The following is a 57347-nucleotide window of genomic DNA, read 5'->3' on the forward strand; positions in this document are numbered from 1 at the left end:
AAGATGAGGTGTCAGATGGATTCCTTCTCATTAGGAGGAATGGCTGAGGGGAAGGAAGTTTCCTCAGTCTGAACACTATAAAATCACTTAAAATAACCCTTGCTTTTAGGTGTTGAACAGCACCATCATCTGTGGACAGTAGCAAACGGTTCATTTTCAGGATCTGAAAAAATGTCACACACTGATTTTTGCGGCTCATGTTTCTGTTCAAGGCACAACATGAAGGGGAGTGATGTTTTCTAGCCACTAAGCAATCATTGGAGAGAAAATATATAGAAAATTATTCTCAGTTATTCCCCCGCCCCCCGCTTCTGTTCTTAAATATCCTTCCTTCAGAGGCCCGCCAAAGGGAAAAGAAAAACTATGCTGGACTCAGGGAAATTTGTGATGGGATCCTCCAGTGTGTGTTTATCTACAAGTGGGGCAGAGATTCTTTTTATAACTTCCCACCTGGATGCCATTTCTGTGATCTAAAATGGCCCCTCCTCATGGCTTGTTTGGAGCTCTAGCAATAACTTGTTTTTTTTCCCCTCATGAGGTAAACACAGCTTAAAGAGACCTTTTTTGACTGGGGAAGGACATGCCGCAGAGGGGGAATTAACCCACCAAACACAGCTTTCCTAGAGGAGACCTGATCCACATTTTCAAAAATACATTTTATACTGCCTTTCCACACAAATTAGGGTTCCCAAAGCTGTGAATAATCAAAACCAATAAAAGTTTTTAAGTATGCAGGATAAAACTAATTGAAAACAACATTTAAATAAAACATATGAACAATTAAGACACACATATACATTAAAAAGCATTACCAGGAAGGAAGGTTAGTGCGGGAATATCAGACAAACCAGAAGACAATGATCGAGGGAGACAAACAGATCTCCCTGGGGAGGGAGTTCCATAATTTTGGTGCCACGACTAAGAAAGCACTTCCTCAGCTTACCACCAATCACGTCAAGTCTCAGTTGGGCATCCAAACAAGGGTTGTCAAAGGGTTGTCAGGTTCTCTCTGGCCCCCAGCAGGAGATGTAGGGAGGGTTGCCAGATCAAGGTTGGGAAACTCTTGGAGATTTGGGGTGCAACCTGGGAAGAACCGGTAGCTAACTTTTTGTCTAGTTCAGAGAACTGGTTGTAATCCCACCACTGAGTCCCTTTGGAACTGGTTGTTAAATTATTTGAATCCCACCACTGGGTACAATGCCATAGCATCTATTTTCTCCCAGGGAACTGATCTCTGTAGTCTGAAGATCACCTGTAATTCCAGGGGATCCCCAGGTTCTTCCTGGAGGCTGACATCCCTACCCCCTGAAGGTGAACACAGTGTTCAGGTAGTCTCATATGGGAGTAGGCAGTCCTACAGGTAAACTGACTCTAAGCCGAATAGGCCTTTAGAAGTCAATACTGGTATCTTGAATTGGGCCTGGAAGCAAAATGGGATCTATTGTCAGTGGATCAAGGTTGGAATGACCCAGTCCCTATCACCCACTCCACTCAACATTCTGACTGTAGCATTGTACACCAATTCTAGCTGTTGTTTACTCTTCAGGGGTGTGAGTACACCACAGCTACTTCTCAAAGCTGTCATACATGGAGGTAAATTACACTATGGTAGCTATGCAAAAAAGAGTGTGGTGAGGTACAGAGCTGCTGAGGGAAAGGGAAAAGCAACCAGTCCAGTGGGAAGGGAAGGAAATTGGATTATTAGGTATGACAAGAAGAAGTGGCAAGTGGAAGAACAAGAAGAAGAGGATAAGGATGAATTTGGATTTATACCTTACCTTTCTCTCCTGTAAGGAGACTCAAGGTGGCTTACAAACTCCTTTCCCTTCCTCTTCCCACAAAAGACACCTTGCGAGGTATGTGGGGCTGAGAGAGTTCTTAGAGAACTGACTAGCCCAAGATCACCCATCAGATTTCATGTGGAGGAATGGGGAAACAAACCCAGTCCACTGCTGACTTTCACCAAAAGGGCTATCTCCTTTCCCACCATCTTCATGCATCTTTCTCTTGTTCTATTAAGTATACTTTTTGGGAAATATCTGCTTCGCTGCTTTGCAGTGCTTCTGGCTATATTTAAAGATTATAGAAGCAAAACCATTTCAGTCTTCCAGTGTTCGCCGAGGAACGATGGGGACCGTTTCATGAGGATTCTCAGAATTCTTCAATAGAGATCTCCCGCCGACTGCATAGAATTCTCAAATCCTTGGCATAAATCCCTTGCGTGCACTGTGAACACACGCATGGAATTATACACAAATTCAATGTTTGTTAAAGGGATGGGGGGAAGCATTTAGTCCTGGCAGGAAAAGCACAATAGTGTCAAAGGGACACTGACAGTACTACTGGAACACCAAAGGGGATGATACTGAAATAACATGCTTGTGGATGAAGTTGATAGCTTGTTTGTATCCATCAGCTTTCCCCCTTCCCCTCTTCTCATGGGGGGGGGGGGTTTAGAAAGTTTGGACACATAACTTCTCTCAGCAGAGGTGTAGCTAGGCCAGAGTGCGCCCGGTGCAAACTCTGGCTTTTTCGGGGCTCCCCCCCACGGCCCCCAGCAGCCCCCCACCTGACACCACCTCACTTAACTTACTTTTAGGGAAAGGGAGCAGGCCGAGAAGAAGCCTCGCCACCTGCCTCGTGATGCAATTGGGAACATGGCTTCTTCTCTGGGATGTTCCATTCCTAAAAGTAAGTGGGGGGGTGCCGTGGGGAGCGGGGGCGCAGTGGAAGGGGGGCAGGGGCGCCGCGGGGGCGGGGGGATTGTTCTGCCCCCCATGTGACCAGAATTGGTGCACCCGGTGCATTGTGCACCCCCCGTCCCCTGGTGGCTTCGCCGCTGTATCTCAGTTTTTAAGAGAAAATCACTTAAATTGTCTATGTCCTGGATGGCTTAGGCTAGCCTGATCTTGTTAGATCTCAGAAGCTAAGCTGGGTCAGCCCTGGTTAAAACTTGGATAGGAGACCACCAAGAAAGTCCAGGGTTGCTAGGCAGAGGCAGGCAATGGCAACCCATCTCTGTTCATCTCTTGCCCTGAAAACCATATGGGGTTCCCACAACTTAGCAGTAACTTGATGGCATTCTCCACCACCATTCTAAAAATAACAATTTTTAGACAGCAATCCTGCACAAGTCCACTCATAATCATACCCAGGTTTGTTCAGCAGGGCTTGCTCCCAGGAAAAATGTTCTTGCACAATTGTATAACCTTTCCCCTCTGGCTCTCCCGGGGCAGTAACCCAACCAGCTGGAATTCACCTAGTATTTGTGACCAATCAATGTTTTACCAAAACAGAGCCTTCTATTTTGAATTATTTCTCAAAGCAAAATCCATTTCTAGATTTAGCATTTGGAGACTGAGAGGAACTGAATTGCGCTCTCTCTCTCTCTCTCTCTCTCTCTCTCAACCATACTTACAGAACTACCGGTACCCTTCTCAATATACTCCACTGAGATAGCTTCACTAATCTGAGCAAAGCCTTCGGAAGGTTCTCCCCTGCTGCCTGTAGCCCACTGTTCTCTGTTGCAGCTCCCAGCAAGAAAAATTAGCTTGCCTAGCAGGTTCAGGAAAGCTACAACACCTCCATCATTTTACCCCATGTATAAAACAGAATTGTGCAGGAGAGTGCTTTTTAAAATTGGGAATTAGGTTGCAGCTCTTAAATTTTTGTTTTAATGAGTTCTGTTTATTGATGGTTTCACTGTGTGTGTTTATAGCTTGTGTTTATTCATGATTTTGTTGTGTTTTTTTAATGTATTGTGTTTTACACTGTGTTTTTTAATTGTAAGCCTTCTCAGATATGACTCTGAAGAGGCAGCATAAACATATTCTAAATAAAACATTCTCTGAAAATTTACAGCACATGTCTTTTCTTGCTACTAAATTGCTTGTTGGATGCATTATATTTTTATTTTATTGTTCCTGAATGATACAATACAGTTTTATGGCATCATTGATTTTGTGTATTCTAACTAGCCTTTGTGCATTATTTTTATAACTCTACACACTGCCTTGAGTCCCAACAGGATCGTTGAACAGTAAAAGGAACAAATTAATAAATCTCTGGCTTCCCATGAGATGTTTTCCTTGTAGGAAATGCAAAGGAAACTACCGAGCCTATTCTTTGAATGAATCTGTAGAAGACAACTACTGGTAGCATTTTGCAGGTTTTTGGTCCTCTTCTATGGCTCCTATTTTTGTGTGGTACTGAAGAAGAAAACCACAAATGGCTCCATACTCCCCAGGCAAAATATACCAGTATATCAAAATAGCTGATTGTTCGCTGTTCTTCACTAATTTATTTGTTTGTTTGTTTGTTTGTTTGTTTCCCCCTGATCTTAGACCAAGGCCAAACAATAAAATCATAAAACTTAAATAAGACCCATATCCAGAGGTGGGATCCAACCAGTTCTCACCACTTCTCTAGAAGTGGTTACTAATTTTTTCTGAGTGGCGAGAAGGGGTTACTAAAGCAACCTCCCTGCCCAATAGGGACTGGAGGTGCGTTTGTGCGGCGGCACCACTGTTTGAATCCCACCACCATCGGAACCTGTTATTAAAATTTTTGGATCCCATCACTGCCCATATCTAAAAAGACCTCCCGTTGATTCTTCTCTCCAGCCTCTGAAAAAATGAGCAACAAGCAAAGGTAACATTGAGGGTCACAGTTCTCTAAGAGGAATTGAACTTTTTGCTCTAAAGTTGCTTGAGAAAATGTGGACCATCTTTTAAAACATGGCATAATCCATTTTAGCCAAAGTTGGAAGACAAAAGGGCATTGCAAAAGGACCCCAAGAAGTCCACTGACTGAAGAGGGCAGGAACATAACTGGTCTAAAAAAAGGGATCCTTAGCAAGTGACCCAACAAAACCATTGAAAAAGTACAATTAAATCTTGAATGCATAAATACATAACTTTAAATTAACCAGAAAATCCAAATAGGAAGGAAGATTATCCTTAGATAGAAGACCTAGACAAACGGTGTAATATTGAGGATTGTTTATTGTCTGGGGATGGGGTTATTTTCTATTGTCTGAGGGTGGGATTAGACAGGGGTGCCTTTTAGTGGCACCTCTATTTAATGTATACTTGTCTAATTTTCCAGCCTTTTTTTTTACTAGTCCTTTCCATTTACCTAAATTACTTGATATTCAAGTTCCTTTTTTATTTTACACAAATGACTCAGTTTTACTTTCTCAAACCCAAGGTGGTCATCTTTGGGCTCTGAAAAGGTTCCACACTTATTATTTGACAGTGGAATGATCTATAAATGTTACTAAAACTAAAAAGACTAGGTTTGCTCCTTGCTCTTCACTAGTGCTCAGATTCAACCACCAGGTGTTGCCTGTCCAGCAAAACACATCTGCCAAATATCAATTTTCTGCAAAATGGTTCAATGTCCTGGATTCTTCTCCTCTGTCATCCTATCTTTTTTTTCCTGTTGCCTTCTTCTGCTGTATTAAAGGCACAATTTCACCACTAGAAAAGAGGAGTGGACCAGAGCAGAGGAGAGCAGATAAGCTATGCAAAACAGAGGTGCTAACCAGCACAGGTGTTCCTAGACTCACTAGTTTTGCCAGCCCCTGAAAGCCATCTGGACTAGCAGAGATTGATGAGGACACCCCAGGTACCTTGCAAGGCCCAGGCCAGCTGAATCTGCATGCTTATGATCTGAAAATCCCTCCATTCAGAAACACCCATAGGGTTGCACTGTCTATTACAGTATAGTCACATGAACACACAAAGCTGCCTTACATGGAATCAGACACTTGGTCTTCCAAGGTCAGCACTATCTAGAAGAAGAAGAAAAGCTTGGATTTATACCACACTTTTCTCAAATGTAAGGAGTCTCAAAGTGGCTTACAAACTCTTTCTCTTCCCCTTCCCACAATGGACACTTTTGAGGTAGGTGGGACTGAGAGAATTCTGAGAGAACTGTGACTAGCCCAAGATCATCCAGCAGGTTTCATGTGGAGGAGCAAGTAAACAAAGCCAGTTCACCAGATTACAATCCGCAGCTCGTGGGGACAAGTAGGGAATCAAACCCAGTCCTCCAGATTAGACCCTACTGCTCTTAACCACTGCACCACACTAGCTCTATTTAGATTGGCAGTGGCTTTCTAGGAGTCTTTCATCTCAGGCAAAGATAAATCCCTCAGGTTTTTCTAAGAGCTTAAGCACATAAACCCCATGGAAGGGTTTGCTATGAGAGGTGGAAAGCGCTGCCAAGTCACAGCCGTCTTATGATAGCTCAGTAGGAATGTCAAGACAAGAGATGGTCAGAGGTGGTTTGCCATTGCCTGCCTCTGTATCATGACCCTAGCTTTCCTTGGCTGTCTTCCATCCTAATACTAACCAGGACTGACCATGCTTACCTTTCGAGGTTGGGCTAGAAGCCTGAGCCATCATGACACGTTCTTCTTCTGAAAGTACTTACCTTTAGCTGGATTGTAACCTATGATTTGCATATGTAATTGCATCTGATTCGCTAAAAAAAATTAGAGTAGTAAAGCTACAGGACTTTACTGATTGGGCAAATCTCCTATACTATTTGGGGAGGAAATGCGTATTTTTCCTACTGCAAAAACATCATTAACTGGAGGAGCATCAGTGCTCTGCCAAAACAGTGTTATGCTTTTCAGATAGTGATGCCTGCTCTCTTCTGGCAGGTGCAGCATTTTCCATCTTCAAGCCAGGGTAGAGAGACAGAATGACTTTTTAGAAAGTTTAAAAAAATGTGTCGCTGGCTACCAACATCAAGTTAATTCATGCTACAGTATTTCCCATTACTGTGTATGGGTGTGAAAGTTGGACAGTGAAGAAAGCTGACAGGAACAAAGTAGTTTCCTTTGAAATGTGATACTGGAGGAGAGTTTTACAGATCCTGTGGACCGCCAAAAGACAAAAAAGTTCTAAATTAAATCAAGTCTGAATTTTCCCTAGAAACTCAAATGCTAAACTGAGGCTTTCATACTTCAGTCTCACTATGACAAGGCAGGAGTTACTGGAAAAGACAATAATGCTAGGAAAACTTGAAGGCACCAGGAAAAGTTAAAGGCCCAACATGGAATAGATTGATCCAGCAGGCTAGTTCTTACGTTCTTATGTTCTTATTGACTCAATCAAGGAAGCCATGGCCCTCAGTTTGCAAGACCTGAGCAAGGCCATTTTTGAGGACATAGATTCATAGGGTCACCATAAATTGGAAGGGACTTGATGACACAATACATGAAGAAAGGGTGGTGACAGTTGAATTCTATCCATGTACTGGGACATGTTTCTGACTGTCCTATTTGCTTCATTGTGTGAACCCTCTTCCCTACACATCCACTCTTAAACTAGGCTGCCAGACGTCCCGCTTTTTGCGGGACAGTCCCGCCTTAAAACAATTTGTCAGTTGTCAGCCACTCCCAAGCAGCTGCCATGCTGCTTCACCCGGGCCATCCCGTTTCACAAAGGTGGTCATTTGGTCACCTTATCTTAGACACTGCAGAAGGTTCTATTTTCGCTGCACTATCTTGTAGCCATTCACTCTCCAAAATTCTTCACTGATGAACATGAAAAACCTTTTGTTCTACAAGGTTCTTTAAAAGTATCCTTCAACAGTAACTTTGTGATAAAACACAAAGCTTGTGTATTAAAGGCCATCACTCTACCTTTCTCAGAGATTTTTTCTAGAGATCGTAAACAATGATAATCCTCACAATGCACGCTGTTTTTACCCACTTCCATGGACATAGGTAAGGGGGGGGGGTTTCTCGGGTTTGAAAAAAAAACCCCATTCATGTCTGAAGCTCCGCCCCTCCGTTTGTGGGTTTTTAAAACATTTTAGTGCCTTTTTGGTTTTTGGCCTGCAGGGGGCGCATTGTTTTGGCTACCAGCACCAAACTTTCAGGGATTGTTTGGGGAACTCTCCTGATGATACTACCCGGGTTTGGTGAGGTTTGATTCAGGGGGCCCAAAGTTATGGACTCCCAAAGGGGGTGCCCCATCCTCCATTGTTTTCTAGGGGAGCTAATAGAAGATGAAGGCTACATTTTTGAGGGTCCATAACTTTGGACCCCCTGAACCAAACTTCACCAAACCTGGGATTTACTATCAGAGGAGTCTCTTATTGATACCACCCAGGTTTTATGAAGTTTGGTCCAGGGAGTCCAAAGCTATGGACTCACAAAGGGGGTGCCCCATCCCCCATTGTTTCCAATGGGAGCTAGTAGGAGATGGGGGCTACACCTTTGAGGGCCCATAACTTTGGCCCCCATGAACCAAACTTCACCAAACCCGGGTGGTATCATTAGGAGAGGCTCCTAAAGATACCCTGAAAGTTTGGTGCTTCTAGCTTAACAATTGCACCCCTGACAGCAGGCACCCCCCAAATTTCCCCAGATTCTCCTTTTAAATCCACCCCATTTTGCATGGATTTAAAGGGAGAATCTGAGGTCCTCAGTTTAGAAGAAGAAGAAGAGTTTGGATTTATATCCCCCCTTTCTCTCCTGCAGGAGACTCAAAGGGGCTTACAATCTCCTTGCTCTTCCCCCCTCACAACAAACACCCTGTGAGGTGGGTGGGGCAGAGAGAGCTCCGAAAAGCTGTGGCTTGTGTGGGAGTGCACAGGCTATTCTGAATTCCCCAGATAAGCCTCCATAGCTGAAGTGGCAGAGCAGGGAATCAAACCTGGTTCCTCCAGATTAGAATGCACCTGCTCTTAACCACTATGCCACATTGAAAGTGATGCTGTTTCAGGGTGGGGGATAATCTGTGGGTGTGGATTCAAACTTGGATATCCAAGTTCAGCCCCTGCACCTGTTAGATCTTGAACCTTGAAGCAATAAACTGTATTATTGATCAGTAGCGTTTATTGATAGGCATCGAAGCACCCAGCTTGACACAGCCAGTTCTGGCGAACCCCTTTATTCCCTTTATTCTGATGTTAGTCCCCTCTCCCATTTTCCCAAGAAATGTGAGAAAGAGTTCATTTGGAGCTGAGGCATCCCAAGGTCGGCGATAGATATAGAGAGCCACCAGGCATCCTGCCCCTACGAGATAACAGAAACAATCCCAGTTCTCATGAGACCAAAGTGTCAAGGGAAAGCCTAGTTATCTACTCAGCATGTGAAGCCATAAAGATCAAGGAAAGAATGTCTCAGGATGGCAGTGGTAAGTTAACATATAGCAGACTGGTTACGTATATCTTGTAGCAAATACACTGTTAGAAATGCATCTCAATCACCTAGATACAATCCCTCACACTGGCTGCAGACTCATGCAAATCCTTGTGTTTCCCCTTCTTATCTTACAGTCACACCTTTATTAGCATTGCAAATACATAATTGGCCAGCAGATAAACACAGGCCATTGTGATGAATAACCCTTATTGGCCAGCATCATATGCCAGTGTGAAGTAGAATGAAGGTGTAAATACCATCAGAGTTTTCAGATTCAGATATTACTGTGCTGGCAAACAGTTGGCTCATAATGGTTGGGGTATGGTTCTTCAATGGGTTGCCAACCTCAGGTGAAGCCTGGAGATCTCCCACAAATACAGCTGATCTCCAGACAACAAAAATCAGTTCTCCTGGAGCAGAGGTTCTCAACCTGTGTGTCGCGACCCCTTTGGGGGTCGAATGACCCTTTCACCTAAGACCATCAGAAAACACATATTTCCGATGGTCTTAGGAACCGAGACACAAATAATTTTATGGTTGGGGGTCACCACAACATGAGGAACTGTATTAAAGGGTCACAGCCTGAGGAAGGTTGAGAACCACTAGAGAAAATGCTTTATACCATAATGTATGGCATTATACCCTGATGAGGTCCCTGTATTCCCTAGGCTCCACCCCCAAATCTCCAGGAATTTCCCAACCCGGAATTGGCAGCCCCAGTGGGTGATAATTGTGAGACGTTAGTCCCCTAATGTCTGTGTTAAATGTCCATGAGACCTAGGAAGAAGTTGTTTGCAGCCTCATCCATCTGTAGAAGATTACAGATTCTAAAAACAAGAACACCATTCACAAACTATTATTAATAATATATTACTATGAACTTATTATTAGTAGTGGCAGTACAATAATAAATTTAATAGGTAAAAGTAGTCCCCCTGTGCAAGCACCAGGACTTTACTGATCCAAGGGGGTGATGTCAAATCATGACATTTAGTTCGCAGACTATGTTTACGGGATGGTTTGCCATTGCATTCCCCAGTCATCTACACTTTACCCCCAAGCAAGATGGGTACTCATTTTACTGATCTCAGAAAGATGAAAGGCTCAGTCAACCTTGAGCCAACCACCTGAAACTGATCCACGAAGTGACGTCACATCACAATGTTTACTAGGCAGACTATATTTATAGGGTAGTTTGCTAGTGCATTCCCCAGTTGCCTACATTTTAACCCCAAGTGAGATGGGTACTCATTCTACCAACCTTGAAAGGATGGAGGGTTGAGTCAACCTTGAGCTGGTTACCTGAAACTAAGGCCCTTTCCACACAGCAAATGTAAAGTGGGTTGCAGCCGGGATAAATGAACCCGGTGTGGCCCCGGGTCATTCACATGGCTGTCTGTTTCATGGTCAGCAAGCAAATTGGCCTGGGCGCATACCTTCGCACGGAGGCACATAGTATTATTATTTATTTACCTCCCACTGATGTGTAGCTACACAGTCATGAATGAATGAACCCCCACAGCCATGCTGTTTGATATTCTGACCCTTTGCGCCTGCATGGCTACGCAGATGGGCACTGGGAAATAAAAAACAAAAAGGAATGTGCGGCCAAAAAAAGCATCTCCCTACCCGGCTAGTCACTCGAAAACGGCTGCAACCCAGGATTTTTTTAAAAGAATCACAAATAGTGCAATTCTTAAATAACCCATTTTGGGGAAAGTAGCATGGGGATGACTCACTTTACGGGCGGGATCCATGCAAAATCCCCCCCACAAAAAACAGGGTTTTTCCGTTGTTACCCCATGCAGAAAGGGGCTAACTTCCATCATGATCGAACTCAGGCCGTGAGCAGAGCTCTTGCCTGCAGTACTGTGGCTTACCGCTATGCACTATAGGACTCCTAAAAACTTTAGTAATGCCAATCAAAACTACACGAAACAGCCTGTGAGCTTTTGCATTCACCCCAACTTGTAACCAGGGTGGATGGAACAAACTTTTAAAAACTCTTGCAACTGGTTTGTGGCATTTTGGTTGGTCCTAAAGTGAAAAAATTATGTGGACAATGTTCTTGTTTTCAGAGGGGAGGAAGGGGCAGATATGTATGTGCAACTTCAAGGTTTTAGTTTGCTGAGCAGTTTTTAAACGAGGGAGATTGAGAAGCCAGCAAAGATTGGCTGGAGCACCTTGAAGTGGTGGAGCTGTCTGTTTTGTTTGGCTTTTTCATCTGGGGATCTGACACGGAAGAACAAAACTATTGCCAAAGGAGTGCCTGTTTTTCTTCACCTGTGCTCTTCTTGTAAACAAAGGAAATGTTACACAAATACCCCAAGACTTATCTAACCCACAAGCGACATCACTTTCTCCCAAAACTCCACCCACCCCAGATAGTACTCTCAAAAATCTCCTAGCATTTGTTGAGGCAGTAGTAGCAACCCCAACTCAAACTTACCTGTATCATCAGGAAACCTGCAAGCAAGTTCACAGCGATTTGCTGTGCTGGAATCAGGTGGTGAAAATTTTGCACCAGAGAGTGAGAACATCTTATGTAGTTCATGTCTATACAACAAGTCTTTGTTAAAAGCAAATCTACAGGGACCGATTGAAACACTGGCCCTTTCCGTACAAATCCCCAAAAACGTTTGTAAAATGTTTTCACCCCCACCCCTACCCCTTACCACAATGCATGCCTGCACTCAGCCCTTAAACGATTCCTGGCTGCCATTTTAAGTGTTTTCTCCTTTCCCCCCCCCCTCCCTTTTTGTTTGAGAACGTCACTTCTGTGCTTCACAGAATCGTTGTAAAAAGGGCATTCATTTAAAATGTTTTGAGGCTGCAAATAAAACATTTTTTGGGTAAAAACAATGCAGAACTCCAGGGAAGAAACAATTTCCTGCCTCAAAATGTTTTAAAATGTCTGTGCGGAAAGGGCCATTGTCACAACAACCCAGGTTCAATTTACCAAGTCTCATTATATGTTACACACCCATTGTGCCTGCCTTGTCCATTGTCATTGTTTGATTGCTCATAGACCAACATCTGGCTTTCTGTTTCCAAGAACAGAATAAGTACTGGATGTTACTTGCAACAGTGTAGCCACATCAGTCTGCTATTAGTGAAATAAAAGTCCAGTGACACTTTAAAGACCAATATTTGTGTTTGAAAAAAATATTAATTTTACACATGTAGACAACACAGACAAAAAGGGGAAAAAACAAATCTAATGTCCCCTTCCCCACTATAATAATAATAATTAAAAATGCTGTTATATTGTTATATTTAAGTGATTGTTAAACAGTTGTTGATGCTGTTATTTCAACCACCATCTACTTACCAGTGGTTTATATGGCAATTAAAGCTATGGAGGGAACGTTGCAATGTGGTTTAATCAGTCTGGTCCCATTTACCTATTGGTGGCCTTACTTTTGGGATTCAAACAACATCTTTTACAAAGGAATGGCATTTTTGAAAGTCTGTATGTGATCTCTGTATACCTCTACATTTGATGCTAAACATGTAAAATGAAAACATTACTTTTTTGACGCAAAACTCGTTTGGCTCCGGTTTGTCATGCAATTTTGTTTTCAGACAGAGAAAACCACACGGAGAATATAAGCCCGCTCTTGTCAACCTCATTATGCAAGGAGAGTGTAACTCGACTGTTCTCTTCATGTATCTTACAGAGCCCCTAATGTGGAATGAAGGCCTAATACACCTTGTCTGGAAAGCAACTGCAGGACACATCAGAGGAAATAAATACAACAATTATTCCCAATTTTGTGGATCAGGTGGACATCTTTGGAATTTTTAACAAGGAGACTGGGCACCAAATGTCGGCCATGGAGAAACCAGTTACCAAATATTGGGAGGTTTCAAGCCCGGCATCCTCCATCCGGCCTTGCCCACTTTCCAAAACACTTGGTGGGCACCACAAAAAGTATTGGTGGGCGTCATGGCAGCCGTGGGCATCACGTTTAGGACCCCACCTTAGGGTCTTTCTGAAGGTTCTTGCTAACTTCATTGAAGGGTAAGCAATCTTTTCTCTCAGAGATGACACAGATGTTCACTGAGGGGTTCAGCCGAGCTGTTTCAAACTCCCTGCAGGCATAATTGGCTCCAGACTCCAGCTGGCTGCTGCAGAATCCCAGAACCGGGCTGTTCGACCACAGGGTTACAGAGCCTTGGCACGAATCCTCCTCCAGGAACTCCATCAAAGCTAAAAGGCCATCCCAGCCCTTTGGCTCCCAAATGCATCCCAAATGTTCCAATTATTGAGGCCTCCCACCAGCATCTCGGCTTCTTGGCTCAACGACAAAAATCCACAGATGAGGAGAAACAAACATCCACGCCTCACCCTGTCAATGTGCCAACACAGGGGCTGAGGCCTTGGAAGCCTGAGTGGAAACAGATCCTGGCGGCTTCTTCCCAAACACCCCAACCCAAATTTGGCAGTGGTCAGATCTGAGGTTCCCAGGACAGATTCTTTGGACAAGAGCCTGCAGGGACTCTGCCAGTGTTGGTTCTTCAAGACTGTCGCTGCAGAGATCCTTGCTCCCCAGGGGCTATACCAGACCTTTGCCCTAAATGTTCAGTTTTCCTTAAAAAATTATCCAGCACATTTACTTATGGAAACATAAGGGATGCTCTGCAGGCAGCATCACTACGGCTAATTAGGGTTGCCATGTGTCCCATTAGGGAAATTTCTAGAGATTTGAGGTGTATCCTTGAGTGAGTGAGGTTTGGAGAGAAGAAGAAGAATTGGATTTATATCCCCCCTTTCCCTCCTGTAAGGAGACTCAAAGGGGCTGACAATCTCCTTTCCCTTCCCCCCTCACAACAAACACCCTGTCAGGTAGGTGAAGCTGAGAGAGCTCAGAAGAACTGTGACTAGCCCAAGGTCACCCAACTGGTGTGTGTGGGAGTGCACAGGCTAATCTGAATTCCCCAGATAAGCCTCCACAGCTCAAGCAGCAGAGCGGGGAATCAAACCCGGTTCCTCCAGATTAGAGTGCACCTGCTCTTAACCACTATGCCACTGCTGGGGTGGGGGGGCTCAGTGGGGTATAATGACACTGAGATGGTTGCCAGCCTCCAGGTGTTGGCTGGAGATCTCTCACTACTATAACTGATCACCAGGCAACAGAGATCAGTCCACCTGGAGAAAATGGCCACTTGGGAAGGCCATCTCTATGGCATTATACCCCACTGAAGTCCATCCCCACCCCAAATCCCACCCTTCTCTGGTTCCACTTCACAAATCTCCAGGTATTTTTCAACCTGGAGCTGGCAACCCTAGCCCCTGAGTCCATCCTCCAAAGCACCTATTTTCTTCAAGAAAAATGATTTCTGTAGTCTGGAGATCAATTGTAATTTTGGCAGGTCTGCAGATTTTTATTTTTTTTAAAAGAGAGCCAATGTGGTCTAGTGGCTGCAGTGACAGTCTAGATTCTGGGAGATCTAGGTTAAAATAACTATTCCGTCATGGAATCTTACTCTGCTACAGAAACCACCTTGGGCCAATCACACAGTCTCAGTCTAACCTACCTCACAAGGTTGTTGTGAGGATAAAAGGGAAGAGAGGAAAACCACGTGGGCCACTGCGGGTCTCCATAAACGCAGTGCATAAATAAATAAATAACAAAAATATTTTAATCATATTCAACTTTGTTCCTCAATCAGATTCTTGTAGGTCTCCATTGTTTTCTCTTCCTGCTGGGTGTGTCCTTAATCTCCATTGCTACAAAAGCTGCCTTTTAAAAATCAGACTTTAGAAACTCTGTAGGATGGACCAGGTTTTGCATTGACAACACTTCTACCCTTTGCTTCTTTTAGTCTTGCTGGATCAGACCCAAGAAGCACTGCCAGAAATATGGGAATTATGAGTATGGGAACGTATTTATAAAGGGTTAGCTAAGCTTGTTATACTCTCACAGCTGTAGAAGTTTTGGCTAATATGCAAATATTGTTTTTTAAATATATATATATCAGCAACCATCTACACCAGGGGTCCCCCATGTGGTGCCCGTGGACACCGTGGCACCTGCTGACACCTTTTCTGGCTCCCACCAAATGTTTTTAGGTGGGACCAGGTAGGGCTTTTATCCGGCAAGGCTTCTGATTCACTACTGGAGATTTGATTGGCCGTGCAGATTTTTAAAAATGTTGCTTTGCAGCAGCTGCCACCACAGCACAAGGATCTGCTCTGTGTTAATGAAGTTAAGCCATTTTGCGACTGGCTCTGCCTCCTGCTGCTGCCATTTTGTGGCAGCCATTGTGTTGCTGACCATTCCATGTCAGACTTCCAAATGTGCTCCTAGGCCCACAGGCATACATTATTGTCTTGAATAGATATTGGAGGACTGCTTTGAGCAATATATTGTGGCTTTGAATTAACTCCCTTTTCTTGTAGCCTACTCAGGGCTGCTGAGAAGGGTAGGGTGGCTACCTAAACCTCAGCTTGTTGACTATAAAAAAAAGGGAAGAGCGGGCTGGCTACCTAAACCTTAGCTTGTTGACTATTGCTTCTAAAACCTAAACATCACTGGAGGCTTTAGCTTTATCTCATAGGGAAGATGCTCCAGAGTGATCCTTTTGAATACTGTTTTCTGCACTTTTCCCAGATGTCCAATATCTTTTTGTGATGTAGAGACCAGAACTGTTGACAGTATTTCAAATGAGGCCACAGCAGGAACTTGAACAAGACTGATACTACATCTTACTACCCTGATCAAGTGCAGTCTCATCAGATCTCAAAGCTAAGTAGAATCAGCCCTGGTTAATATTTAGATGGGAAACCACCAAGGAATACCCAGTCACTATGCAGAGGAAGGCAATGGCAAACCACCTTTGTTTGCTTCTCGCTTTTGGGGTCACCACAAGTCAGATGAGACCTGTTGCCACTTAAGTGTTATGATTTATTCTTCATCCCTCATTTCAGGTCATTTATGAATAAATTTAACAGCACCAATCTCAGCATAGGTTCCTGGTGGGACCTCTGCTGCTTATTTCCCCATACCCACCCCTACACAAATTGTTGATTTCTTCCCTGCTTCTATGTTAAATCACTCTACTGAAAGGCCCTGTCTCTTTGTCTCTTGACATAGTTACCTGGTGAAAACCTTGGTGAGGCACTACATTTGGAATCCAAGTATGTAGCATCTACTTGGGCCATTCCTTTTCTTAAAGAAACAGGCTGATGAAGAAAGACTCTGTAAGGAACCTCAAAGGACTCCTCGAAATATAGCAACTGGTTTCAGCTCCTTTATTTCATAAACTTCAATTATCACAATACACTTAATGGATTCTGGACTTTCCCTGGGCTTGAGGTGTCGCTTTATACGACAATCCAGCCTCCCCAACTCCCAAGCTAATTCCCACGGCAGAGCTGAAAACAAGCTTCAAACGCATAAGATAAGTGCAGCAAGGTTAAAGATGTGCAACCATCCCGGCACGCAGCCCAGAACGTGGAATTCACAAGGTCAGGGAAGGAGCAGAAACTAACCCCCCAACCTTACACCTCCCCTTCCAGAAGTGATGCTTCACCCATGTTGGTGGGAGGCTCTTCCATACCTGTTTAATGTTACCGACACTTCCTACCAGTTCACCTTGGATAGGTACTTAACTGCCCTGACCTGTATGGTTCAAGCTAGCCTGATTATGTCAGATCTAGACTGCTAAGCAGAATTCATTCTTGTTAGGATGGATTTGGATGGAAAACCAGCAAGGAAGTCCAGTATTGCTATGCAGAAGGAGGCAATGGTGAAGCACTGCTGAATGTCCCTTCAATTTTGGGGATCAGGACCTTTTGAGCCCATAGGTGAGCACAATAGTCAACAAGACGGTCGCCAAGCAAAATGGCTGCTGCAGGAGGCTGGGGATTCAGCTCAAAAATTCATTGCCACAGCAGTAACACAGTGTAGATAGTTGGTGTTGTTGCGGTAATAGCTGCCACCAAAGCAACATTTTTTTTTTAAAAAAATCTGCCCAGCCACAATCAAATATCCAGTAGTTCATCAGCCCTACCCTCTTCACTTCCTAGTACAAACATTTGGCAGGTTCCAGAGGTAAGGTGTCAGTGGGCACCAAGGTTCCTACAGCCATCATAGTGGCCTAAGGGGAGTCACCATAGGTCAAGGTTGTGACTCTGATGGAATTTTAATACACACACACACACAACTACATATACTAAAGCTAAGTGGATTCAATGTTTTGCAAGTCCCCTCAGATCCTTTTGTTTTCAAAACTGGGATGTCATTGGCTATTTTCAACTCCTGCCATAGAAGTTATTGATAAATTACATATTGATGTTATATGATAAATTGGCATATTTTGTTGAAAGATCAGCAGTATTATTTTTTAAAAAGGTTAAGAACTTTTGGGAAAATTCCTGTGGTGGCCCAGTAGTTCATTAATTCTTCGTCAATTAATTGATGTCTCCACTGCCATTTGGTTCTGATTTTGTCTTTTTCCACATCCTTTTCTCTGGAAAGTTTGTCTGGTTCAAGATCCAGGGCTTCAAGGCCCTGCATGTTCTACATGAAGGCACAGACAAGAATCTGTTTTGGTAAATTTAACCTGCAGCTGCTTGGCTTTTTTAACTCTTCAGCCGGGCTGGCCAGCTGTGTCTGAATGAATTTTCAGCAGTGCTTTGTGGCAGAAAGTCTGTACCTTACTGATTCCTAGAAGCCTCTTACAGTGGCTTGGGAGAACGATGCATTTCTATCAGCATAGAACACTGCTTTCAGGCAGTAGTCAGCTGCTTTCTATCTCAAGGATAAAAAAATAATGCTTTGCTTTTCTTTGTGTTGTTGGAAGGTTTTCACAGCTGAATCATCCGGCTATTGTGCTTACATTAGGCTGCGCATTGTTTCTTGTCTTCTAACATCTTTGCTTGCATCTATGGCTGGGGCATTAGTATCTTCAGAGGCAAGTCACACTCCAAGATGTGTTCCTGTGTTTTTTCTCCATCTTTCTGTGACATGCCCTCTGAAGATGCCAGCCATAGGCATGAGGGCAAAACGCTAGGAGCAAAACTACCAGACCACTGTATTAGCCCTCACAGACCGGAAACCTTACACAACAGCCAGGTACATTTTTTGTTATTTAATTTCCTCAGCTGCTAGCTTCTCCAAGCTTTCTTTGCCATATATAGAGCTGATATTTACTTTACAAAACCTGTTTTCCTGTTCAATTCAAAATTCAGTGTGGTATGACAGTTTAGCATGTCAGACTCAGGAACTTCTGGGCCACACCAAATGCAATTTCCTGTTCTGCTATGGAAGCTTTAAGGGTATCATTTTGTCCACAGACTCTCAGCCAACCCTACCTCACAGGGTTGTTGTTGCTACAGGGAATCAAATGGAAGAAGGGAGAATGCGTTGCAATAAGCTGTTTGAGTCTCCCTTTAGAAAAAACAGGATACATACAAAAAATAAGTTTGGTGCTCTGCTGATCTCAGCAATCTATTCTCTGGTAGCTTGGGATAGTTGGCAAATAACTCCCTGGGTGTTTCCGCTAACTACAAAAGCGGGAGTGAAGGCTCTAACTCGGTTCCCTTCAAATGGGGGGGCGCATTCCTGGCTGTCCGCGACAGCAACTCTCTTTGGCCCCTGGAACCGAAAGCTAAGTGGGCGGAAAATTCCTGTTTCGGCTTCCCTCGATCGATTGGCGCTTGGGTGTTAAGGGAGGGAACGGGAAATCACTTCTTTGCTTTTTTTTTTTACAGTTTCCGTGACAGTCAGAAGCATGCGTAGCATTGACAATTACCGGCGCCAAAATTTTTTCCTTAGCCAGTGATTTCTCCTCGTCACTTTGAAAGTTCAATCTTGATATCGGGAAGCTTCAAACGCGAGGGAAACTGTATAAAAAAAAAAAAAGTCCGCTACCTCTACTTTACTCTCCCGCTTCATGCCATGCTAAACGGTTGCCCTTCTGATTGGTTGAATGGATGTGCGTGTCGCTTCGATATCGCCCCGCAGATTTCTCAAGCTTTTCCGGGTTTACTATCAACTCTTGTTCCACCAGCTGAACAGTCGCATCATAAATCCGCCGTATAGGATGCCGCCCGAAGCTGGAATGGCATGGCATAACGCCGGAAGCTCGGTTAGTAAGCGGATAACCGCTGAGTTGAAACCTGGAGTAGGAAACCGCATAACACAGGCGCGAAGGACCGAGGCTGTTAGACTCAATCGTGGGTTCTCTGGTCAATAATAGAGTCTTTGAATTATTGGGACACAAAAAACACGTAAACTCTTTCGCTGGTTTGTGTGTCATATATTTTGGCCTGCAAATGGAGGGCCACAATACTGCTGGGGTTTCCTTCTCAGTTATGGGATGAAGGAACACAGTGCTGAAAGAACATTTTTTGTGTGTCCCTCTTGAGTCCTCGATGAAGCTCTGGTCACGGCTCCATCTGTTTCTTCCTTTGGCAGGATATGCAAAGGCATAATTTCCTGACTTCTCATGGTCCAGGAGCTCCAGTCCCCTTCCTTTAAATCAACAGGCTGCAAGAAAACCGCTTTATTCCCCTTTCTCCAATACACTTTAAAAAAAAATAAAACTGATTTTCTGTACGTTCACTTTGTTAAGATTAATTATGTAATACCTGCAGATTATGTAAAGAATTAAAATTACTGATCCAGGAGGTGCGTGATGTTACAAAAGGGTACATAAACCTTTCAGTGCGACATTTAATTTAAGCTAAGCATAGGCTACTGAAAAAAGCACCCACAGCTCCCTTGAAATTCTAGAGAGGGGCTACATGGTATTGAAAAAAAAATTGGCTGCCTCAGATTAGGGAAAATGTATTTCTATTACAGTGACTGAGAGCAGGTGGGGCACATCTTCACTCAAAGTGGGAGCTTACAGTCACCTCCTCCCAGCCCATCAACATAGCTTCCTTTTCCTTCCCTTTCCAGCAAGGCTGTAATTACTTCACTCTTATCCCATCCTTACCTCGCTCTTCCTCCTTTCATGCAAGGGCAAGAGACACCTGCACATCCACAGAGCCAGCCTCCTCTCCCCATCTGCCTCCGCCTTCTGCATGTAGAGCTAATACAGACATACCCCTTGGCTCCAGGTAGGAAAGGAGCTATTGGAATCTCACCTCCATGCCAAGTATAAAAGTCCCCCGCTTATCCCCTGCCCAGGAAAACATAGGAGGTAACTGCATATTTCAAAACCCTGCAGGGCAAGTTACAAGGCATGGTATGGGAGGGAGCCTGCTTCTTGGGAAGACAGCCAAAAGAAAGGTTGCTTTTATCCAAGCACTGAGGGACCTGTTAGTTATGCCCCCCAGAGTAAGTTTTATTATTATTTTCTCTTATTAAGCATCAGTTATCCCTATAGTTATAATGAGCTTAGTCTCCTTGTACAGTGTACCTCTCGAGGGAGGGAACTTTTACTTCTAGACTCCTGTTCCTTTAAGCAGAAATTTCTCAGGACCAGTGTTGTTCTCAACCTGGGGGTCGGGACTCCTTTGGTATCGAAATGAACATCCTCTACAGGGGTAGCCTAAGACTCTCTCTGCATCAGTGTTCTCCATCTGTAAAATGGATAAGTGTTAGGGTTGGGGGTCACCACAACATGAGGAACTGTATCAAAGGGTTGTGGCATTAGGAAGGTTGGAGAGAACCACTGCCTCTGACTAGCTCTTCCTTCATTACCCAGCAATGCTCCTGTTTAGCTCAGTCAGTCTATGGTGCCTGGGGAGTTGGAAGGCTGTAATATCTGTTACGTCTACGGTGCATAGACTAAAGTGTATATAGTCTAGAGAACGCAAAGTTAAGGTGTCAACAGAAAATAGAATCCAGACAAAAGACTGAAGGAAGGATAGACAAGTGGAGTTTCTTGAAAGAGCCAAGCATAAATAAAAGTTCATAATCTCTCAAGTTTGTTCTCACTTAGTCAAGAAAGTAATTTTATCTTAGTCAAAATCTGGGAGGAGTTAGGGTCTCAATTCTTCTTAAGCAATAAACGCTTCACGTGCATAGACTAAAGTGTATATAGTCTAGAGAACGCAAAGTTAAGGTGTCAACAGAAAATAGAATCCAGACAAAAGACTGAAGGAAGGATAGACAAGTGGAGTTTCTTGAAAGGAGTCAAGAAAGAATAAAAGTCTACAACTTCAAGTTTGTTCACCAGTCAAGAAAGTACCTTATCTTAGTCAGACCCTGGGAGGAGTTAGGGTCTCAATTCTTCTAAGCAATAAACCTTGTTTTTGAACTGTTACACTTTGTGTGTCTCCCACTGTTCTGGCCAAGAACAGGGCACCTTCTAGATTGCTTTTATTTTGGGAAATAGAACAGGACCTGCTTTGAAATGCAGTGATTCTAGGACAAGCTCTCACTGGTGAGGTAAAACAATTCTATGGAGGGTTTGACCCAGCTCTGGGGTGCATGCATGTATTCCCTTGAATCCTTAGTCCTACAGTAACCTCCCCTCTACCACCACCACCCCACCAATGCAGCTAATGTCAGGAGAACAGCCACATTGGTCTTCACCAGGAGCTAAATTTGAGTCCAGTAGCCAAGAAGATTTAGAGATCAAGAAGATTTTGGAGGGAATGTGATTTCGAGACTCTCGCAAGCTTATAGCCCACCCACCCCCCACCCCAATTTTGGTATTCTCCAAAGTGCTACTGAAGTTGAATGTAGCTTGTCAAAAAAGCAGAATTTGCTGGGAAGCTTTTAACTACAACAAAGAACTGGTGCCTCAGGCAGAAGCTGAAATTTACCTGCCATGTGGCTTTAGAGGGCACATGTGATATATATCTGCCTCCTATCTACACACTTTCTCCCCCACCCCGTTCCATACTTGTAGCTACCTTCTGCAAGAAATATATCAAATAGATTCTTCTTTTTTTCCCCTTTATTTGTAAGAAAAAGCAACCTGTGAGCAGTCTTCTCCTGGTGAGCTGGTTGTGCATTTGCTACAAATATTGTACAGGAAAGCAAAACACAAATGGAGTAGAATTCCCAAAGGTGGAATTAAACAGGATGTAACAGGAAGTTAAAACCAACATATCAACAAGACAAAAGGCCATCATGTAACTTCATGGGACATGTGGAAAATGCAGGATGGAAAGCAAGATTCCCCGTTATTCCCAGGCCACCTTAACCAATCAGCCTGCCACTTGTTTCATGTCCTCCTACCCTTCCTGTAACAAAGAGGCTGTTAGCCAACTGGATTTTGTACCATTCAAGACCCTCTTTCTGTGCTTCTGCTGAATTCTCCTCACTCTAGATTTCCATGCCAACCCAGAAAACCTTTTGCAACGTTTTTTTGGGGCCTTTAACCAACTCCCTCGTTCTTTCTCCAGCCACTGCAAATTGCAACCAGATGAGAACTCCCCCACCCAAGGGGAGGTTCACATAGTTTTTTTTAAAAAGGCACAAGTGGCTTTGAGAAGTCACCAACAGGTCGCCCTTTCCTCAACTGCAAACCCTTCCTTTGGCTGCCTGTGGGCTTTGATCTTGGCAGGGTGCCCTAGACACTCACTGAACAGCCAAGCAACATGCCCACAGGACAGAAAGCTCCTTGGCTTTCTAATTCAGCAAAGAGGATTCCTCTTTCCCACATACAATTCCCATCCCATCTCCCTCCAGTACAGGCTAAGAAACTACCAGTGTCAGCTTCTGGATCTGATGATTCGCCTTGTTGCTTTCTATTCTGGGAGCATCATGGATATTGGTCCAATAAGGCCACAAAGGGCTTAAGAAACCTTCTGTAGACTTAAAAGCTGTGGCCAGATTCCTGGCAGTGTAAATCTGTTTTTAGGCCCAATCTCCCCACAGGTTTTTTTCTTGGAATGAAGCTCACAAATCTGTGATTTCAGGATCCACAGAAAGGCTTTCGATGCTAGAAAGGTACAGGCAGGGAGGGAATCGTGGGCCTAACGGCGGACAGATCCGTGATTCCTAAGCTGGGGGAGGAAGCAGCATCACAGGCCCGAAAGTGAGATGCTTCCAGGGGTACTCATCACTCGGATAGCCCCCGAGGGCAGCAAACTGTCTGACAGGGAATCAACAAACAAAGATCTGGCTCTTACAGCGACAATTCAAGAAGTTCCAAAGGATCTAAGTTCCTTCTTCTGTGACTATAACGCCTATCTCTATTTTTTATTCCATAATATTCATCTTGTTTTCTTGATCTTGACTCCATTAAAATGAACCCCCCCACACATCATTACCACATTTTTTTTAAAAAGAGATTACAAGCAGTGCTTTTCAGAACACACCTGGAATGAAGCTGCGTGGTTGTTTTTTTTAAGCCATGGCTGGCTGGATGAGGCCATCTGAGAACCAGGGTTTCGCTTACTTTTACTTCTTGTGGTAGTGCACTGAACTTCGAAAAAAAAAAGTCAGGTAAGAACTGTGGGTGGTTCCAACACATTTTGGTCCAAAACATACACAGCAAAAAATGCAGATGACACAAACAGCTCCCAGGGTAAATATCAGCCCTCTCCCTGAATTTGAGCTATTCAGAATAAAAAAATCACAAGCTCATTGGGCTATTCTGACAGCATATAGTACATTTTTTAGACCTTTAATCCAAGTCTCTTTGGATAAGGTGAATGTTAATTTGTCCTAACAATAATAAGCAGTTTGGGAAGGAGTCCCTTCCTACCACTCCTAGTTTTCAGGTTCTGCAGTGTCTCATCTTCAAAAAAAAAAGTAGAGTCAACATAATTTAAAATCTCAATTTAAAAACATCAACAGCCAACCCCTTTAAAAGTGCCTGGAGAAGAAAAAGGGTCGGAAGCATTTTGTGCATAAATATTCACAGGTTTCCTTCTCCTTAAAGCTGTGAACAGCAACAAACAAAGAAAAATAATAAGATATGCATATGTGGGGGGAAGTGTTGTTCAAAATAGTCTTCTTTCAGAATCATATTATGCCTTGCTCTATGAAAATACCTCTGTATGGAAAAAAAGTAGTATAAACCAGCTTGGGCTTCCTTATGGAGTACCTCACGCACCACTAACACAAATGGTGGCGGCGGTAGCTCAAGAGATACAAAGGAGGGCCTAATGGAGTGCATACTGATTAAGCCAACTCCTTCCCAAATTAAAACCTACAGCTTCACACACAAAAAAAATGGGACAGAAATACACACGCAGATATGTGCAGACTCAGGCTCTGAAAAAAGAGGGGTCTTGACTTGGAATCCAAGTTTTCACTCAGCATGAGAAGACAGAACTCTTGAACAAGGACGTGACTCTCGCAAAAGGTAATGTAGACAAGATAGGTGGAAGGTGGCTCTGAAAGCAGCAAGCAGCTGGATGAAAGCAGTTGGAGGAGAAAGTCCCCACAAGTGCAACTTTGGCAAAACAGGTAAGCAGAGCTGGGACAGGTTCGCGCTTTCCACTCTCTTGTGGGTTTCCTTCTAGCCAGCATGGAGGATCTGGTGCTCTACTCAAATTGTCCAATAGTTCTCTCACACACACGCCCTCAGCGGGATCAAGTCCAGGTGTTAGAAGTCACTAAGAATGCTAGATGTCCGTGCAAACCTCAAGTTTCTTGTACCGGAAAGAATATAAGGAGAGGAGAAAGGCCCACTTGAAGGAGAGGAGGCTCCAGATGCAAGACAGGTAGTAACTCTTTGGATCCATCAAGGCTAAATGGAGGGAACAGACATAGTGAGATACCACAACAGGACAGTACAACCTATGCTGCTGGTCATCCCCAGTCCAAAGCTTCTGAACATAGGTAACTTTCCCCATAGCCTGTAGCCATCCATGAACTGGTTGTATAAATACACCACGGCTAGATCCCATGGTCTCTGCCCTAAATGGCCCAGGCTAGCCTGACCACATCGGATCTCATGAGCTGAGCAGATTGGCCCCAAGTTATGTACATGGATGGGAGAACTCCAAGGAAGTCCAATCAAGGGCAAACCACATTTGAATGGCTCTTGCCTTGAAAACCCCACAGGGTCATCATTACTTGACTATGACTTGATGGCACTTTACACACACGGACCCCATGGAGGATCTTCACTGACAAAGGATGGGGGGATTCTTCCTTCCCACTGCAGACCTCCGACTCCCCATCCCTGCGAGCAATTCCTGGGAGTCCCCTTTTACCAGGAACAACCACCAGGGCATATTTAGATCTGTAGTGGGACAGGAGGAGGTTGTGAAATTCCCATTCCCCTGTTGGAAATTCTTCTCACCTGTGGAACTCTCCAGATGGTCTATTTCAACCTAAGCACTGCGTGAAAGACACGTTTCATAAATGCAATAGGGATATTGTAGAACAGAATTCTACCAGAAGGGCATACACTGCTTAAATTTTCATTTAATAGTCTCTGGATTTTTCAGGCAGTTTCTTCCACCCCTTCCCCAGGAAGGCTCCCACACTTCTGTCATTCTGCAAACTCTGTTTAATGTACATAATATCCTGCTTTCACTGAATTGTGTTCCATGTTGACAAATCCAATATTTGAATTTCCTGATATATATTTTCTTTGAACTGCTTCTATTTTTTTGTAATTCTAGTCATATTACTTTGCTTATTAGATGTTTCATGCTATTTGATGGCAATGTATTATACTGTAATCTGTCTGGAGCTTCATTGCAAAAGGAGGCAGGCTATACAATTAATAATATTGACATATACTTGATATATACTTTTTTGAACTGTTTCTAATTTTAACTTCAGCATTCTCTAATTGTCAAATTCAGGGTTTTTTTGGTGCAATGGTAAGATCCAGGTTACGAGACACATTATACACTTTAATTTCTGTAATCAGTTTGGTAATTTCTGCATTATTCACTTCATATCAGGGTCGAACCTGCAAGCCTGTGAGAGTCAAAGACTCTGGCTCTTTTCTATCCTCAGATTGCGCGGCTCCCAGCATGACTGTCCCTTCCTGGGGCCAGCCAGCCAGGCCCCATCCCCTCCTCCTTCCCCTTGGGTCCTGTCTGAGGCTAGAGCCGCAAAAAACCCCTCGGACTCTTCCTCCCGCCCCCACCGCCGCCCGTGCCCAGCAGATGGACACCTAGCTCCTTCTGCAAAACTTATCTTCCACACTGTGCAAAAATAAAGGAAGCCTGCCTGGATCCTCCTCTGCCTGCTTGGATCCTCCCCCCTGCCTAGCTGCATTCAAAACGGGACTTTGGGAGGGGCGGTGCTGAAGTAAAGCCGCCCCCAGGGAAGGTGAGAAGCTATCCTTTCTTTCCTGCCAGCTCCCCTCCCCACCCCCCAGGCAGCTTCCATCCTAGCTGCAGTCCCCAGCAGGACCTTGCAAAAAGAAGCAACAAGAAAGGGGATGCGGGCGCTGCTCAGAGGCATCTGAGGATTTTCAAGCACGGGTCAGGGCACCTCAGTGTGGACCCTGCAAAGAGAAGGCTAAGAAATGCAAGGTTGTGGTGCGGCCATAGAGGTGACAAATTTGTTTGGAAGTCTGGGGCAGGTCCCAGCAGCCAGACCTTCCCAAAGAGAAGCACTCAGCGAGAAATGGGATGCAGGAGGTGCAATAATGCATGGGGGGGATGGATTTTGGCAAGTGGGGGCAGGTCCCAGCAGCCGGACCTTCCAAAGTGAGGCACCAAGAAAATGGGATAAGCGGTGCACGAGGACGGACTCCTTTGCAAGTGGGAGCACCTTGGGGGAGCAGCTCGGGCACTCACTGGAGCCTCTCCTCCAGGCTGGAGTTGAGTTGTGTTGGCTTTGTGTGTTTGCTCGGCTGGGCGCTCCTCCTCTTCTCCCTCCTCCTCTCGGCAGCTGGGAAGGGGAAGGGTTCAGCCTCACAGTTCCTGCCTAGTTTCCCTCCTGACTGAGGCAAAATGAGTGGCTGAACTGGGGAAGGAGAACTTTGTGCAGCCTGGTCCTTGTTGGCAGCCAAAGTCACCAGCCTCTCTGCCAGCTTGCAGACCTCATCCATGTAGTGGTGGCAAGACGAGGTTTGAGGGAGAGGTGCAAACTCAGGAAACTGCTCCAGAGTCCTTTCTGAATTGCTGCATGGGGGTTAGAAAGTCTCTGGAGCTCTTTTAATTGCTGCATGAGGGTTAGAAAGTCTCTGGAGCTCTGTGTATTTGGGTTGTCGCCCCCTTTCCTGGTCCTAGATTTCATACAGGCTTATTTAGAAACCCTGCTGAACTCAGGACTTACTCCACAAGTAAGCTTGCATGGAGTTTCCATGCCAACAAAGGGAGTTGTGCCAAGGAGGTAGTCGTGTGCCCTTTCAATTGGTAGAGTTAAGAAAATTGGCAAATAGGCTGTAAAGTTCTACAAAGTATTCTGAATATTAAGAGACAGATGCAGTCGTCTGAGGTGTGTGCATTTAAAAAGTTTTGCAAATATTTCAGAATCCTTTGCTTCCAAATTTTAATAAATTCAGTGTGTTTGAAAATTTGATAACTATAACCTTGCCTTCAAGAACAGTGACACTACCATGCTTTCTAGGTTTATTACATCCCAGAGTAAGAAGCTGGGATTAGAAGAGAGTTCTTCTGCAGTGTAAAAATAGATGTTTTATACAAAGCGTAAAGGGTGTATGAGTGTGGGTGTGAGTGTTTGTGTGTACGTACACACACACACACAGTGTTATCTTCATTTTAAATGTCAAAAAGTATTTGAGGCTCCAAGTGTTTTCTTTTCCGTGGAAAACGGGTCCAAATGGCTCTTTGGGTGTGAAAGGTTCCCTACCCCTGCACTATATACATTAAAAAGGTCATCCCCTATGCAAGCACCGGGTCACTACTGACCCATGGGGTGACATCACATCACAATGTTTCTTAGGCAGATCACATTAATGAAGTGGCTTACCATGGCCATCCTCAGTCGTCTATATTTTACCCCCAGCACCCTGGGTACTCATTTAACTGACCCTGGAAGGATGGAAGGCGGAGTCAACCTTGGTCTGGCTACCAGAAATTTGATTTCTGTTGGGATCAAACTCAGGTTGTGTGCAGAGCTTTTGACTGCAGTACTGCAGCTTACCACTGTATGCCACTGAGCTCCTTGTTGTATGCATTACACTGTATTTTATAACTCCGTCATCCACCATGTAATCTTAGTGAGAAAAGTAGGTGAGAAATCAAGTGAATAAAAATAGGATTTTGTGCAGAGGCCTTTCTTGTCACCAGAGCCTCTGCAGCAGTGGGATAGTGGTTAAGAGCAGGTGAACTCTAATCTGGAGAACCGGGTTTGATTCCCTGTTCTGCCTCTTGAGCTGTGGAGGCTTATCTGGAGAATTAGATTAGCCTGTGTACTCCAACACACGCCAGCTGGATGACCTTGAGCTAGTCACAGTTATTCTGAGCTCTTTCAGCCCCACCCATCTCACAGGGTGTTTATTGTGGGGGGAGGGGGAAGGGAAAGGAAAGGAAAGGAAAGGAGATTGTAAGCCTCTTTGAGTCTCCTTACAGGAGAGAAAGGGGAGAATATAAATCCAAACTCTTCTTGTTCTTCTACTTCATTGAAGACAGCAAGTTCCACATGCAAAGTAGACATTCTACAGGTGAGCCACCATTCCACCCTTTGATAAGGAACACACAAAGCTTCCTTGTATCCAGTCAAATCCTTAAGCCTATCAAGGTCAGTGCTGTTTACTAAGATGGCCAGCAGCTCTAAGTCAGCTTCTTTCCTGATACTCAGTATTTTGAACTGGCAATCCCAGGGATTCAACCTGGGCTTTCTGCATGCAAAGTAGATGCTTCGCCCAGAAGAACCAAAGCCTGCACAGTCTTTTTGCCACTCCCTTTCCCAGCTCAGCTCCCTCCACCTGGAGACTTAACCTGTGTTTTTAGAAAGCAGGTGAGGTCAAGCAGGCCTTTTGCCCTGCAAGGCTTCTGAAAGCAGCTGCCACCTTAGCACAAGAATCTACACTGTCTTATTGACACTAAGTTGGCTCCACCGCCTGCAGCAGCTGTTTAGTGGCAGCCATTTTGTTGCTGCGTCAACCATGCTGTGTCAGAATTCCAGATATGCCCACAGGCCCAAAAAGGTTGAGGTCTCCTGTTCTAGAGGTTGAATTCAGAACTCTCTCACCTTCCTTTGGACCACTTGCTACATCTGAGCCTGCCTACTGAAAGCTGAATCAAAGCAACTTCATACTTACATTGATGCTGTGTAATGGCCAGCGTCAGGAACATGCAGAACCCAATCACAGCGAGGATGCAGAAGAAAATGCCAACAACAAGAAAGAACTTCAAGCCCTTCAGCCAGGTCCTCCAATAATCCTGCACATACATCACATGTGTGATGAGAGCCCAGAGTGCCAGCACACCTGTTTGTGTACAAAGAGAGAGTCTGTAAGGAATCAGCCCAAGCCCCCAGAGATTACTGGCAAGCACCGCAGAGATTTTTTAAAAAAATTCCTAGCAATGACAACAAGCCAGTCAAAGGCAGCACAGGAGAACTCTCAGCTCACAAACCCTCTTTGCAAGTTACTGTGAAGCAGGGGCGTACTGCCCAGGGGGACATATGGGGCCAAATGTCCCCAAGCTGTGGCCATTTAGTCACACAGTGAGCAGAAAATCACCCCCACCTTCCTCCTTCCCCCCGCGTCCATACACTGACTTCAAGATTTGGTCCAAAAAAAGTTTGTTAGGTCGTGGTGGGGGCAGGGGGCCACCCGTACAATGAGGAGGAGGGGAGGGGAAAACTCAGATTTTGCACTGGGCTACATTTTTCCTAGACGTGCCTCTGCTGTGAAGCCAAGTAAAACTTGCACAGACATGCATAAACCTGTTTGTAAGAAAGAGCCAATGTGCGTTCAATGCACAAATGAAATCGAAAACAGGACCTGGCTAAATGTGGGGTTTCCAGCTTTCATACGCTGAATGTAAGATGAGAATTACTCAATATATGTAATGAAAAATCAAATGGACACTGTACATGGTTTGTACACATGCCCACTGTTAACTTGTGAACAGGGCTGGTCTCTTCCAGACTAACAGGGCCAACTGAGGATGTCCACTCCCAAAGGCCACCAAAATCCTATAGTGAGCATATCGGGATAATTCTAATATTGTTTTACTGTTCTTCTGCAGTGTGTCCTGGACAGACTCTTTGCCAAATAAACATGAACTCTGCATCTTTGGCCAATTTATGTCAATTTTCTTAACTTGTATGTTTTACATATTTTCTTCTACTAATAAGGAAGAGTGGCAAAGGCTACAGTGGGCACTGAAAACAAATATGACCCACAAGATGCATTTCTGAACTTCCGCAGAACTGGAAATTGTATATCACCATGGCTGCTGCCACCATTACTGTTGGCGGTATATTATTAAAGCATTATTATTAACAGTATTGCTATTATTAAATATATGTACACACACACACACACGTACATATACATACACACACACTCTCTCACACATATATATGCATTTTTAAATATTTTTTATAAAATCTCACCAAGCACCCAAACATTTCCCATATATTACATTTTTATAATTCTTACAGTGACCCTTTAAGGTAGCTCAATAGTATCTTGACTCAAGTACTGCAGATACAGGGCTGCTGATTCTACAGCCACCAAGTGATTCCACACCAGAAGCAAAATTTGAACCAGGGACTTCCCGATTGGCAACTCGGTCTCTTAGCAACTATGCTACCTCAGCATATTGGCAATCACATATCAGATATAAATACTGGCAGTCATGTATCAGAGTAAAGGATATTTTTTAAAAATTCCACATGCAAATTAACATTTGAAATTTTGTTTTGCTCAATACCAGCTAGCACCCTCCCTCCCAACTATGAAGAACAGGGGAGAAAAGGGGAAGTGTGCCATCTGGTGGTGAAAGAAACTATTGTAAGGTATGGGGGGGAGCATTTTACCGATCAGCAGTACCAATGGTTACATCCTTTTAGGATCACAGAAATAAATGGTCTTTATAGCGTATAACTCTGCTTAGGGTGGCACTAGAGATGTGATGCAGTTCCTGGAATCACCGACAGGCCAACCACAAGCAACACATAACATGTTAAAAGCCCCAATTCTCCTACACACCTCATTTGAAGTCCACTACCGATGAAGCTGCACCAAACCACTTTGCTGTGGAAATGGAGGTGGGGAAGGAGATTCTGTGGCAATTGCCCAGTGGACTGAAGAATGTCCACCCCCACCCCCAATGCTGTTCTCGCCTATGGATTCTTTAAGTCCAACTGACCACAAGCTTTGATTAAAGGTTTGGTAGCATAAAACTTTGTGCTCCCTAAAGGTCTCTTATTCGGAAACCTGCTAAACCAAGACTGTACCTACTTATAAGGTACAGAAATGGTTTTTTCAAAGATATTTGGCAGGACAGACAGAACACAAATGGAGATGAGCAAAAATGGTTTGTCTAAAGTATTTAATGAGGTAATGGTTATGCAGGGATGATTTCGCTATATATATTAAAACTGGATCTCAAGTAAAGTAAATAAACCCTTTTTTCTCACAGACCACCTTCCCACAGAACCGAGGGAGGGGGTGAGTTCCCCCTCACTGTCAGTCTTCAAGCAGCAGCCAGGTGACATATGTCAGGGATGCTTTAAGTTCATCCTAGACTGAGCAGGGGGTCAGACTAGATGGTCTTTACGGATCCTCCAATGCTATGATTCTGACCACTGCCTAATGGAAACAAATGGCTGCCAGGAACACATTTCCATTCTGTTTATTTATTAAAACATTTATACCTTGCTTTTCTTTGTGGTTCAACTACCTACAAGAGTAGTTAAAAACAATTCCAGTTTTTTAAATAAATTAGCAAAGGCTTTCTCTCTCCCTCCCTTAAAAGATGCCTGCCATTCAAACACCATCAAAAGCGTTGGCCAAACAGGCTGGCCTTGACCCGCCTCCTGCAGATCTCCAAGAAAGCCTCCCCTTCTTTATGGAGCTCACTCCACAGAGCCGGAACCACAATTGAAAAGCCCGGGTTTTGGTTAATGCTACATGGGCTATTCTAAGCATTAGGACAGCCAACACATGGCACACAGGGACACGAGGAAGGAGATGGTCCTTCAAATATGTATTTAGGATGCCAACCTAAAAGAAACAAAACAGGGAAAACATTTCAAGTGGGTTGCACTGAAAATGCAGACAAGTGTTACAGTACAATTAGCAGCCATGTGAAGTATTCAGACAAAGGAGCCTAGCAGCCATTCGTTTATTACCTTGATTTACCCTGCTTGCAAATGGCATCTTTAAAGGGTTACCAAACTGGGCAAAAATGACATCAAGATGACATCTCTCTAGGATAATGCATTGAGATTACCAACAAGATGGATTCGGGAAGACACTTTTCAGCTCAACTTTAATTTTCCTTCCCCCCATCTATAAAATAGGAACAGAATCAGCCAAAAGATGGAGGAAGATATATGGTAGTGAACTTCCTTGACCGTTTATACCAACTCCAAGATAAGGTCCTGAGTATATTCCTAGTTCAAAAGAACCGTGGCTGAACAGGACAAGAAACACAGTGTGTAACAGACTTCTCTCTGTGATACACCTCTGAAGATGCCAGCCACAGATGCAGGCAAAACGTTAGGAACAAGATCTACCAGACCACAGCCCAGAAAACCCACAATAACCAAGACAAGAAATGTTCTTCAACTATTAGAAAACCCCCAAACCCAGGAACTCTGAAAGAGCTTTTCTAAGCTACAGAAAAGAGGAAGTTCAGCAGAAATGCAAGCTCCTGGGTGACATTAAAAACAAAGTTTGGAAGGGAACAGGAAGGCAAAAATCTCCCTTTCTTTCCAAAGTTGCTGTTTTCAGTAAGAAACAAGTGGTCTCTTAAAAGAAGCTGACTCAAGGTCACAAGGGACTCCCACATGGTGCTGCATTTTCAGACTCAGCAGAAGTGTGAGCTCTTTGGAAAGGAACTGGTCCACATGACATAGCAAGAAGGAGGCTGGGCAAAGGGATTGAACTTTGCAATTTGTCCATGGCTGCTTCTGAACTCCCAGTAGCCTCCACATTCTAAATAACCTCGTGACAAATTAGGACCAGGGTTCATTACACACACAACTGCCACATCTTTCCAAATCATTTTGTGCCCCAACTCCACAAAGTGCAGGACGAATGATATCGGCAATGCTACATAGATGCTGAGCAAAGGGTACCCATCCATGTATATATGCAATAATTATATGCAATATATCTAGCAATATGATGAGTATCTATCGCTTAACTGGTTTACCAAGAACTATGCACATGTGTTTGGCACATATTAAGTTAATCCAGAAAATCAAGAGTGTTTCGACATTTGTCTTTCCAAAATGTTTTTCTGGTCTAGTGAAGAAGTTGTTTGATTCCACACACAAATACTGATCTACTGAGTTTAATTTGGCTTCTTATTGAATATATGTAGATGCTTTGAGAAGCCTTCACACTTCTTGCATATAGGCACAGATTTCAACATTCCTTCTGATTTCCAGCCTGACTGGCAATATTTTTCATGAGACAACTTCTATTTGCAGATTTATTGCCTTACAGTATAGGCATGATGGCAATAGTACTCGATCAGTATTTTCAGTTGTAATAAGCTGTGATGTGTTATATGTAACACATCTATGAAACCAAACAAAGTGAAAGCTTTTGGTGGATTAACTTCCTGTGTGCCAAACACATGTGAGTGGATCTTTACAAACTAGTTAAAGTAATAAATTGCTGTCATATTGATAGAGCCATATATTTATTGCAGACCATGTTCTCATCAAGCCTTTCCTTCCCACATTTCTATGAACAAACTGGCTTGTATCTAGCACACTCTGGATAATCAAATAGGAGATGTTTCCTGTTAGCATCATTGAAGCATCAATTACAGTCAGATCTGATTCACACAGGTAAGTTGACAAATTTATTTTTATGCTAATATAGGCGCTGACTGACTGGCAAATGTATTTAACCAAAAACCCCTCAAAAAACCTTCCCCAAACTCTCACAATTCTTAATCCAGACAGGTTAGCAAGTCTGTTTAACCATAATAAGACAACGGCTCTCAATATGCCAAGAGGCAGAAGAATCAGAGTGTTCGAAGGGGCCGTAGAGGCCATCTAGTCCAACCCCTGGCCTGCTCAATACAGGATCAGCCTAGAGCAGCATTTCCCAAATGGTGGGTTGTGACCTGGCACCGTGTCACGCAAGCAAAACAGTGGGTCACCTATTGTCCAGGGCTGGGGCCAACCACCCTGTAGAGGATGAGTGACCTACTCTCCTCAAACGTGGGTTAGGATTTTGAACATTCACACAGCTCAGAAAAAGGAGACCGTTTCTTTAAAACAAGTTCTTAAAGTTTATTGAACTTAGCATCATTCAACAAACGATAGTCAGATGTGGTGCATACTATGCATGCACAATCAATTGGAATAAGAAGCAAGCAGAGACAAAATTACTGAACCTACTAAAATCAAAATGTAAAAAACTTCTCCATTGCTTAGCAGGGTGAAGAGGAAAAAATGGAAGGCAGCTCTCATAACTCAATAGACAGCTTCTAGCCAAGCGTGAGAGTAGCATTAGCGTATTGGGAGGAAAAAAAAAGGGTGGGGGGGGGAGAGACCCAGGGAATAAGAGAGGTGCCTCTTTTCTTTACAATATGGAAAGGCAGATATAGGGAAATTGTACATCAGGTGATCTTAATAAACCAATCACAACTTAGTGCCAATTAACTAAAGCAGGTGATGTAACTCTTCATTCTTATCAGGTGTTGTGGCTGAAAGTTTATTGAAGTTCCAACCGTTAGCAAAACATTGTGCAGCTGGGCCAAGACCTTCAATTAACTGTTACTCGGTACCAGGATGGGAAAGCTGGTGGGAAGCCAAAGACAGGCAATTAATTTCAAGAACTATTAAAGCCAGCAAGACCGTGGTAGTGATGTTGAACTATTACAAAGTTCACCAATAACGGTTACATTAATAACTGCATACAAAATGGCGATGGTTAAGCTAACATAGCCACTCTCTCTACACACCCCACCACCGTCCTTGCTCAGAGGGCATCACCCACCTGGAGCCGGACCAGCCAGGCTCCTTCCCAGCCAGCTGACTACCAAAAAGGGGCCAGGGACAGAGCCGCAGCTCGTGGCAGATGCTTGTGCCACGAGGGAGGTGGGGGAGGAAGCGGCACTCTGGGGAGCCTTCCTGATGCTGCCACGTGCAGATGAGGCCTTGCACGGGCAGATGTGTGGCAGGGGTGTGACTTTGTTAAATCCGGCCGTGTTATTTTACTAATAAATAGGCCATAAATTTTTTAGTGGGTCACAGAGGAGAGGTAGTAAAATAACTGGGCCGTGGGGGGGAAAGGTTGGGGAAACGCTGTCCTAGAGCATCCCTGACAAATGTTGTTTAGTCGCTACCTAAAGATGGCCAGTGAAAGGGAACTCACTACCTCCCTAGGCAGCTGACTCCACTGTGGCATAACTCTTACAGTAAAACATCTTTTCCTGATATCTAGTTGGAACATTTTTCTCCATAATTTATATACAGTACTGCAATCCTATCCTCTGCTGCCAACAGGAACAGCTCCCTGTCCTCCTCTGACAGCCCTTAAAATACTTAAGGAGAGCAATCATGTTCCCCGTCAACCTCCTCTTAATAATAATAATAATAATAATAATAATGTAACATCAAGCATGGGCAAGTGAAGACTGTTGTCAGCAGAGAGTACACCCAGAGGGTCAGGAAAATTTTGAAATCTAAATTAAACAGCGGGAATACCATCAAGGCCATCAACACCTGGGCCATACCCGTCATCAGGTACACTGCGGGAATCACCACCTGGACACAGGCTGAGTTGGAAGCATTGGATAGAAAAACTCGGAAGCTTACGACAATGCCCCATGCCTTACACCCATGCAGTGATACTGATAGATTATACCTTCCCCAGAGATCTGGAGGCAGGGGCTTACTGCAAGTACAGCAAACAGTGGAAGAGGAGAAGCATGCACTGGCCAATTATGTGAAGGAAAGTCAAGAACAGGCATTGATTGAAGTGAAGAACAGACATTTGCCACAAACCCAGAAAACCAAACAAGAATACAGAAAAAATGTGATTAAAATGAGGATTGAAAGCTGGCACAACAAAGCACTGCACGGCCAATTTCTGGAATATCTGGAGAAAATCAAAGACAAGGTGGATAACGAAAAAACCTGGCTGTGGTTAACAACTGGAACTCTGAAAAAGGAAACCGAATCCCTGATTTTAGCCGCACAAGAGCAAGCCATCAGAACAAATTCAATCAAGGCCAAAATCAAAAAATCCTCAAATGATGCAAAATGTAGATTGTGCAAAGAAGCTGATGAAACTGTAGATCATGTCCTCAGCTGCTGCAAAAAGATTGCCCAGACTGAGTACAGAGACACAACTCAGTGGCCAAGATGATCCACTGGAATTTATGCAAGAATTACAACATAAGAACAGCTAAGAACTGGTGGGAACATTGTCCAGAGAAAGTAATGGAAAATGAGAAGGTCAAGATCCTGTGGGACTTTCGAATCCAAATGGACTAAGTGTTGAAACACAATACATCTGACATCACTGTGATCGAGGACAAGAAAGTGACCATCTTCGACATAGCAGTACCTGGTGACAGCAGGGTCATTGAAAAAGAACACGAGAAGGTCACTAGATACCACGATTTGAAAATCGAGCTTCAGCATCTATGGCACAAACCAGCTGAGGTCGTCCCAGTGGTATTCGGCATGCTGGCGCCATCCCAAAAACACTAGGGCAGCACTTGAAACATCTTCTAATTGACAATATTAACATCTGTCAAATTCAGAAAGCAGCCCTGCTGGGATCCACACGAATACTATGCCGATACATTACAACTTCCTAGGCCTCTGGGTGAGGCTCAAATTGTAATGAAGGCCAACAACCAGCTAAAGATCTGGCAGCTGTGAAATCTACAACAACAACCACCTTTATTAGGCATTAAAAGAATAAAATGAAGATAACAAGCACTGGGTCAACCTCCTCTTCTTCAGACTAAATATTCCCAATTCCCTCAGTCTTTCCTTGTAGGGTTTATTTTCCAGGTGGAACAGAGTGAACTGACAGAGGAAGCTCAGAGAGGCCTGAAGACAAATTTGGGTTTGCCTCAGTACAGTATATGAAACAGAAAGCCACAAATATATTAATACTAGAAAATGGGAATTTAAAATATACTGAGGCAAGATTCTTGCATTTTTTGTTGTAGAGGGGGAAAGGAGTATTGGGGTTTCTTCTCAAAGTGTTCTTAAAAAGTTGAAATAGAGAAAGCTCGCTTCAAAAATTTTGGAAAACCACTGCACTAAGCAAAGCAATAGTAAATATTCCTTATTAAAGGAACAGGATTGTTGTTTCAACATCTGAAAACACTGACAATTTCTTTCTTCCTTGTATCATTTACTGGACGTAGTCTATTGTTCCTATTTCATAGTTCTCTAATTTTGTAACCCAGTTTTCTTACACTTTGTTCATTAATTCAGCTTTTACTGGTTGTTGCCACTGGTTGTTTATTAACTACTGTTTTCTAAGAGTCTGCTCAGTTTCAAAATCAGTAATTATCTTGAGCATCAACAAGAAAGGGAACAATGAATGCATCAAATAAATAAGCACACAAACTATTAAAACTGAACTACCCCTCTCCTCAATCATTTGAAGTTCAGCAGTACTGGATCACTGGCTCTAAAAAGCAGAAAAATCAGTTTTCAGCCTGAAGGGAACAGGCTGCTTCTCCAGCCTGCACTGTTTCAATAAGGTAAGTGTGTGTGGGGGGGGTGCCGTGGGGGGGATTTTCCGTCCCCACCCAGGCATGAGACCAGTGCAACGCGCAACCCCCGGCCCCCTCATAGTTCCGCCTCTGAACAACCATCAATGAAAAGCATGAGTAAAACAGACATTCTGGTAACCCAGAATTGGGCAACCTTCTTGCCAGATGAACCTGAACAAGGAGGGAGCCCCACAAACAGAAAGCCAGGTCTGAAGAAAAGCTGTGTTCACTGGCAAACCTGCCCACTTTGGCAGCCAATCAAAAAATGTGCTAAAAGTGCTTTTGCTTGCTGTAGGGAGGATAAAAAGTGACAATGGGGCTTGAAGAAATAGGTCCATAAAAGAAATCTTGCTATGACAGTCATTCACCCCCATAATTGTGCGTAATTGGCCATTGGAACATATAAGAGAACAAAAACAGATGATCTGTAGAAAGTGTTACTTCTTTATATAATACCAAAATATATGTTGTTTTTTTAACGTTTTATTACATTTGTTTTAACATCTCACACTTACATCAACTTACCATATATATTCATGTATAAGTCAACCCGCATATAAGTCGAGGCACCTAATTTTATCACATAAAATCTGGGAAAACTTATTGACTCACGTATAAGTCGAGGGTGGGAAATGCAGCAGCTACTGGTAAATTTCAAAAGTAAAAATAGATACCAATAAAATTACATTAATTGAGGCATCAGTAGGTAAACTGTTTTTGAATATTTATTTCAAAGAAAAACAGTAAACTAGCTCTGTAAGTGGAAAAGAGGGTCAACAAAACCCATAAGGTCTCAACAGTAACTTAAAAAGTACAAAAACCTTAGCTTAACCAGCAACCAAGCTAAGACACAAGAGTTAAAATCCTTCAAAACTGGATTTTTGGTCAGGGAAGGAATGTTTATGATAGCAGTACCAACATTTCAGAGTATCTTTAGGAGACCCTCCTGATGATATCACTCAGGTTTGGTGAATTTTGGTTCAGGGGGTCCAAAGTTATGAGCCCTCAAAATGTAGCCCCATCTCCTATTAGCTCCCATTGGAAACAATGGGGGATGGGGAGCCCCCTTCGGGGGTCCATAACTTTGGACCCCCTAAACCAAACATCGCCAATCCTGGCTGGTATTAGCAAGAGATTATCCTGATGATACCACCCAGATTTGGTGAAGTTTGGTTCAAGGGGTCCAAAGTTATGGACCCTAAAAATGTAGCCCCATCTACTATTAGATCCCATTGGAAACAATGGGGGATAGGGGCACCCCCTTTGGGGGTCCAAATTATGAACCAAACTTTACCAAACTTGGATGGTATCATCAGGAGAGTCTCTTGAAAAATCCCTGAAATTTTTGCTGCTAGCCTAAAAACTGCGCCCCCTAGCGGCCGACAAAATAAAAACCCTAAAATATTTTTTAAAAAATATACCTGACTCATGTATAAGTCGAGGGAGGCTTTTTCAGCACAAAAAAATGTGCTAAAAATTCGACTTATATGCGAGTATATACGGTACATCAACAACTAGTAACATGTGTATTATAGTTCTTTGGTTTTTCTAGGTAATATAACACTTTCTCAATCAAATTTAACTATATTACCTTATTAATCGGTTTACATATACATATTCTATGTTTACAACAGTAATTAATCCCTCGATTATTATCTATCTCTTTCCTTATTCCTCATAACTAATTCCGCATTCTTTCTATCTATCCATCTACCAAAATATGTTTTTGTACTTTTTTCATGTTAATCTTTCAATAAATATATTATTAAGAAAGAAAGAAAGAAAGAAAGAAAGAAAGAAAGAAAGAAAGAAAGAAAGAAAGAAAGAAAGAAAGAAAGAAAGAAAGAAAGAAAGAAAGAAAGAAAGAAAGAACCCTGAGAGCTGTAGAGCCTCTGTATCTACCCCAAATGAAAACACAAAACCAGGGCAGACAGTTATTAGACACAGGTAAGTGCTCTAATTTAGAGAAATACACATTTGAAAAAAGCCTTCATGTGGATATTTTCCACACCTAAGATGCTTTTGCAAGAGTAACTGCAGATCAAGGGGAATATCATTTACGTAGGATTAGGATTTGGTTACTATTAATTCATGAAATGGATGGTTGAGGCTAGCTGATCTTGTCACATCTCGGAAGCTAAGACCATTAGTTGGCCTAGAAAACCCTACCCACAGGGTCACAATGTCAGCTGCAACTTGGCAGTACCTTACACACACAAAATTCATGCACATAACTCATCTTGGAAAGGGGGTGTAAATTAAAGTGAAGGAGGATGACTGGAGGGCCACAAGAAAACTCAAAGTGTGGGGTTTCTTCTGGTACAATGCACACCACACTTTAGTCTGCATACAGTATCAAGCTCTGCTATTCCTGTGACCATGAGGACTAGAAACGCCTTTCAGAAAAGTTGATATGCACCAAGTGGTCTTCCGCCCCCCCTTCCGCCCCCCCAGGATCTGGGACCCACCCGTAATCCTTAGGCAGCAGCATAGATCCTGCAAAGCTACAAGAACATCCCATCATGACCATGTGACAGGAAAGGGAAGTGGAAAGAACAAATCAAAGATCAGAATGCCATACTAGGCTGTCCTGTTGATCCTCTCGATTTGCATGCAAAGAGGGCTTGGACATGAGGCAGTAGGCTTCTCTTCTTCTAAATTGGGGCAGAGCCTCTAAAAAAAAAAACAGTAGGCCCGGAGGAGCTGGTGATCCATCAGGTAAACCTCTACCACCAATCTAGACCTCTTGACCTGTGGCTGAAGGTCACTTTTTTAACTGAAGTGGTTCTGATCCCACTTGGGCATAAAATCCACTCTCAGCTCCTCTCTTTAAGACTGTAGTGTCAGCAGCAAACCAGGGTTCTTGGTAGATTCAGGATCGTCCCTTTCCCATTTATATAAGGTACCTTTTACTTCTGCTCAGTGGAGAAAAAAGGGAGTGATCAAAATCAATGGAAAGGGAAAGAAATGAGAAGAAAAAAGAAAACACCCTTTATTTCCTTTTAGAGATTCACTGGGACCCAGAGAGAAACTAGTTTTAATGCCAGAATTCAACTCTGATCCAAAAGAAATAATGACAGTATAGTTCCTGAGCATATGCAGAATCAACACCAAAGAAAGGAAACCACAATACCCCCCACCAAACATGTCCTTCAGTAGGGGATAGGAGCTACTCATTCAAATACTACTATTTAAAGCCTGAAGGATACAGCAGACTAAAGGAGGCCTTTTGGAAATTAAGTCTCGCCGCCCACCACCATCAACTACCATATTTCCAGAAAGTTTGGTTTGGGGACACCCTGCTGACAAACCCTTGCCCTCTCCAAGATCTCCCTCCCCTTCCTCCTGGGCAAAAACAAACAATAGTTAGAAACAACAGGCCAGCTGTATTGCACTCCGTTTCCCATTCAAGCTCCAGCACAAACAAGATGCTTAGCTGGATTTCCAGCCTAGCTGCTCCAAAGTACAGTTGTTTTGCACAGCTTACAAAACTACAGTCCACTTTCTGCATGCACAGAGAATGAGATAAGAGACATCAACACAGGCACTAGAAGGAACATGTGTGCAAGGGAGGATCCGTTTTAGGAACAGAGTTGCGCTCCAACCCTAACCCAAAAGAGCATCCTTCTGGCTCACGCTCCGTCCTCAACCAGTTGCGTGCCTGGGTCAAGAGAAAGCATTTTGTGTTCAGATTAATGTTGAGGCACCTGCATCAGGTGAAAATATCAACCCCTTCACCTCCTTGGAGATCTGAGAGAATTCCTTTGCAGGATTTGTTTCTCCCCACATCTCCCTCAACTCTCAAGAGAAATTTTTTGCTGCCAGAGCAGGCCGATTGCTGGGGACATCCCTCAATGCCTCGGGACGTACTGCAATGCCCCCCTAACTCTAAACAATGTGTTCCTCCTGCCAACTGAGGATGCAGTTAGGTGCTATCCAGTCCGAAGTGGCTTTGCTAGGATTCTCAGACAACAGACCCTATTCAAAGCCTTCTGGGCTTCTCAGCAGCTTCCCACCCAAGCGAAGCCCTAAAAAACCAATATGAAAGAGTCTTTTGACACTGAATTTAGTCTGCAGCTGATACCAAACTCCGCTATTCCTGTGACCATGGGCTACAAAAGTTGGAAGTGGCTGAGGACTGAGGGGTCCTTTTCAGGGTCCAAAGCAGTGGTGGGATTCAGCAGGTTCGCACCACTTCAGCAGAACCGGTTCTTAAAATGGTGCTTGAAACAATCAGTTGTTAAATTATTTGAATCCCACCACTGGCCCAAAGTATTTGTTTTCCAGAGGGATATGGCAAGCCAAGGTCACAAACACTGAGTAGGGTTAACTGGATTTAGGGCTGCATTTAGGGGCAGGTAACTGCTTTGACTCTACCTCAACATTCCCCATAAGATGACTACAGTCATCAGACAGCTGCCTGTTGACTGTCCTAACTGCGAGGGTGCCCCATCTGGCACTGACCAGAGCCTGGGCCTTTTACCATCCTGGCTCTGTGGAATGGACTCCCTGAAGAGGTCTGGGGTCCCTTTCTTCAGAGATCTTCAGGAGATGCTACAAAGCCTGCCTGTTAGCCAGGGCTTTTGAGGGAGTCTGAATTGCAAGCACATTTTAAGGAATGGAGGGGGAGAGATTTGGGGTTTCCTATTTTATTTTTGGTTTTCACTTAAAATATTTTTAACTATTGTAAGCCACATTTAACCATGAGGAAATAAATGTATTAATACGTAATAAATAAAGATTTTCCAGCACAATTTCCCCCTCATGTATCTGATGATGTGGGCCGAGACTCACAAAAGTTCATATTGAAATACCTGTTGTTAGTCTTCTAAGGTGCCATCGGACTTTTACTTTACTATGACAGATTAACATGGCTACCCCATGGCAGCTACCTGGGACTTAGTGGGGGTGGGGGTATTGCCGGGCTCAAGTGATGCTTGGCATGGAATATTCGGCATAAGCTATCTACACAAAGAGCTGAAACAAATAACTCCTCTTTCCTCATACGACTGGCAGCATTAATCTCGGTGGCCAGTTTTCACAGATCTAGTGTTTTGTTTCATTTGTAACCTGTGGGAAAATTTACAATATTGCTGCCAAGTTAAAAAGACTAGTTGAACTTCATCTAGTCCAGGGGTCGGGAACCCGCGGCTCACGAGCAGCAAACGGCTCCTGACTACTTGCAGTGCGGCTCCCAGCGTGGCTGCCCCTTCCTGGGGCCTCATGTTGGCTCACGAGGCTTGTCTCCGCACTGTTTAGATCTCTACTCGGCTCCTCCCCTCCTCTCCTCTGTGCTGGAAGAGCGTTTTGCCTCCCCTCCTCTCCTCTCCGCCGGAAGAGCGTTTTGCGCGCGCTTCGGAAGAACGCTGAACCTTTTGCGCGCGCTTTACTGCACCGCTCGCCCGCCTCGTGCCCTCCCGCCCACCTTGAGCCGCCGACCCCCACACTCCGCCATGACCATTCACGTGCAGTCCGGCTCGCCTGAGGTGCCCAAGTTGCCAGCAGACAGCTTCTTTGAGGCAGAAGTGCTGCTCTGCTTTCTCACCCCTGGTGTGTCGGGGTGGGGCGAGTCACCCCGCCCCGGACCTTGAAGCGGAGTCAAGCGCTGAAGTCCGGAACCCAGTTATAGCCCCGTCGCCATGGCGTGCAACAGCTGGAAGAGGAGGGAGGGAGCAACTGGAGCCCGGAGGGGCGCTTGAAGCCTTGACAAGGAGCTGCAGCTGGATGGACCGGCAAGGCTTATTGAGTGGCTGGGGAGAACAGCTGAGAGGAAGCGGAACAGGAGGCGCCCCAGAAGGCAGTGGGGGGAGGAGGAGGGGCTTTTAAAAAAGAGGTGCAGATGGGAAGCGTGCCCAGACTGGGATGGAGGAAAAGAGAGTGGTGTAGCAGTTCGGGAGAGCGGGAGATGCAGGCCGAGCGGAGAAAGGACAAGTTGGTAGAGTAGAAGTCAAGAATGAGGAGACTGTGAGAGGAGAGGGAGAGAAGCAGAGGACAGAGAGCGGAGAAAGAGAGAAGCAGAGAAAAGGGAACGGAGCAAGAGAGAGGGAAGGAGAGGGAGATGGGGAAGGAGTCTCAGGGGAAAGAAGTGACCCCCTCCCCGACGAACCTCCTAGCCAGGAGACTCTAGACTTCGGGCCGGGAGGAAAAGGGAAAGCCATAATGACTATATAAGCATGCATCCTTTAAAAGCACACCCCCCCCCCCAAAAAAACCTTTAAGCGGAACCAAATTGGGCAGCCAATATCTTTCCCCATCTCCCATTATTATAATATTCATATTTATAAAATATATTTATTTTGCATGCACTCAGTGCTCAAAAACCATGGGGAGTATGGGTGTGTGTGTGTGGCTTTCTGTGTGTGTGCAGCCCGTGCATGATGTGAAAGCCACTGCTTTCATAAGCAACACACTATAATTGGTAAAAAAAAACAATGTATACAGTGTTATCTTCATTTTAAATGTCAAAAAGTATTTGCGGCTCCATGTGTTTTCTTTTCCGTGGAAAACGGGTCCAAATGGCTCTTTGGGTGTTAAAGGTTCCCTACCCCTGATATAGTCCATGATATAAAGGGATAATCAGATAAGGAAGTGTCCAACCCATGTTAGCACAAAGATAAGGAAGCATCCAACCCATGGTAACACAATGCTAATTTATCATCTTATTTTACTGGGTTACATCATAAGGCAAATCATATACCCAAGTTACAAAACTGAATTTTAAAAAAGGTATTTGAGACGCGTGGAAAACAAGGGGCTCTCCAAGGGCACTTCTTGCTTGAGGTGCTGCATGATCTAAAGTCGGCCCTGAGGTGATTTCTCTGCTGACCCACATTTGCAATTGTTAGGCCTGCTAGAAGCTCAAAGTGTTTCCAGGTCACAGGCTCTGAGCTGTTGCATAATATGTCAGGTGTGCTGGATCTGATAGGGAAGGAGCCAGATAGAAAACAGAGTTGTATTAAGAAACTGAGGGCTGCAAATTCATTTAAACTTCTTTTAAAAGTTAAATGTGTCTGCAGCACATCTGTAAACCAGGGCCACCTCCTCATCCACTTGGTGGGAAAGAAAACCTGTGGTCCGCCAGCAGAGACAGAAAGAGAACTTTAAAAATATACATACATCTGTCTTCACCCCAAGTGAAGACCTGCCAGAAAGGCTTGTTAGTAATACTACTTTTCAGTGCTACCACAAGAAGTGCCCTGGATAAGTCAATGAAACCTGTGCCGAGATTTTAAGCTGAAGATGGCAGGGGGGAAAGGAAAAAGTTGTGCGTGTGCTACATTTTATCAGGTCACTTCCAAATTAGGGCAACCCCATAAATCAATGATCCAAAAGTCCCATAATTAACTGCTAGGATCAGTCTTGCAAACCGAAGATTGTGGCTTCCTGTATTGAGTCAATCCATCTTATGCTGAGTCTTCCTCTTTTCCTGCTGCCTTCAACTTTTCCTAGCGTTATTGTATCTTCTAGCAAATCTACCCTGTTTCCCCGAATATAAGACATCCCCTAAAAATAAGACGTAGTAGATGTTTTGCTGAAGTGCGAAATATAAGGCATCCCCCGAAAGTAAGACGTAGCAAAGTTTTTGTTTGGAAGCATGCCTGACGAACAGAACACAGAAAAATAAGACATCCCCTGAAAATAAGACATAGCGCATCTTTGGGAGCAAAAATTAGTATAAGACACTGTCTTATTTTCGGGGAAACACGGTAGGTTGTGGTCACTATGGGGTGAGGTGTAAGGAGGCTCTGAATGCTCCCCCCCCCCTTTGACCTGTCCTATGGACTGTTTAAATCCCAACTGCCCACAATCAAATAAAAAGGGGGGACACAAACTTTGAATAAAGAGTAGCATGTAAGCTATGTACTCCCCAATGGTCCCTTATCTGGAAACCTAGTAGACCAAGCTGTAATTATCTGAGAGCAAGCAGTTATCTGTATTGCCCAGATTAGCTGGGTCTTATCAGATCTCAGAAGGTAAGTGGGGTCAATCTTGGCTAGTATTTTGATGGGAGACCATCAAGGAAGTCCTGGATTGCTGTGCAGGGGGCAGACAATGGCAAACCACCTCTGAAGTCTCTTGTCTTGAAAACCCTACGGGGTTGCCACTTTTCATCACCAAACAGAGATCACTTTTTCTTAGATATTAGATTTGTCAGACAAGAAACAGACTGAGATGGACAACAAAGAAAATATAGTATTTCATGAGGTATATATTGTGTGTGAATGCAATAAACTGGCTTGCAAATAAATAACCCATGAGGGGAGATTTGATTCCGCTTTCTCTGGGCAGGCTACCTCAGCAGGTTAAAGGCTGTTCTTTTTGTTCACAGAGCACCATACCACAGAGCCTACACACAACAGTTAGGAATGATGGGGTTCTTAATAGGACCGTTTATTTGTCACACGAAAATAAGCTTTCTTCCTTAAGCCAACTTGGGTGTGCTGCAGGGCCGCACTGGCACGCTTACCCCCTCCACCAGCATAAGGAGCAACCCCACCAGCAGAAGAAGCAAGGACACCAGCATCCCCACAGTTCAGCGGCAGCCAGAGACTCAGACTTATGCCACTCAAAAGGGTGGTGTAACTTGATTTAGCCCCATGGAGAGCTTTCAGGCAGCTGGGGAAGGGTTTTTGTTTTGTTTCTGTCTCTTTGCACCACCTGAAAGTCCTTTGGAGGCTTGTGGATTGGGCTGTAAAAAGCCAAATAAAAACCTGGCTAAGCTGATGCTCCTTTCCAGAGCCACAACATCCCTGTCCAAGGGGGGGGGGGGGGGGTTCTTCACTCCTCTTAAGCTGAGGGTGTCTCACGTTTTCTCCCATCTTCTGCAGTTCCATAGGCTCGGACTGTCAGCCAGTCACTTGGATTTGTGTGAGGCCTAAATCACAAGGATTGGGTCAGAGCCCTGGGTCTCATGATGTTGGTCTCATGACATGACCAAAGTACAAGAGCCTCAGTTTAATTATTTTAGCTTCTAGGGAGAGTTCAGTCGCAATTTGATCTGAAATCTACTTATTTGTCTTGTTGGCCGTCTGCAGGATCCATCAAACTGTCCTCCACCACCAGATTTCGAAGGAACTGAGTTTCTTCAAGCCGTCTTTCTTCACTGTCCAATTTTCACATCCCTGCTTGTTAATGTGACAACTGAAGATCTCCCATTATTACGATTGATCTCCGGATGATCAAGATCAGTTCCCCTGGAGAAAATAGCTGCTTTGGAGGGTGGCATCTATGGCATTATACCCTGCTGAGGTCTCACCACAAGCCCGAACACCCTAAGCCGTCTGGAAATCAGCTGTACAAGTGGGCAATCTCCAATACCCAGTTAGGAAGCTGGCAAACGTAAAAATGACCCCCTTGCATTTTCAAGCAGTTTACTTCTGCCCCTACCCATATAGTTAGTCACATCTCTGTCCCCTTGGCATTTCAAGGCAATCAGATCAACAAAGCTTTCCCAGCTTACTTTTATTTCTAGTTTTTAGGAAGTTGTCATCCACCTTACTCCCCCCCCCCTTTTTTTAACGTGCAGAGCATCACTTTCAAAAGGCGTTGCAAAGAGCATCAGAAGCCACTCTTCTTGGAACATTGAGCAACTGTTGTGTTTCATACAGCATTAAACAATGGCTCGTTTCTCTTTTCCTTCCCTCCCACGCCATAGTGGGAAGCGCTCTTTTACCTACTTGGCGCAGCAACAGGTCCTCGTAATCCAACAGACCCAACCTACTTCACAGCTTAAATATAGCCAAAAAAAGCCTCTTCAGAGTAAGGTGTCTATCACACAATGTTCTCCGCTAGCTGCTTTCATTCCAGGAATTACGCCTCTTGCTTCCACCCTCCTGACTGTCCACCCTCCTATCAAACAGGGCTCTGTGAAGAGAGATTTCTTTTGGGAGGGGGAGCGCATGTAACAAGCAATGAGTGTGAAAAACATTACGCTCCTGCAGCAACACAATCATCCAAAGTGATCACGGTTTCCCTGATTTCAAAACTAAATGAAAGGATGACCTCCTCACTCCACACCCTTATAAAATCACAGTACAAAAGTTGTAACTGCCAGAGGCCAGAAAAATTCTGTACATCAACAGCTGATAGCATTTATGGCATACTTCCAAAGACCTGACAATCTGTCAACGTAAGATCTGCGTTTCTGCATCGAGGTCTTTATTGTCTGGCTGTTTCCCTTACCCTGCAAGCTAACCTGCACCTTCCTCTATTCTGCCTCCTGGGGGACAGAACCTAGAACCCTAAATGTATCATCAGCTGCAAGACACAGCTGGATATGATGGTGCATGAATGCGCGCACACAAAACCGCACTGGCCCTCCCTGGGGCATTTGCCCTGGCTGAGGAGCTGGTCCACTGATGTGCAGCCGCCACAGCCCTCGCTCCATTGCGCCAGTGGCCAGGGCTGCAGACACACACTGCCAAAAAGGCAGCACAAGTCTATTAATTCCAGTGGAAGCTTCTGGGCATTTTAAGAGCGGTGAACTCTAATGTGCAGAACCAGGTTTGATTTCTCTCTCCTCACCTGATGGGTGACCTTGGGCCAGTCACTGTTCTCTCAGAACTCTCTCAGCCTCACTTGTTTCACAAGGTGCCAGTTGTGGGGAGGGAAGGGAAAAGGTGTTTGTAAGCCACCTGGTGACTCCTTAAGTTAGAGAAAAGGGGTATAAAAATCAACTCTTCTTCAACTCTTTTTTTTGTAACATCTGCACTGAAGTTACTAGATGCCCTCTGACCACCAAGAAAACCTATGCAGGGGAAGGGGAGGGAGTCATGGGATGGACATGAACAAAACCTATGTAGGATGGGAACTCTTATAAAACAGGTGACTCGGTGAGATTGAGTGAAAAAGCTGGACAGATCTAGTCCATCAGTGGTACTCCCAAACCGGTATGATGGTTAAGGTGCCAGACGAGGATCCAGAAAATCTAACTTTGAATCCCCTCATGTGACACGGAAGCTTCTGGGTGACCATGGACCAGTCATATATTCTCACCCTAGCCTATCTCACAGGGTTGTTGTGAGGATAACATGAAGGGGAGGAGAATGATGTAAGCCACTTTGGGGATAAAGGCAGGATATAAATAAAGAAAATAATATACCAAGGTCCTGGATGTACATGTTCATTTTCCTCCAAGATTTTTTTTCTCCCCCTCCCATAACACAAATGACACAGACTTATCTTGCACCTTATATGGGTCACTGCCATAGTCACATGGCAGCCAGAAAAGAACTGGTAGATAATTGTTAGTGACCTGTATCAGAAAATGCTCAAAGTCTAGCATAGTATCTAAAGCATCTAACTGGGGAGAGATGCCCTAGTTCAGCAAGATCAGTGGTTCTCAACCTGGGGGTTGGGATCCCTTTGGGGGTCAAACGACCCCTTCACAGGGGTAGCCTAAGACTCTCTGCATCAGTGTTCTCCATCTGTAAAATGGATAAATGTTAGGGTTGGGGGCAGTGGTGGGATCCAAAAATTTTAATAACAGGTTCTGATGGTGGTGGGATTCAAACAGTGGCGCCACCACACACACACACATCCAGTCCCTATTGGGCAGGAAGGTTGCTTTAGTAACCCCTTCTCGGCACTTATAAAAAATTAGTAACCACTTCTAGAGAAGTGATGAGAACTGGTTGGTTCCCACCTCTGGTTGGGGGTCACCACAACATGAGGAACTCTATTAAAAGGTCGTGGCATTAGGAAGGTTGAGAACCACTGAGCAAGATGGATATGTGCATGGGAGAAGCCTCTCTAGGTTCTCATTCTCTTGCGCAACTGGGAATCCCACAGGCAAACTGAACAGTATTGCTCAGCCCAGGTTTCTTAAAAAGAACAAAGTGCTGTCAAATTGCAACCGACTTATGACAATCCTTCGGGGAGTTTTCAAGGCAAGAGATGAGCAGAGGTGGGGGGAGAGGTGGGGGGGCTTCACAGCCCCGGCCTTCCACCGTGATCTCCCATCCAAGTACAGACTGTACCTGATCCTGGTTAGCTCCTATGCTCTAACAGCTAGGCTATTCAAGCTGCAAATGTTGTTATTGCTGTTGTTATTAATATTATTATTATTTTATTTTATTTAATATACTGCCCCATCCCCGAAGGGCTCTGGGCAGTGTACAACATAAAATAGTATATATAAAATCAGCATGAATTTCCAAAAATACACTTAAAACAGTAATTGTTTCCAGAAAATTGTTTATGAAGAAAATGAATCCATGCACGAATGCAACCAATAACTGCGAGTTCCTCAAGTATCTCTTTCTGCTCAGGCTTTCCCAGTGCTGTACTGGGAGATCACCAAGCACAGGAGACAGAGCTACACTTAAAGGTGAGGGTACCATTTGTCTATGGTGCAAGAAAGCCAATCCCAAATTCTGTGGAAAGGTGCTTTATTGCACTGACATGAGTGAGCAACTGCAAGGGTACACTGCAAACTCAAACCAGTTTTAAACAGGCTGACTGGAAATTATTTCAGATAGAACTACAACTTGCATGACAAAATTACAAACTCAAACTAAAACCACTCGCTTGGCAATCTGTTAGAATCTGTAGCTACTTCATCCTAATAAACAGTCAGATGCAATAAAAAGTTATTCTCAGGTAGTCAATGGCAGTCATTGCAATGGGTGGGAGTATGAGACACTGCGGAAGATTGTACATGCCTATAAGAGTCAAAACACACTGCACAGACACATGTATACATAGGGAACCATGTGATTCTTATCACTTTGCTCGATGTCTCAGCATCTGCAGTAGAAGGAAGGTTTTATTCTCACTGCAACTGTGCCTCCAAGTGCAGCAAAGTTCTCCCTCCCCCTCCCACCCCTGCCAAGTGAGGAACCAGAAGTGCCCACATGGGGAAGGGAAATCCCATTCTGCTAGGGTTCTTGACCCCCCCTAAAGATCTCTCCCCCCACCAAGACTAATTTGCCACTGCCCATGCTAGCGCTGGCTAGTGATTCCCCCCCCCCCAATCCACTAGCCCGCAGCATAAACAAATATAGAGCTGTGCACACTCTTCCACAACACATTTATTTATTAACTGATTTCTGGTCACTCTTCTCCATATCAGCCCAGGTGGCTTCCAACAATAAATCAACAATTAGACAATAAACACAATCAATAAAATAATCGCTATACATTCATGGTGTCAAGCAAGCTTTTACATGCAGGTTTATGTATAGCTAAATGTTCAACAGGTGCACACCACAAAAAGCAACTTTAAGATTTCATGCAGGCAACTAAAAGAGCTTTTGTACCCATCTCACACAACGGCAGCGTGCGTGAACACGCAACCAAACCGTAGTTTTTGAAATGGCTTTTAAAGTTGATGGATGGATTCTCCAAGCACTTCATTTCCTTCTCGGGTTAAGTATAATTACAAGGCAACATATGCCACTAAGAGCATGGCAAGTGACAAGTAATTACTTTGTGGCACCATATGCCATTAAGAACATGGCAGGTGACAAGTAATTACTGTGTTAATTATTGTCCTCACACTCTCTTGGTTTCTCTCTCACACACACACCCTTACTTTAATAACCCAGCAAGTCCATTTTAAAAATTCAGCTAATTTGTGGAAGATTTTGTTTCAAGGAGGGTCTCATATTTTTAATACACATTGTCCTTTCAGATTTTTAGACACACTATGCTACTCAAAAATAAAATGTCATTACGTCTTCAAGTGGGCTTGTCAGTAACCATCATTTTTTAGGCAACAAGGATGGTTTTCTTTAACCGGACAGCAATTGGGTTATAGGACAGGGCTGCGGCCATGGTGGGCAAGCATCTGCTTGGACGGCAAAAGGTCCCAGGTTCAATTCCTTGCATCTCCAGTTAAAAGAATCAGGTAACAGGTGATAGGAAAGTCCCCAGGGAACTGTGGCCAGGCAGAGTAAACAAAACTCTGCATGATACACCAATGGTGATAAAAGGCAGTTTCATACAATTTAGGTGTTAGACTACCATAACACACGTACCTACCGGGAAGAATTAAGGCCTACAAACATACTTAATGGCTCTATTTGCACAGTTTTCTTTAAGGCATTTGTCCCTAATCACAATCACATTGGCTAAATGTGGCAACTGGGGTAGTAGGACTGCCAGATGCAGGTTGAGGAACTCTTGGAGATGGAGTTGGGGAGGACAGGGACCTTAGCGGGGTGCAATGCCACCCTCCAAGCACCCGTTTTCTCCAGGGGGACTGATCTTTTTGGTCTAGAGATGAGTTGCAACTCCAGGGGATCTCCAGGCCCACCTGGAGTCTGGCATCCACAGTTAAAAGGGAGGAGAGTGCTAAACTTCCTATTCTTTGCAACGCAGTGTTAAGAGTGACATCCTTATGTGATGCCAAAAGACATTCAGGACTAGTAACTTTAGTTATGTGGCTTCATCTGGAAAGGGATGCCTTAAGAAAGGTGCTCACAATCAAGACGGGGGGGGGGGAGGAGTAAAAACGCACTCCTCTTAGCAGGGCCCTGCATCAGCAGGCGTCCAGAGTAGCATCTCCTAACCCGCATTCCGAAGCGCTAGTAAACAACCAGGGCGTGGTAGTTATTCCGGAAACGTGACCCGGAGCTCTTCAGCACAGCTGATGTTGTTTTGCGCCGGTTATTATAACTACATGCATCCCCCAATCGAACAAGGCTCGGATCGCCACCGGTTACGGCCTGGGGCGCGCTAAAGACGCGGCTGGTCAATGCAACCTCCTCCCAGTCTCCCACCCGCCGGCACCTTGCTTGCAAGCACCCGGGCCCCGTCTCTCTTACCGGAGAGCCCGCCGGCCGCGGCGGTGCAAGGCTGCAGCAGGCTGGGGGCCAGGTTCCAGGCGAGGAAGGCCGACAGCCCACAGACGGTGCCGGTGGCCGCGTAGGCCAGGCGGATGGCCAGCTTGCGAGACACCGCCATCCTCCTCCTCCTCGGCCAGGCCAGCAGCGGCAAGCCGGTCGGTGCTCCCGGGAGCGCCCCGCCTCCCGGCTCCGCCTCGGCGTCCTCCCGCGCTGCAGCGCCCCCTGTGGCCAAACCTCCCCCGCGCATCCCGCGCTGCAGCAGCGCCACCTGTGGCCGAAGGCGCGCTCTCCAACCCGAGGAGACCGAGCGGGCGCCGTGGCTCGCTCCGAGACCATGCAACTTACAGCAAAGCCATAAATGCGCCCGGCTGCAAGAACTTTATAAGACAAAGATTTGGGGTATATATACCCCTCCTCTCTTTCTCTTCCAAGTAAGGAGCCTCAAGGCAGTTTACAAATTGCTTCCCTTCCTCTTCCCACAACAGACAGGTAGGTGGGGCCGAGAGAGTTCTGAGAGAACTGGAACTAGCTCAAGGTCACCCAGCAGGCTTCATGTGGAGGAATGAGGAATCGAACCTGGTTCTCCAGATTAGTGGAGCAGTGGGGAATCGAACCTGGTTCTCCAGATTAGTGCTCATGTGGAAGAGAGGGGAGTCGAACCTGGTTTTCCAGATTAGTGCTCATGTGGAAGAGAGGGGAGTCGAACCTGGTTCTCCAGATTAGAGTCCACCTGCTCTTAATCACTGTGCTAGTAAAATGTGTGTGGGACTGTTAAAACAAGATTCAATAGAGAAAAGTGAGAGTTTTAAAAAAACCAGTGATTAATGGCCCGGTGCTGGACTGGTTTAGGTTTTAAGGGTTAATGTTTGTTGCAGAAGAAACTGGAAGCTTCTATGTAATAAGTACTTTATAATTGGTCAGCTTTTGTCATTGTATATGTTTTGGGTTTTGATTTTAAAGTGCAAAATAAAAAACTGACTTGAAAAAAGTTACTGCGAACACGATGACCCGTGTTCTCCAAAGCATCCTATCATTTACAGCCTTGCTCAGGTCTTGCAAAATGTGGCTTCCTTTATGGAGTCAATCCATCTCATGTTAGGTCTTCCTCTTTTCCTGCTGCCATCAACTTTTCCTAGCATTATTGTCTTTTCTGGGGAGTCTTGTCTTCTCATAATGTGACCAAAGTACAATAGCCTCAGTTATGTTATTTGAGCTTCCAGGGAGAGTTCAGGCTCGATCTGATCTAGAACCTACTTATTTGTCTTTTTGGTGGTCCAACACCATATTAGAAAGAAATCTTCCTTTTTTTAGTTAAATACTTTAGAGAATAATGGGCTTAATTCCAACATAAAATGCTTTCTTCATTTTAGCATCCCAAGTTGGGAAATTCTTGGAGGTTTGGGGAGAGGAAAGTTATATGTGATATAGGATTGCCAACCTTTAGCTTACTGCTGGAGATCTCCTGGAACAACAGTTGATCTCCAGATGACAGAGATCAGTTCCCCTGGAGGAAATAGCTGCTTTGGAGGAAATAGCTGCTCTGTGGCATTATAGAAGAGAAGAAGAGTTTGGATTGATAACCCCCCTTTCTCTCCTGTAAGGAGACTCAAAGGGGCTTACAATCTCCTTTCCCTCCCCGCTCACAACAATCACCCTGCAAGGTAAGTGAGGCTGGTAGAGCTCCGAAGAACTGTTACTAGCCTAAGGTCATCCAGCTGGCATGTGTTGGAGTGCACAAGCTAATCTGGTTCACCAGATAAGCCTCCACAGATCAAGTGGCAGAGCGGGGAATCAAACCCAGTTTTCCAGATTAGAGTGCACCTGCTCTTAACTACTACACCATACTGACTCCCTAATGAAGTCCTTCTCTTCCCAAACTTTGTCCTCCCAAGGCTCCAGCCCCAAATCTTTAAGAATTTTCCCTTCCAGGGTTGTACAGGGTCTCACCTCCAAAGCTGCCTTTTTCTCCAAGGAAATTGATCTCTATATTTGGGGATCACCTTAGATCAGATTTGGAGAGTGTACATCCATGTAGACAATACTTTTATATTCACATCAGAAAGCTGGGATAGGTAGATATTTCGAAGTGAAGCCTGTTCAAAGCAAAATCCTGTCAAATACTAATTCCTTTACTTGGGTGTGGTTGTTAAATAATCAGAGTAGGATTAACATAACATCAATAAATAAACAGATGTTATAAAAAAATTAGAGCAACAAAATAGACATGGGTGACAGTTCAATCCCACACAGACGCCCAGCCTTCTAAACCCATGGATTTAGAAGGGTGTAACTCTGTCAGGTGGCTCCATAACACCTGTGGATGTGTAAAGTGCTGTTTATAGCAATCCCTCACAGGATTTTCAAAGCAAGAGACAAACTGACGTGACTTGCCATTGCCTGTCTCTGCATAGCAACCTTGAACTTCCTTGGCAATCTCTCATCCAAATATTAGCCAGGGCTAGTCCTGCTTAGCTTTAGAGACCTGATGAGGCTCAGCTAGCCAGGGGCATATCTCCAGAAAATGGCACCCGGCACAAGCTGTCAAATTGTCCAGCTATTTTTGGCATTATGTGAATGCAAAGCATGGGGTATTTGCTTCAACAGGAGAGACCTGTAGAAGTGTCTGTCTCCATGCAAGTCCATGTGGAGAAAGACAAAGAACGATGGCTACTGAGAGAAAAGGAGGAGCTCCCAGGTACAGACAGGGAGAGGAGCATCCCACTTACTCATTTAGAGAGATTTTGCATCCCCCACCCCCCAACGTCCAGGCATGCTGAGTCTGTCTCCAACACCTTTCTGTTCCTCCTTTGTTATAGCAGCAGCTTTGTGTTCCTGCTGTTGTTTGACAGTTTGGTGGAGGAAATGGGAGGCTCTTTAGAATTGCACTGATGTGATACATAACTTTTCGTACAAAACTGGAAATATTGCATTGGGGTGATGCTCTAGGATTCACCCACAATTCTGTGGTTGGCCACAGAGTTTAGAGTGAATCCTAGACTGTTGCCCAGACACAATTATGTCTTTTGGTTTTGTACTGTAGCGGCATCGCACCTCAGTGTGATGACAAAGAAATGGTTCCAATCTCCCAGTTTTCCCCAATGACGTGCAAGCTGTTGCTGACAATCCTATTGGGAGCCTTCCTGACCTTCTCAGACAGTTCATTCCTCAAGGTGGGGGCCAAAACAGAGAATGCACAAGTTTATCTTGCCCATGGCACCTTCAGAACGCTTTACTCAGAGGAGCCAAGCTATTGTGGCAGAGAATAGCAGGAGAGGAGCAATTAGCACCCTGAGTTGTTTGAAGGAATGGGAATGTATGCGTCTCATATTCCCAGCCAGCTGTGTCTCATCTCTCTGACTTGTCAGTCAATCCTGGGAACATGGCTAGATGGGGATACCAGAAAAAACTCCGGCTTCCCATTCTCTGTAACACTGCTCTTTAATTCTCGCATCGTATAACTGGGATGTATCTGGGCACATATGGAGTCGGGGAGGAATGTTGTAAATCTCAGAATCTTTGTTCTATTTAGGGTTGCCAAGTCTGGGTTTGGGACATTCCTGGGGATTTGAAAGTGTATCCTGGTGAAGGCAGAGTTTGGGGACAAGAGGGACCTCAGCAAGATGTGTAATCTGCCCTTCAAAGAATCGATTTTCTTCAGGGGAATTGACTTCTGTAATCTGGAAACCAGCTGTGATTTCCAGGACCTGCCAGGAGCTTGGCAACCCTACTTCCACTCCAGTTTTGTGAGCTAAAATACAAGGCCCTTCACACAAGTTGAGGACCACGTAAGGAGAGATGGGAGACTGGAAAGCTCAGAAAAAAGAGATCTGAGAAGAAATAGAGCAACCAGTGAGGAAAGGTGCTCTGTAGTTGGAGCCAGGAAGAAACAGAAAGTTTAGGAAAGGAAGAGTACAGAACAACTCTCTTTATTTGGTGTCTTGCCTTTTGAGATCAATTATTCCAGTATTACTGGCCAGCAGATTACAAATTCCTGTCAGTTTTGTAACTGTTATTCATCTGTTTTGTTGGCATCATCATAAGACGCCCACGCACCGGCGGATCAAAATGTAATTGTGCCAATTGAATGGTAAGCTCAAGACTTTTCTGTGTAACAACCATGGCAGGTTTTTGGAGCTGAACAGAAATTTTATGCAGACCACATCACTTTTTCAAAGGAGTTCCAAGTGTTCAACAGTTCCTCCTCCCTCACCCCCACTTGAAGGAGGCTCATTTTAGTAACATTCTAGGCTCTATAATCTAATGGCATTTTGCCAGTCCATTCCCACATCTGCCTGTGATTTGGCAGAGACCCATCTGTAAGAGAAAAATGTCTCCCCTAGGTATTGACCATCAAGAAGAGGGCTGATCCCACTCATGAGAAAGCCTGGCCTGGAGAGATAAAACATTTTTCAAACATTAAAAGCGTCAACGTACCATTTTCCCATAGAAGCTGGTGGTCGGCCTGCAATGTTCCTTGGAAATTATTTTATCTTGACGTTGATTTATGAAAGTGCCTAAGAGAATATGGAAGGAGAATGTTTTGTTTTTTAGAAATGTGTGAGATGTGGGGGTGGCGAAGTAGAAAATCAAATAATTTTTATCCTGCTCAGCAATTCACTTAAGCTAAAGTACTTTTGCCCTGTTGATCTTCACGTGGACATGAGAGCTTCATTTGGACATGGCAGAAGGAATCTTGAAGGAGAGA

General features: G+C 44.3%; 1 protein-coding gene across 1 annotated transcript; it reads right to left on the reverse strand.

Annotated features, from left to right (window-relative positions):
• Positions 1-24653: 24653 nt before the first annotated feature.
• On the reverse strand, positions 24654-52844 carry SLC48A1 (solute carrier family 48 member 1). The gene is made up of 3 exons (XM_048487499.1): positions 52622-52844; positions 29228-29395; positions 24654-24778 (listed from the first exon to the last, which is right to left on the reverse strand). Exons 1-3 carry the CDS (start codon positions 52758-52760, stop codon positions 24654-24656), a joined length of 432 nt encoding a protein of 143 aa, XP_048343456.1. The 5' UTR covers positions 52761-52844.
• Between the last annotated feature and the right edge of the window lie 4503 nt (positions 52845-57347).

The sequence above is a fragment of the Sphaerodactylus townsendi genome, linkage group LG03, assembly GCF_021028975.2.
Source record: "Sphaerodactylus townsendi isolate TG3544 linkage group LG03, MPM_Stown_v2.3, whole genome shotgun sequence".
NCBI classification, from domain to species: Eukaryota; Metazoa; Chordata; class Lepidosauria; order Squamata; family Sphaerodactylidae; genus Sphaerodactylus; species Sphaerodactylus townsendi.

Excerpts from the sequence above, each read along its gene's own strand:
- SLC48A1 (XM_048487499.1), bottom strand. The coding sequence starts at position 52,760 with ATGGCGGTGTCTCGCAAGCTGGCCATCCGCCTGGCCTACGCGGCCACC. Across the intron at positions 29,396-52,621 it reads CGCGGCCGGCGGGCTCTCCG|GTGTGCTGGCACTCTGGGCT; the intron begins GTAAGAGAGACG and ends GTACACAAACAG. Across the intron at positions 24,779-29,227 it reads GGCCATTACACAGCATCAAT|CCTTGATGGATCCAAAGAGT; the intron begins GTAAGTATGAAG and ends CCCTCCATTTAG.